Genomic DNA, 69,424 nt, shown 5'->3' with positions numbered 1-69,424 from the left:
TTATAAGAGAGAGTTCTAGAACTTCTAGGATGAAATTTTTGAAACACAACAAGGAGGGAGAGATAAGGAAATGAGTTATCACTGTAACTGAAACCTTTCATCATGGCACAGAAAAAGCAATCTCTATCTTCAGAACACACTTGTATCCCAGAAAATATTTCATTATATATATAGTAATGTAGTAAGTGATTAGGATGCCGTTTAAATCAGAAAGGAAAGAATTAATATTTATGTAAATTTTGTTAAGAAAAGTAGACAATCCTTTGGTGAAACAGGAAACTCCATCTTCCTTTCATATCATACACTTAAATGAATCACGCGGTGATTCAAAAGAAAAATGAAAGAGCCTGAAATGAATATAGATATGCACTTATTGGGAATCAGGCTAAGGAATGTCTTTTTGGTCATACTGGAGAAAAAAAAGAAGCCACAAATGAAAAGACTGATATACCTTGTCAGATGAAGTTTTTTGTTTTTTTTTTTTTCTAAACTACTTTATAAATGTTGAAACTGGGGGAGCAATTCATCACTTAGAAGCGATATCATTCATACACAGAGAGTGTATGACAATAAAAGATGACAATGAAATGCAATCGGTAATAAGCATATTTACTCTGTCAAATTGGGAAAATAAGACAGGATATTTAGTCCATCAAATTGGGAAAATATTAAAGAAAGTGATTGTGTGTAGTTTTGATATCATAAAATTAGAAGTGTAAGTTCAATGCAGGACAAAGGGGTAACTTCCCTAAAAACTAAAGAATGCTAGGCAAGTATTGCAAATAATTTGTGTTTTTTTATTATCTCTATGTATCTCTACGTCTTTTGTGACATACAGAACTATCCACGATATATGACCTGTGGCAAGAAATGATTACAAAATATTATGATGCCATTTGGGAAATGGGATTCTTAAGAATTCATATTTACTCACATAAACCAGGGATTAAGTAAGAATTTTTTTTAAACCATTCTTTACATGTAATATGAACTACTTTTGAAATAAATATTTAGTTGGCTTTTACACCAGAAAATCAATAATGCTTTATATCCCTGGTGATGGGATGATGGGCTTGTTTGAGAATATAGTCAGGTTTGCTACAACGCGAATATGTTAGTACTGAGTAAAGACATTCTTTTCAACTCAGAAACACCTTGCATGCCGCCTCCCGCCGCCTCGCAGTGGGCGTGACTCGAGGTGGACGCGCATTTACGACACCATCGCCCCTAGGATCGGACTGCGCTGCGGAGGGTTCTGGGAAAGGTAGTCCCACACCTCGAGTCGACTACTTCCGTTTCCGGTGGGCGCGTCACCTTGATTGCTTCTTAGGCAGTGGTGAGGCGTCTTAGAGACGTGCATCTCCATGCGGTTGTACTGTCAGGCCATGGGAATTAGGATCGGCTCTATAGGACCAGTGTGAAGGGACAACGTGCGGCGGAGGGTCGAAGCCCACGGATTTCCATGAGCTCGGCCTGGTGAGGCAGGGGTGTAAGGAGGCGCACGTATCGAACATTCTGAGCGCCTGTGCGGGGTGGGCCCGGGTCGGCAGCCCTCGCAGTCCAGGCTTGGAAAAGCAGTTTGAGGCCAGCTCTGGCTTTGAGATGAGATCTGCAGTGCGGGAGACTCCACTGTGTCAGTTGCGGATCGATGACATGAATTTTCTCAGGGTAGCCGCCCACCCACTTGTGGAGTAATTTCAGAGTTTTCTGCGAAGTCATTTCTGTAAACAGGAAGTTGATTCCCTGTGTTCTAATTTTATCCTTTGAAATGTATTAAGCGCTGTGCAAGTCCTAGGAGTTGGTTTGCTGTATCGTTGCTGGCTCTGCTTTTTGTAGCCGCCTAAGCACACACAGGCAGAATTTCACTTGTAAGTGTCCCACAGCATGTGACAGTCAGCTCTGGATTAAAATCTTGAGATTTTGTCTTGATTCTCCTTGTCTCCTGAAAGGGGCAGTGAAAGTAGGCTTGTAGACGGTTTCTTTGGGCATCAGGAATGGCGTGTCCCTTGTACTCTGAGTCCTGTAGGAAGAGAGGTTCTTTTCCTCGGCTCCTGAAGCAAGTAGCGAGGGTAGATTACAGGAAGGGGTAGATTACATCCAGCTGGCACTGAGAGATTTCCCCCTGTGGCGTGGTGGGAATTGGGATTAAATCATGTTATCCTGCTGTTCATTTTTCTTTCACAGGCTTCCTTCTTGGAATTGTTCGTTTCTCGGAGATAATTGTATAAAAGAAGGAGAAATAACCCCACATCTCTTGACACTAGAGCTCCAGGTGAGTGAACTTTGGTTCTCTTTTGTGGCAATGCCAGGTCTCTTGGTGACCTCATTCTTCATCCCATTGATATCACAAATGTTCATTCAGACCCCTTAGCCACACCTGCCTTCCCCTAGAAATGGGGGAGGTTTGAGGAATTTCCCAGTGTCTTTATTTAGTGTATTCTCTTCTTGGCTCCTAGTAGTGTGTCACTGGGTCAGTAAAGGCTTACACTGTTTCAGCGCCATGCTGAAGAAACGCAGGGTAGAAATAATTAGAGTAACTGTGATGGTGTATATTAACTGAGTGCTTACTATATGCCAGGTATTATTTATCCATGGTGTCTAGGACAGTGCCAGGCTTGCCAATAAATATTTGAATAAATGAATGTATTTCTATTGAATTTTCTGAGCAAGTTTGTATGTTAGCTATTATCCCCATGTCACAGATGAGTTGCTAAGGTTTAAAAAGTTAAAAAAACTTAACAGGTAAGACCTGGCCAGGAGACCTTCTAAACAGAAACCAGGTCTTTGCGCTTATGCTTCCTTCTGGACTTGTCTCATCCCAGCTTTTTTCACAGCTGATTTATTTGTCAGGCAGCTCTTAGAGACTGTCCCTGACCACCTGATTTAATGTTGCTCTTTCCACAGCTGCCACATATGTTCACCTGATAGCACCTACATTCTTGTTGGAAAACAGGAATCTATCATGTTTGCTTTATTTTCTTCATAGCCCTTTTTGCAACCAAAGGTCACCTAATTTGTAGAGAGATTAACCCACCCGAAAGTAAGCACCATGAGAACAATTACCTTTTCCATCTTAATTTACTGCTGTATGTCTAGTGTTTATTCTCCTAAGATGTTGTTAGACACTGAATGTACATTTACTAAATGCATGAGTTCCTGTATTCCTAGGTTAATGCTGGGTTGGGTCAATGGTAATAGTATATTGATGATTTTCTGTGTACCACGTACTGGGCTTTGAAGTTTATTCACATAGGCATGTGTGTGTGAAAGAGAGAAAAACTTAAATTATTTTAGTTTTGCAAGTAAGGATTATCTTTATTTGACAGAAGTACAGACTCATTCAAAAGGTTAAGTCTCTCCTGTGGTGTTAATATAACTACAAAGTGGCTGAACCAGAATTCGAACCTAAACCTTTTGATAACTCCAGTTTTGAGAAACTAGAGCTGCAATTTTCAAAACCCTGCTTTCCCTTTTGCTATCTTATTATTTTATCATAACTTCATAATTTACCTGTTTTCCTCAGACTTCAACCTCAGAATCATATTTATTTCTCCTCCTCTTCATCCCTACATGGAATTATTCTTTTAGTTTTGTTATTTCTACCTCTGCAATTATCTCTTATTCCCATTACTTCTTTGTCCCACTGCCTTTGTACCAACTCTTTCTGTCACCCTCTTTCTCCCCCAATGTGAGCTCCATGCAGTCCAGAAATGTATCCTAAGCACATGGAACACAGTAGATATTCATTATGGCTGCTGATTTCCACCTAGAATGTTAGCAGCTGCATGAGCACAGAGTCGTTGTCTGCCCTGTTCACTCTTGGGTCCCAACACAGCCAGCATAGTCCTTAGCACCCAAATTACTAAGTCCATGAACTGGAGAAGAAAATCACTTCTGCTGTGAAGATGACATCAAGAGGACCCAAGGATCCATATCAGCAAGCTGAGTTCAGGTTACTCCCGTTCTCCCATTTAAATATTTATTGAGCACCTGCTGTGTGCCAGGTGCCAACTGAAATACTGGCCCTCATAGAGTTCACATTCTTGTGGGTGGAGAAAGATGGTCAACAAGAAAAATAGACTGTAGGTAGGGTGTCAGTTTCATGGAGAAAAATGAAGCAGAGGAGGGTGTAGGAAGTGCTGGTTTGCCAATTTGAGAAGGATAATGAGGGATGAATTTCACTGAGAAAATGGTGCTTGAATAGGGACCCAAAGCAGGTGAGGGGCCTGCAGGCATCTGATGAAAAAGGCAAAGAGAACAACACGAAGGCCCGGTGATGAGGGCATGTGAAGAACAGCAAGGAAGCCAGAGCTGAGCAGAATGAGAAAGAGGGAGGATAAGTGGGAAACTGAATATTGGGAAGGAAGATAGTGTAAGGTCTTTGGGCCATTGAAAGGACCTTGGTGCAAGGTTTTGAGTAAAATGATGGTTTTGGCCAGAGAAGAATATGAGTTTATATTTTTAAAAGATCACTCCAGCTGCTGTGTAGGAAGTAGACTGAAACGAACAGGAGTAGGAATGCAGAGGCCATTTAGGGGGCTGTCACGTTAATGCAGGTGAGACATGATGGTGTGGACGGTGGCAGCAAGAATAATCTGATTCTGGTTCTGATTTGTAGGTATTTGCTGATGGATTGGATGTAGAGTACGAGGAAGAAATCAAGGATGACTAGAATATTTCCTCTTCATTTCAAAGGAGAGAAGTACCTCTAGGGGCAAATCTGGACTTTTCTTTTGAACATGTTTTTTGAGTTGCTTTTTAGACATAAGAGTGGAGATGGCAGGTTGCCATGGAGTCATCAGTGTGTAGATTGTGTTGAAGGCCTGAGGCTGGATATGTTCACCAAGGGAGTGAAAGAAGATAGAGAACTTTATGTGCTGACTCTTGAGGCTTCCTGACCTGAAGAGTTCAGGGATAGGAGGAGGAAGCACAAGGAAAATTTTTACCCACCGGAAGTCTCTGGAAACCCTGAAAATCAGCCAGTCAGAGGAAGTGAGGGTAACTTAGCAAGTTTGCTTCAGGTGTGGCCCCTGGACTCACTTTGTCAGCATCCCCTGGAAACGTTTAAAACACAGACTCCTGGGCTCTACTGCAGAGATACAGAATTAGAATCTTTGGAGCTGGACTCTAGCAGTCTGTTTTCATCATTGCTCATGGTGATTTTTAAACATACTGAAGTTTGCAAAGCGCAGTCCTAGAGGATCCTGAAGTTTGAGTTTAAGTGGCATTGCGGTGGAGGCCTTGTTTCAGATCTGGCCTCTACTCTTCCCTTTGTCCTTTGTGTAGGAGGGTAGCGTGTTGCCTGGTTGTCCACACCTGGGTCAAAGGGCAATCCCCAGTTCAGGGCAGTGCATGAAGGGAGGGAGAGAGAAAGATGCTTGTCACTGTGGGCCATGCAGAGGGCTGGTACAGATGGTTAGAGGAAAGAAGGAGATTTGAGTTCCTGAAGCAGTAAAATCCAGTGAGTGTCCTAGAGTAGACAGCCCAAGTATGTGTATCTGTTTGTCTGAACTTGACCTTGAGACTTGAATTTCAAGAGGAAAGAGGCCAGGCAAGGTGGGGAAGGGTGGAAACTCATGTCCACTGTCTTTGCACTACCTCCCGAGTAGCTCTGAGCAGATTGTAAGAGTTTTGTTCAATCTGTGTGCATCACCTCCTGCTGATAGAATTGCTTAGGACCCTTAAGTGCTTCCCGTGTGCCAGAGCCATGAAAGGTAAATAAAGAAAAAGAAGACTCAATTATTTTGATGACTTAGAGATCTGACCATGGAGGCCGTGTGAAAGGTGGTAACCAGCAATTTATACCATGTGTTGCTGGATCCCAGAGTAATTAATTCAGTCTGGGGGGTGGGGCGGGGCAGAAGAGGCTTAATTTTGAAAAGGAATTCTTGCCCTGGGCTCCATGAGCATAACTCAGGAGTTCCATGAATTTGAATGGGAAAAAAATTATACTAGTCTAAGTCACAAGTAGCATTTCATTGTGAACATAGGTGCTAAGCCACAATATTATTAGCAGTACTTGTGACTTTGTCATCCATATACATCATAGATATTTTTATGTCATATTCTGGTTTGTGCAAATATTTCAGAGTATTGTTTATGCTCATTACTCTTTTGAAATTGTAGTTAAATTTATTGTTTATATTGAATGTATTAATAAAGTGGCACTATACTTGCACAGTGAGCCATGCAGAGTTTTAATAGTTTTGAAGGTTGTATTTCCATATAATTCTTTGCATTTCATTTTATGCATTTAAAACTTTATTCTCAGTAGGGATCTTTAGGTATCATCAGATTAGTGAAGGGGGGCCATGGCACAAAAAAAGTTAAAAACGCTGACTAAAGATGGCTCTAATCTATATCCTGATTTCTATAATCCCTAAGTATGGGGATTTATTGTATTTTATTTTTTGCAAGTCAAACAGTATTGCGTTAATAAAGCTTTTCCTCTCCAGGTGTTTCTTCACAGGTCACAGGTCCCATATATTTGTGGGGTCTCTCTGCCCTTCTGAGGGGCCCTGTGCCTTACTGAGAATTTAGCTGCAGGACCCTCCTCACAGACTCTTCTGTGACTGTCCTTACCCATCTGCAACACTCTTGGCTTTGTGGACTATGAGCCCCTTCAGAGTAGGGGACTAAACCTAACAAGTACTCAGTAAATGTCCTGTAAACTACTGAATGAATAGTATCCAGGGGATGTGAACCACAGCCTTGGGGCCCAGAAGAAAGGACTAAGTAAAGTTCCCTCCCGAACCTACAGGTCCCCTGACCATGGGAAGCAGTCGCGCTCTGGACAGTAAAGGTGGAGACAGGAACTTGTCAGAGCTTGGAGAGTTTCCGGAATGAAAAAGGCCTGGATCTTCTGCGTCTCCAGCTTAGGAAAACCAGAGAATAAATACAGTTGCTGCTGCTCGCAGAGAACCTAGCAGAAGAGACCATGGAGACTTTGACCTCAAGGCATGAGAAAAGAGGTGACAGCTAATAGAGGGGGTGGGTGGGGGGAGAATCCAAACTGAGTGTGGAGGAGAAAAAGTTGGATGTTGAGGAATTTCCTCAAGTGAGAAGAAACCAGTCTGTAAAGCTGGGCACCTTCCTACCAGGTAGATGATCTAGAGCTTCAGGCAGCACCAACTCCTCCTCATGGCCTCTTTCTCCTCCTACAGCTCTTCATTCTCAAGCCTCAGCCATTTCCCAAGATAGGGAGGAGAAGATCATGTCTCAGGTGGGTTGTTTTCTTTTCTCTCCCGAAATACCACCTTAGGCATCAGAGAGAAAACATACGTCCCTTCTCGGTAAAAGGAAAAAGAGCGAAAAATGTATTGGGTGAATACATTTCTCGTTGCATTTATCCACAAAATAGTGATGTGAGACAGATAGTATGATTCTGTTTTAGAGATGAAGAAATGAATGGGGGATCCAGGATTTGAACTCAGGTAGGTCAATTGGATTCGATAATCTACCTTTCCGCTATGCCTTCCTGCCACCGCAATAGCTTCACGCAGAGGCCCAAGCCTAGATTAGCAGAGAGATGACTCTCCAAATACTGAATCATCGCTGCCTGGGTTGTTCTCCTCTGTGGAACGTTATTCATTTATAGATGTAATGTTCTCCATGTAGTAGACCCTACCAAAAGTATACCATGCACAAAGTTAAAAAAAGAAAAACATATTAGAAAAGTTTCATCTATGACAAAATTTTAATATCCTTATTTTCAGAAGAGGGTTATGCATAAAGACCTGAGCATTCTTGTTCAGGAAGGGAGCAGAGAAAAACTAATGCCCACTAATCATATGAAAAGACTATAAGCCTCTATTAATCAAAATGATACACATTGAAATAAGATTTATGATTATTCTAGCAGACAGCCAAAGATTTGAAAGGTCAACATGCACTGTTAGCTGGGATATGGAGAAATGGGTACATCCACACAGCTGCAGGAGTATTTCTGCCTTTCTAGAAGTTCTCCTTATTCTGGTCGAGCATTTCCCACTCTAAGAATTTTTTCTAAGTCAGAATAAATGTGCAAAGAATGATAATTGCAGCATCATTCATAACAGCCAAATGTGTATATACACATATATGTACACATATCTACAAATATATATACATATATATGTACACACACATATAGTGATATGGATTCCATGTTCATCTATTGAATTAGTGAATTGTAGTTTCATTCGTTCTTTTGTCTAGATTCTAAGCTGCTATCAAGCGATATAAAGTAAATGAAAATATAGGGATATGGAAATAGGCTATCCTTTAGTATATACATATTTCTTAATTTTCTTTTAAACTGAAAAAAATCATAGCCATTGCAGAATTTTAAGTATGTTTTTTCAACACATGAAACATTATTTTCTAAACCTTTCTTTTTATGAAAAGAGATTGTGAAATAATTTTGAAGATTTGATTCACTTCTTTTACTGTGTACCTTAATTTTAAATATTATTGATTACTTCCTGCTGTGAAAGTTGAAGCAATTAGCACGTTTTTACTTCCTACCATCTTCTGATTGTTATTATATTGTTATTGTCATTGTTATCTTCTGATTCGTCACCATAAGTTCCCCCAGTTGAGACTCACTTCTGTGTATTTAAGTCATTGCTCACCGCCTCTCCTTTTACCACAACTTTCTTACTTGAATTTATTTGTTGGTTGCCTCAATTTCATCTACAAAGACTTTGGATGCAGTCTTTTTGTTCCCCCACGCCAAAGACTTGGCTATAGTATCCTCTGCATTTTTCCAAGTTTAAGAATGTTGTGGGCCAGGTGCAGTGGCTCGTAATCTTAGCACTTTGGGAAGCTGAGGCATGCGGATCACTTGAGCTCAGGAGTTCGAGACCAGCCTGGGCAACATGGTAAAATCTTGTCTCTACAAAAATACTAAAAAATTAGCTGGGTGTGGTGGTGCATTCCTATAGTCCCAGCTACTTGGGGGTTGAAGTGGGAGGATTGCTTGAGCCCAGGGAAATCAAGGCTGCAGTGAACCAAGATCATGCCACTCTACTCCAGCCTGGGTGAAAAAGCGAGACCCTGTCTCAAAAAAAAAAAAAAGAATGTTGGTTTTATGTTCAAATTGCAAGTTGCCAGGGCTTAAAATTCTTCATTCACACTTTCTGGACTCAGTACAGGTTGTGTCATTTTCTTCTTGTATTAAGTCTTGTGTAGGACTTTGTATTGTGGCTTCTCCATTCACCTTCTGGTGAGCTAAATTCATTCTTGTCATTTTTTTCTAGAAGCATCTGTTGTGTTTATGCTTGGGTGTGTGGCATTTTCATGGATCACACTTTATTTTCCTTGCTCTGTTCTCTCGGGCATTAATTCTGTTTGTGCCTGATGTCAATTATTACTATTATTTAATCCAGTTGGTCTTCCTGGAATGCCTACTGGATAAATGGTGTAACTTCTGGATCTGTCCTTCCTATTCTTTCACTTTATTTTCTCTTTCTCTTTCTCTCCTTCCTTCTTCCTTTTCTTTTTCTTTTCTTTCTTCTTTCTTTTTGCCATTTTCCACTGTGTTCCAGAATCCTGTCCTGTTTTACAGTTCTTTCTTCTTGGATGTTCATTCATCTGTTTAGGCTAAGCTCTAAGTTGTTTTTTTCTTCCAATCCTAGCTGCGATTTTTTTTACACTTAAAAAATTTCTGATTAATTCTTTTTCTAGCAAGCTCCCCCCTACACAAAAATTGAGTGGGTGTAGCTTTTTGAGTCCTGTGTGTTAAGATGGTCTGTGCAGTTTACAACTGTGAGACTCTGTGGGACTCCCATGGAGATGTTTTTGGGTTGTCTGCCATACTCACTCATAGTATTAAACCTCTGTAGCTCAGCCATGTTAATAATACTAGTTTATATATATTTCATTATAACTTTTAAAATAAAGATTTAGTAGAAGACAGACCATACCAAGGTCTATAATGAAATAAATTAGGTTCCCCCAACTGTCCTCGCTAATATGCCCAACATTAACAAAGAGGTGTGAATCCATCAATATCTTTGTCATGTGAAAATATATGTTACCTTCTTTTTAAAAAGGAAATGGGGCTGGGCATGGTGGCTCACACCTCTAATCCCAGCACTTTGGGAGGCCAAGGCGGGCAGATCACCTGAGGCCAGAAGTTCAAGACCACCCTGGCCAACATGGTGAAACCCTGTCTCTACCAAAAGTAAAAAAATTAGCCGGGCATGGTGGCGCACACCTGTAATCTCAGGTACTCGGGAGGCTAAGGCAGAAGAATCGCTTGAACCTGGGAGGCGGAGGTTGCAGTGAGCTGAGATCATGCCACTGCACTCCAGCCTGGGCGACAGAGTGAGACTCCATCTCAAAAAAAAGGAAATGGAAACATGTATGCTTTCCATGTAGTGTGTATTTTACTACCATAAGATATTCAGTTCTGATTACTACCAGTTTTAGCACTACAAACAGTACAAACACATGTGATTTTTGCATCCTGTTCTTTAATCTTTAAATTCTATGATGTAAATGTCTGAATATTGCTGGCCCAAAGGGGTATACTTAGTGTGGAAAAAGCTACTGAAACTCTAAGTGCTGTTTGTATTCTGACACTCAGCAACAATAATCACAGGCAGAAGACTTCTGTGACCAAATGTGTGTGGGTTTCTCCTCAAGTAAGCAATCAGTTTTGTGGCAGTTTTGCTGGGTGCCCTTCGGTTCAATTCTGACACTGTCTGCCCGGAGGTAGTGTCAGATCCCACAGGTTGAGGGTTCTGTCCCACAAGAGACTGCTCCTCCCTCCCACCAGTTGCAAGTTTAGGCTTCCAGAACTTGTGACCAACCAGCTGCAAGTTGGGGTTCCCACAACCCACTCTTTGGGTTTGATTAATTTGCTAGAGCAGCTCACAGAACTCAGGGAAACACTTATGTTTACTGGTTTATTATAAAGGATATCACAAAAGGATACAGATGAAGAGATGCATGGGGCAAAGGTATGGGGTAAGGGGCATGGAGCTTCCATGCCCTCTCTGGGCATGTCACCTTCCCAGAATTTCTCTGAACCTGGTCCTCTTAGGTTTTTATGAAAGTTTCATTAGGTAGGCACCAGTGATCAACTTCACCCTCAGCTCCTCTCCCCTCACTGGAGGTTGGGGGAGGGGGAAGTACTATAAGTCTAATCCTCTAATCCTTCCTTGTTCTTTCCAGTAAGCAGCCCCATCCTGAAGCTACCTGCCAGCTGCCAGCTACTAGTCAACCCATTAGCATAGAAAAAGACATCACGGTGGAGTTTCTAAGGGCTTTTGGAGTTATATGCCACAGAGACCAAATATCTATTTCACAGCGTCACACACTTCGTTGTAAACTGTTAATATATTATTGCCACAATATTTGAGAAGAAATCATAGCAATTTTTGCTGTTCTGCACACATTCAATCCCAAGAATGATTAGTACTAAATATTTTTGCTCATCTGATGGAGGATATGTGGCAAAGATGCCCCATTTTATTTTGCAGTTTCCTGCATTGTAAACATGATAAGCACTTTTTCATATGTATATTGGCTATATTTGTATTTTCTCATCAGTAAATTGCTTAGGAAATACTTTTGCCTATTTTCTCATTAATTCATTTTTACCATGTTTTTAGAAGCCCTTCTAAACACTTATCAAAAGTGTTATAATTATTTTCTCTCAATCTTTACTTTTTTAAAAATTTTAGGTTCAGGGTACATAGGCAGGTTTGTTATATAGGTGAATTGCATGGCATGGGGGTTTGTTGTACAGATTATTTTGTCACTCAGGCAATAAGCCTAATGCCTATTATTTATTTTTCCTGATCCTCTCCCTCCTCCCACTATCCACTCTCAAGTAGGCCTCTGTGTCTGTTGTTCCCTCTGTGTGTCTAAGCGTTCTCATCATTTACCTCCTACTTATAAGTGAGAACGTGCAGTATTTGATTTTCTGTTCCTGCATTACTTTGCTTAGGATAATGGCCTCCAGCTCCTTCCATGTTGCTGCAGAGGATATGATCTCATTCTATTTTATGGCTGTATAGTATTCCATGGTGTATATGTTCCACATTTTATTTATCTAGTCTACTGTTGATGGGCATTTAGTTTGATTTCATGTCTTTTCTATTGTCAGTAGTGCTGCAGTGAACATGTGTGTGCATGTGTCTTTATGGTAGAATAATTTATATTCCTTTGGGTATATACCCAATAATGGGATTGCTGGGTTGAATGGTAGTTCTGTTTTAAGTTCTTTTAGGAATCACCACACTGCTTTGTATGATGTCTAAACTAATTTATATTTCCACCAGCAGTGTATAAATGTTCTTTTTTCTCCACAACCTTGCCAGCGTTTGTTGCTTTTTGACTTCTTAATAATAGCCATTCTGACTGGGGTGAGGTGGTATCTCGTGGTTTTGATTTTCATTTCTGTAGTCATGTTGACCATTTTTAAATATGTTTGTTGGCTGCATGTATGTCTTCTTAATTTTTACTTTCTTAATGGTAACTGTAAAGAAGTTTAAGGTTCTTATATAGTTAAATGATTTATTAGTTCCCTTTTGAAAATTTAGTTTCATGTAGTTTCAAAAGACCTTATCCATTCTCAGATTAATCAAAAAGTCATCTAAATGGCTCTTTAATATTTATATTAAAAATGTTTTTCTCATCAGCAAGGTCTGAAAAAATGTTTTATCCCTAGTATAACTGTAATTTATTTTTGTAAATGACATAAGGTTGACATTTAAGTTCATTTCTTCAAGATGGATAGCCAGTTATGAAAATGTTATTTTTACATCAATCATTCTTTTTCGAGTCAACCAAAATACCACCCTCATTTGTGTGTGTGTAAATATATATATATTTATGTTTGTACATGTAAATATATAAAATATATATATATACACACACATATATGTATGTATACATATCAAATACAAAGACAGAAGGAAATACAGCAATTGATTGATATTTCACATGGACCTGACTGCTCCTGCATTCTGTGCTCTGGTTCACCGAGTTACTTGTACATCTGCATTGAATACCAACTTTTTTTTAAGACACAGTCTCGCTGTGTCACCCAGGCTGGAGTGCAGTGGTGCAGCCACAGCTCACTGCAGCATTGACCCCCCAGGCTCAAGTGATTCTTCCACCTCAAGTAGCTGGGACTACAGGTGCGCCATCACACCTAGCTTATTTTATTTTTTGTAGAGATGTAGGTCTCCCTATGTTGCCAAGGCTGGTCTCAAACTCCTGGAATCAAGTGATCCTCCCATCTTGGCCTCACAAAGTGCTGGGATGACCGGCAGGAGCCACTGTGCCTGGCTTAAACACCTACTTTTGAAATTTAGAAATTTGATTAAAAAAATGGTGTTGGAATTAAAGTTTGGCTAGAACTTAGTAATGGTGCCCTTTTTTTATGGTGGTTTTTGGGTTGGTGTTGGTTTTTGTAGTTGTTGTTGTTTGAGACACGGTTCTCTCTGTCACCCAGGCTGGAGTGCAGTGGTACGTTCTCAGCTCACTGCAGCCTTGAACCCCCAGGCTTCCACCTCAGCCTCCCGAACAGCTGGGACTACAGGTGCACACTACCACATGCCACTACTTTTTCTATTTTTTGTAGATATGGGGTCTTGCCATGTTGCCCAGGCTGATGTAAAACTCCTAGGCTGAAGTAATCCTCCCATGTCCGAGTCCGGGCCAACATGTCTCCCTGTAAATATTGCAGTGGCCTCCAATGTGGTCTCCTTGTATCTATACTTGATCCATTGCTATGTTTTTCCATGCTGTGTCGGGTTCATAATTTTAAGACAGCTCACCTAATCTTATCACTACCCACTGTAAACTACCCTTCAGTGTTTATTTGTTTCCTGCTTTTGGGAAAGACCAAAATCATCAATGTAGCCTAAGAGGCCCTGAGTGATCTGGCCACCGCCTACTTCACAGCGGCATTGCCTGAGGCTAAGATACATGTGCCGTGCTTCTTACCACTTAAGGGTTTTCACCAACTGTTCCCACTGTGTGGAATTTTCTCTCCTCTGTTTTCCCTCAGTTAATTTCTACTTATGCCTCAGAATTTAGATCCAGTTTTACTTTCTCAAACAAAGCATTTGCCTCTGTAAACATTGCTTCTGATAAGAATGGCATACAGTACCTGGACTGTCTGCAAACAATATGGTTTCTACTGAAAACCTGCTTTTCTGGAAGTCTGAAACTTTGGTATGTGCTAGTCAGGAGGTACCTATGTGTCCAGGCCCCAATGAAAACCCTGGGCACCGAGTCTCCGCTGATCTTCTCTGATAGACAGCATTTCACAGGCCTTGTTGCAATTTATTTTTGGAGGAATTAAGCATATCTGTGTGACTTCAGTAGGAAAGGACTCTTGGAAGCTTGCACCTGGTTTCTTTCCAAGTTCACCCCATGCGTCTTTTCCCCTTGATGATTGTGTTTTATTTTCTTTCACCGTAGTAAGTCTTAGCCATGAGTGTCACTGTATATCAGCTCCTGTGAGTCCTCATGGCCAATCATACGACCTGGATCTGGTTTTAGGAACTGCCAATACTAGCTCCATGAAACTCTAGCTTTTTGGCTCATCTCTCTAATTCCTGGTGCCTAACATTATTTTATAGGTACTGAATATTTCTTGAAAAAGTAATATGGTATGCATTCTGTATTAGTCTGTTCTCATGCTACTAATAAAGACATACTCGAGACTGGGTAATTTATAAAGGAAAGAGGCTTGAGTCACAGTTCCGCATGGTTGGGGAGGCCTCACACTCATGGTGGAAGAGCAAGGGATGTCTTACATGGTGGCAGGCAAGAGAGGCTGTGGAGGGGAATTCCTGTTTATAAAGCCATCAGATCTTGTGAGACTTATTCACCATCATGAGAACAGCATGGGAAAGACCCACCCCCCATGATTCAATTTCCTCCCATCAGGTCCCTCCCATAACACGTGGGAATTATGGGAGCTACAATTTAAGATGAGATTTGGGTGGGGACAGAGACAAACCATGTAATATGCACTAAAACTTTCTATAGCTACCATTCCTTCGTATCAAAAATATATGCATGACTTAAATAAAAAAGTCAAGTGAAAGCATTCATCTCATTCTTAACTTGCAATACCTTGTCGCAGGTACTCCAGGGACATGCTGAAGGCAAAGTATAATTCTGAGAGCCCTCATATGCAGTTCTCAAGAAAGCTTGCCACTGTCCAAGTGAAGACAGCAATGATATTACAGTAATATTTTGATGATCACTGTATTGCAGAATACATGACTGCCATTTATTCTCACTGAACTGGAACAATTAGCTTTAAAAACACAGGCCACCATTCGTAGCTGAAGGGGACACAGCATAGTTTGAAATTCCTTGGTTCAAAATGCTACTTTTGAGGTCTCACCTGGTTGAGGAGATGGTTGCATGACATAAATTAGCTGATTTCTGTCAGTTGTTGACATGGAAGTCCCTTAAAAAGAGTGTGGAAGGGAAGAGGGGCTGTGGTAGCAAAGAGCAGGATTTGCCTACCTGGTGATGGAAGGGTAGTGAATGATTGGGAAAGAACCATCATTCTGGCAGAGAGAATGTTTTCGGGGTACATGCAGGCATGGGCACAGTAAACTAGGCACTGTTGGAACTGTAAATTGTAACAGACTTCTTGGAGAAAAATTTGGCAATCTACAAGTCAGAGTCAGATTATAAAATGTGCAGACAGGTGATTCACCTGATCCAGTTCAGAGAAATTTCCTGAAGAAGTGCTCACAGTGGGCTAGGTGTGTTAGGCCATTCTGGCATTGCTACAAAGAAATACCCAGGCAGATCACGAGTTCAGGAGATCGAGACCATCCTGGCTAACATGGTGAAACCCTGTCTGTATTAAAAATACAAAAAAATTAGCTGGGCATGGTGGCACATGCCTGTAGTCCCAGCTACTCAGGAGGCTGAGACAGGAGAATCACTTGAACCCGGGAAGCAAAGGTTGCAGTGAGTCAAGATTGCACCACTGCACTCCAGCCTGGGCAACAGAGCAAGACTCTGTCTCAAAAACAAGCAAACAAACAAAAAGACCAAAACAAAAACCCGAGACTGGGTGATTTATAAAGAAAAGAGGTTTAATTGGCTCACAGTTCTGCAGGCTAAACAGGAAGCATTGCGCTGGCATTTGCTGGGCTTCTAAGGAGGCCTCAGAAAGCTTACAGTCATAATGGAAGGTGAAAGGAGAGCAGGAACTTTATATGCCTAAAGCAAGAAGTGTGGCGGGAGAGTTGGGGGGCGGGGGTAGAGGTACCATACAATTTTAAATGACCAGATCTCACAAGAACTCACTATCATGAAGATAGCGCCAAGTCATGAGGGATCTGACCGCATGATCCAAACACCTCCCACCCCCACTTCCTAGTACTGGGGATTACAGTTCAGCATGAGATTTGGTCAGGGACAAATACCCAAACTATATCAGTGGGCAAATATCCAAATATCAGTGGCTCACCCCTGTTAATCCCAACACTTTGTGAGGCTAAGATGGTAGAATCACTTGAAGCCATGAATTTGAGACCAGCCGGAGCAACATAGCAAGGTCCCATCTCTACAAAAAAATAAAAATTAGCTGGATGTGGTGGTGCGTGCCTGTAGTCCTAGCTACTTGGGAGGTTGAGTGAGGCATGGGGATTGCTTGAACCCTGGAGATTGAGGCTGCAGTGAGCTGTGATTGCACCAGTGCATGCCATCCTGAGCTACAAAGTAAGAGACCCTGTGTCCAAAAAAAAGTGCCCCAAGTGAGCACAGGATATGATGTGTTTCTTGCTTGATGCTGCATATCTGGGGTAGTTCAGTTGGTTAGAATTGAAATTACTGGCACCAAACATTAATAAACTGGAGTTGACACACCGGGCTGAACAACTTCCTGCTATCTTGTCTTCTTTTTTTAGAGATATGCAGTTTATCTTTATTGTTTAGATTTTTATTTATTTATTTAATTTTATTATTATTATACTTTAAGTTTTAGGGTACATGTGCACAATGTGCAGGTTAGTTACATATGTATACATGTGCCGTGTTGGTGTGCTGCACCCATTACCTCGTCATTTAGCATTAGGTATATCTCCTAATGCTATCCCTCCCCACTCCCCCCACCCCACAACAGTCCCCGGTGTGTGATGTTCCCCTTCCTGTGTCCATGTGTTCTCATTGTTCAATTCCCACCTATGAGTGAGAACATGCGGAGTTTGGTTTTTTTGTCCTTGCGATAGTTTGCTGAGAATGATGGTTTCCAGCTTCATCCATGTCCCTACAAAGGACATGAACTCATCATTTTTTATGGCTGCATAGTATTCCATGGTGTATATGTGCCACATTTTCTTAATCCAGATTTTTAAATTTTTTTATTTCTATAAACCTGCTCTGTGGACACCAGTTTGTCTTCATCTAGTAGATGTTTGTGTTAATGGTTTTTCATTTTAGGAGCCATTGAGCTTCAAGGACGTGGCTGTGGTCTTCACTGAGGAGGAGCTAGAGCTGCTGGACTCTACCCAGAGGCAGCTGTACCAAGATGTGATGCAGGAGAATTTCAGGAACCTACTCTCAGTGGGTGAGAGGAATCCTCTGGGTAATTGGAACTGAACTTCTTGGAGTGTTCTTGTTCCTGGAGAGAAGATATTTTTGGCTTTTTTACACAGGTTAAATCCTATTTTTATAGAACTCTTAGTTTCAGCTGCTGTAAAAAATTGCCAGACTGAGTGGCATATAAACAACAGAAGTTTATTTCTGGAAGGCACAGTCTGAGATCAGGGTGCCAGCATAGTTGGGTTCTGGTGAGGACCCTCTGTCAGGGTGCAGATAGCTGACTTCCTTTTGTGTCCTCACGTAGCAGAGAAGAGCTCTCTGGGCATCTGTTTTCTAAGGACACTAATTTCTTTCCTGGGGGTTCCACCTCCATGACTTAATTACCTCCGGAAGACCCACCACCTCCTAATGGTATCACGTTGGGATTTAGGATTTCAACATAGGAATTTTTGAAGACTGGGGTAACAGATGGAGAAACTCCAAGAAATGCATCTCCAGGTGAGAACCATGAGGCCTAGAGGTCTTGGAGACAAGAGCCTTGCTGGGCAGTGAGAAGTGAGCTTGCCCACAGGAGGTCCCATTCCTCACCCCTTGTCTTGCCTGTGGGTACTGTTGGCAGCATTGTAGATGATTATTCTGCAACTTCATTTCTTCCGTTCAGTTCCTACCTTCTCATGGTTTCTCTATGCCTTTCACAGAATATCATACCCAGAATGAGCGAGGGACCTCTGGACTTCCGTCCCTCTAATAGAAACAGCCAGGCAGTAGAAGGCAAGCCAGTGGCAGAGACTGTCCCAGAATATTGAGAGTCCTCAGATGAATTTCTCACTTTCTTCTAGTATTGTACTAGTCCCTGGTTATAAACAGGTTCTTGTTACCCAAGCCCTGAAAGATAAAAATAGGCAATAAAGAATATCAGAAAACATGGACAAATTTTTAAAATCATCCAGAACTGTGGTAAATATGACAGTTTGATCCTTTGCAGCCTGGGATCCAAAGGTTCTCAAGGCATAAGTAATAGTCATAAGTCAAATATTTGTGTGTCTTCCTGCCTTAACAGTATTTTCTGGATTCCTATTGCATCTGCTCACACAAGATGACACAGGTGGTGCACTTTGGAAAATTTGGCACCCTCCTGAAGTATGGCTCACAAATACCCAGAAGTACAGTCACCCCTGAGACACAGTGCAGGGAGAAGGCCGTGTGGGCTTCCTGCATTTAAATGCCAGCTCCACCACTGCCTCACAGTATGGTGGAATAGTGTGCTAGGTTACCTACCCTCTCTCTGACTTGGTTTCATCATTGGAAAATGAAGGTAATATAATGGTTTCTACTTCAGTATTATTCTGAGGTTTAAGTCAGTTAATATGTGTACATCATTGGCAGATAGGAAGTGTTACAATAGTGTCAGATATTATTAGTTATAACAGCATTATTAAGCGAAGAAGTGAACTTTCTCTATAAAAATCTGTTCCGAAATTCTTTTTTTGCCTGGCAATTCTATGATGAGACATAGTTTGGTACTAATAGGATCATACTAGCATTTAGCTTCAAAACTTATTAATAGGAGCCTCCTCTTGTCATAAACATAAGTGCTCTAATAGTTATGATACATAAAGCCTAATTTTTCTCTAGGCTATTATTAGTTCAAGTCTGAAAGTCTGATGTCCCTGAGCCAGTCTTTTACTAGTTCTCATCTCTGAATTGTCTTTAACCTCATAGGAGACAAGAATGGAAAGGATACGGAGTATATTCAAGATGAAGAATTAAGGTTCTTTTCACACAAAGAGCTCTCCTCATGCAAAATCTGGGAAGAGGTGGCAGGTGAATTACCTGGGAGCCAAGACTGTAGAGTAAATCTGCAAGGAAAAGACTTCCAGTTCTCAGAAGATGCTGCTCCCCATCAAGGGTGGGAAGGAGCATCTACGCCGTGTTTTCCAATTGAGAATTTCCTGGACAGTCTACAAGGGGATGGGCTTATCGGTCTAGAAAATCAACAGTTTCCAGCCTGGAGAGCTATAAGACCAATCCCCATTCAAGGATCTTGGGCAAAAGCGTTTGTGAACCAGTTAGGGGATGTTCAAGAAAGATGTAAAAATCTCGACACAGAAGACACAGTATATAAATGTAACTGGGATGATGACAGCTTTTGCTGGATATCTTGTCATGTTGATCACAGATTCCCTGAAATAGACAAGCCGTGTGGTTGCAATAAATGCAGAAAAGACTGCATTAAAAACTCTGTACTTCATCGCATTAACCCTGGAGAGAATGGCTTGAAAAGTAACGAATACAGAAATGGCTTCAGGGACGATGCAGACCTTCCCCCGCATCCAAGAGTACCTTTGAAAGAGAAACTCTGTCAATATGATGAGTTTAGTGAGGGCTTGAGGCACAGTGCCCATCTTAACAGACATCAAAGAGTTCCCACAGGAGAGAAATCTGTTAAGAGTCTTGAGCGTGGTCGGGGCGTCAGACAGAACACGCACATACGTAACCACCCCAGAGCCCCTGTGGGAGACATGCCCTATAGATGTGATGTCTGTGGAAAGGGGTTCAGGTATAAATCGGTTCTTCTTATTCATCAAGGGGTGCACACAGGAAGGAGACCCTATAAATGTGAGGAGTGTGGGAAGGCATTTGGTCGAAGTTCAAACCTGCTTGTCCATCAGAGGGTCCACACTGGAGAGAAACCATATAAATGCAGCGAGTGTGGGAAGGGCTTCAGTTACAGCTCAGTGCTTCAAGTCCATCAGAGGCTGCACACAGGGGAGAAGCCCTACACCTGCAGCGAGTGTGGCAAAGGCTTCTGTGCCAAGTCTGCACTGCACAAACACCAGCACATTCACCCTGGAGAAAAGCCCTACAGCTGTGGCGAGTGTGGAAAGGGATTCAGCTGCAGCTCCCACCTCAGCAGTCATCAGAAGACACACACCGGCGAGAGGCCCTACCAGTGTGACAAGTGTGGCAAAGGTTTCAGTCACAACTCGTACCTTCAAGCTCACCAGAGAGTTCACATGGGGCAGCATCTGTACAAATGTAACGTGTGTGGTAAGAGTTTCAGTTACAGCTCAGGGCTTCTCATGCATCAGAGACTGCACACAGGAGAGAAACCCTACAAATGCGAGTGCGGGAAGAGCTTTGGCCGGAGCTCCGACCTCCACATCCATCAGAGGGTCCACACAGGAGAGAAACCCTATAAATGCAGTGAGTGTGGGAAGGGCTTCCGGCGGAATTCAGACCTTCACAGCCACCAGAGGGTCCACACGGGAGAGAGGCCCTACGTGTGTGACGTGTGTGGGAAGGGTTTCATCTACAGCTCCGACCTCCTTATCCATCAGAGGGTCCACACTGGAGAGAAACCCTATAAATGTGCTGAGTGTGGCAAAGGCTTCAGTTACAGCTCAGGGCTTCTCATTCACCAGAGAGTCCACACAGGCGAGAAACCTTACAGATGCCAAGAGTGCGGAAAGGGCTTTAGGTGCACATCAAGCCTTCACAAACATCAGCGAGTCCACACGGGAAAAAAGCCCTATACGTGTGATCAGTGTGGCAAGGGATTCAGTTATGGCTCTAATCTTCGCACCCACCAGAGGTTGCACACAGGAGAGAAACCCTACACTTGTTGTGAATGTGGGAAGGGTTTCAGATATGGCTCAGGTCTCCTTAGTCATAAGAGAGTGCACACTGGCGAGAAGCCATACAGATGCCACGTGTGTGGGAAGGGCTATAGTCAGAGCTCACATCTTCAAGGTCATCAGAGGGTCCACACTGGTGAGAAACCCTATAAATGTGAGGAGTGTGGGAAGGGCTTTGGCCGCAACTCCTGTCTTCATGTTCATCAGAGAGTCCACACTGGAGAGAAGCCCTATACGTGTGGTGTGTGTGGGAAAGGCTTCAGTTATACCTCAGGTCTGCGGAACCACCAAAGAGTGCATTTAGGCGAGAACCCTTATAAGTAGATGTACATAGAGGATTCCATCTGGGACTCAGAGCTTTCTATCCATCTGAGAGCCAACACAGGAGAAAAACCATAGGAAAGTGACATGTAGGAGGGCTATAGGAGAAACTGATGATTTTACATTTTCTAGTCTGCATAGGAAGGGAACACCTGGATGTGTGATAAATAGGTTAGCACTTCAGTTACAAACTTCAGTCTTTAAGAGTCTGTTGTGCAGCGGAGTAGGCTTTAAAGAAACAGTGCAGCAGTGGTTTCAGTAATAATCCTCACTTCCATCAGAATCTGCCTGGGAGGGAGCTTTTACAATGTACAAGTGGTGAGAATGTTTCCAAGGTGCTAATTATGGACATAGATTCTTTGTGTGGGTTGATAGCTACCAATGGGACAGTGTAGAAACAAGTTTCCACCTTTCTAAAACCAGTTTGGTACATATCTTTTTAAAGATCGCTTTATAAAAACAAAAAGATAACATTAACATTTATTGAAACAAGTCACTCTGAGAAGACCAGGAACAAAGTTCTCTTGGCAGATCTGGGTGATGTGTGTGTCTCACATTTTTATCATGTTTTTATGACTGTTTTATCTTGCAGGTAAGCTTTACAGCTTTCAGAGGAGTTGTAGTACACTACAGAAATATGTCTTCTTTCCAGGTTCAAAAAGCAAAATCTGATTGGCATTGCATTGAATTATTAATTAAATAAATTTATTAATTGGCATTGCATTGAATTTATAGGTTAATTTTGAAAGAATGTGGCGTCTTTGAAATGCTGATTTTTTTTCACTTTAAAAAAATGACTTTTTTTTTACCACTGATAGTATTTCATATGGTCCCTCAGTAATATTTCTTAGAGATGGTTAAAAATAGGTTCTGAGTCATCTTAAGCATATTTCTAGGAATTTGTTTTATTGCTGTCATGAATATAATGGTTTTGCTCCAGTTCATTTCATAGTTTAACATATCAAATATTAGGTATCTTAAAAATCACAAATGCTATTTCACCCTGCAGGTTAGCAGTATTAAAATAGAATCATCAAATCCCCCATCAGTGGGGGCGGGGGGGGGGGTTGTAGAAACAGTCTGATATGGTTTGGCTCTTGTCCCCACCCAAATCTCATCTCAATTTTAATCCCCACGTGTCAGAGGAGGGCCTTGGTGGGAGATGATTGGATCACGAGGGCAGATTTCTCCCTTGCTGTTCTCATGATAGTGAGTTCTCATGAGAGCTGATGGTTTTAAGGTGTAGCCCTTCCTCGCTGTCTCTCTCCTGTCCCCTTGTGAAGAAGGTCCTTATTTCTCTTTTGCGTTCTGCCATGACTAAGTTTTCGGAGGCCTCCCCAGCCATGTGGAACTGTGTGTGAGTTAAACCTCTTTCCTTTGCAAATTACCTAGTCTCAGGTAGTTCTTTATAGCAGTGCAAAAATGGACGTAATAAGTCTTATGTACTTATTGGTGAGAGAGAAAATCCGTGCATTGTTTTCAAAAGAATTCATTAACGTATCAATTCAATTTCTATAACCTTTGAAGTGGCAGTAAATATGTAGTAATTGATACTTGGGAGATAGTTGCCCACTTGGGCAAAAACGCATGCAGAAGGTGGAGTTTTTAAATTTAAAACATTTTTAAAATAGCAAATGTTAATATTCCAGTTTCCATTGGTAGGAAATTTTTTAGATAAGTTCAGGCATATGTATGCAATGGAAAGCCACTAGAAATCTTCAGGCACACAGATAATGACAATGCAGGTTGCTCATGAAGTATTTAGTGAACCAGGAGAGTTTTAGAACAACAATTATAGCATGACCCCATTTTGTTAGTATGTTTTTCTGTGTGTATGTTTAGAGCAACAGAGAAAAAAAGATGTGGGAGAGGACATATAACTACTTATCTCTAGTGGTGGGATTCTGAATGTATAATACATATGTTGTACTTTTATGTATTTTACTTTGTAACAAAGTATCTTTCAGTTTTATAATAACAGTAGAGCTATTTTTTATAAATTAGCCTGATGGAACAATCCCTTATGATTAAAGATTCATGTTGTAACCTCTATAACTTTTTTGGCTTTTTCTCCTGTTCACCCAACTCCCTGTACCAAAGATAAGGCATACAAATGAGTGATGTAAATATTCTCAGAGGCTACATCATTTTTGCTGGCTGGTAGGAGATGAGGCAGTCTAGATAATTAGGAGCCACGGTGTTTCCATTTTTCAGTCCTGCCTTCTTGAACTAGTGAGCCCACAAGCCTGGTTTTGTAGAGGGCAGCACACCATCATGTGTTCCTCCAGGATAAGCTCTCTGTCTTGGTGACTCAGGAGACCTGGGTCTGCTCTGGTCTGAGCCTTCTGCTGCCTGGAGCTGCCAAAGAGAGAAGACATGTCAAGAGGTGGGGAACAGGCACTTTATATATAGATAACCAAAGTATTTACCGTGGGAAATAAGGTTTCAGAAGGGGGCAAGGGGTAGGGATGAAAAGTAATTTATGGAACTGCAGCAGAGTCACTTGGGATGTAGGGTTTTATGGCCAACAGAACAAATGCAGACACCCCTCAGACCTCAAAGTTTGTGGCTGAAAAGTTTAACTCATTCTGTATTCCCAGAGGTTGTCAGCAGACTCCTCAAATTCTGGGCAGTATCTCCCCCAGTGTTGTGGAGGCAGCTGTCAAATGTTGGCAGGGGCTGCAGTCATCTGAATGCTGGACTGGGGCCTACAAGGTCTGCTCCCAAGATCACTTCAGGCAGGAGCCTTCAGTTCCTTGCTGGCTGTTAATAGAGGTCTCAGTTTCTCACCTTGTGGGCCTCCCAGGGCTAAAGGCCTTCATCTTGTAGCAACTGACATCCCCCCGAGTAAGTAATCAGAAAGGAGAGAGCAAGCCAGAAGCCAGGGTGCCTTTTATGACCCAGTCTCTTAAGTCACCATCACTTCTGCTATATTCATGAGTACTAAGTCTAGGCTACACTTAAGGGGAGGGGTCACATCTTAAAACCACACCACCTATGTAATCATGGGAGACTAATGTGGATAGGATGGACATGCCAACAGTGAGTCTGCCTTGTGCACTTGTGTTGTCTCTTTTCTACTTTGGGGTCTGCAGTCCTTGAGGTCTCACGGGGTTGCCTAAAGTTTACTCAGGTGCCACCCAGCTGCTAGGATTTCAGTGGCAGTAAGGTATACAGACAGTTAAGGAGAGAAAGCTGCAACTGTTGTGCAATGGGTTACTGTAGGGGTAGGAATTCAGTGCCTTCTATGAGATAAAATGAGGTGTTACTCTCTGGTGTCATTTTTTTTAATGCTATATGGTAGAAAGGTTAATACAAGTTTAAGGGGATTTGCAGAGTTGTAAAAGCAGCCCGTCTGTGGGGACAACATTGGAAATAAAATCTGGTAGTACATAGAGACAGATATTAAGCAAGTTGTCTCTAACTGGAGTGGGTTGGTAGGGGAGATGGGTCTGGTCAGAATATAAGGTTCATGCTGATAGTAACATTGTGTCCTACCAAGAAGTTGATGTGGCCGTTTGGTAAGGTGGGTTCAGATACAAAGGATACCAATATCCCAGAAGCATTTGTGGATCTAAACAAGTTGCAACTATACTTCAGGACAGTCGTCAGCCTGAATGCACATATCTCAAGTATAATAAGGGCTTTGTGAAGTAACACTATGCCTTTAAGATGACTTGAGCAATCTCTTGCATCCAGATGTGTTGCTAAGAATACCGAAAACACCTAAGCCTGTTGCACTGAACCCCAGAGTCACAGTGTAACATGGGATTGTGCAATTTGGCCCTCAGGAGTGACTGTATATCACATTCAGCCTCTCGAATGGCTACTACTGACATTTGGCCAGTCAATAGATACTATGTCAGACCCTATTTTAACCACTAAGAGTGCAACCATTAAGAGTCATCTCTCTGCATAATCTGGGCATGGGCCCTTGCATGAAGCTATCATAGGCAGGCAGCAAGCAGAGCAGAAAGGCAGATCATGAAGTCGTACTGACCTGGGTTTAAGTCTGAGATCCACCATTCCTTTCTTCATCTCTAAAACAGAATCACACACTCTGCCTCACATAGAAATGTAATGTATTCACACAATACATTTTCACTCTTTTTCCTTTTACCAGCGGGGGAGGTATGTTTGCTTTCTGATGCCTGAGGTGGTATTTCACAAGAGAAAACAACCAACCTGAAACATGGTCTTGTCCTTCCTATCTCGGGAAAGGGCTGAGGCTTGAGAATGAAGAGTTGTAGGAGGAGAAAGAGGCCATGAGGAGGAGTTGGTGCTGTCTGGAGCTCTAGACCATCTACCTGATAGGAAGGTGCCCAGCCTTCCTATCAACACCTTAACATCACAATTAAAAGAACTAGAGAAGCAACAGCAAACAAATTCAAAAGCTAGCAGAAGGCAAGAAATAACTAAGATCAGAGCAGAACTGAAGGAGATAGAGACATGAAATATTCTTCAAAAAAATCAATGAATCCAGGACCTGGTTTTTTGAAAAGATTAACAAAATTACATGGACAACTAGCTACACTAATGAAGAAGAAAAGAGAGAAGAATCAAATAGACACAACGAAAAATTATAAACAGGATATCACCACTGATCCCACAGAAATACAAATTACCATCAGAGAATACTATAAATACCTCTACACAAATAAATAGAAAATCTAGAAGAAATGGAAAAATTCCTGGACACATAAATCCTCCCAAGACTAAATCAGGAAGAAGTCGAATCCCTGAGTAGACCAATAACAATTTCTGAAATTAAGGCAGTAATTAATAGTCTCCCACCAAAATAGCCCAGGACCAGATGGATTTACAGCCAAATTCTACCGAATTCTACAAAGAGGAGCTGGTACCATTCCTTCTGAAACTATTATAAACAATAGAAAAAGAGGGATTCCTCCATAACCCATGTTATGAGGCCAGCATCACCCTCAAACCAAAACCTGGCAGAGATACAACAAAAAAAGAAAATTTCAGGCCAATATCCCTGATGAACATCAATGCGGAAATCCTCCATAAAATACTGGCAAACCAAATTCAGCAGCACATCAAAAAGCTTATCAACCACAATCAAGTCAGCTTCATCCCTGGGATGCAAGGCTGGTTCAACATACGCAAATCAATAATCATAATCCATAACATAAACAGAACCAATGACAAAAACCACATGATTATCTCAATAAAGAAAGGCCTTAGATAAAATTGAATATCCCTTCATGCTAAAAAAAATCTCAATAAACTAGGTATTGATGGAACATATCTGAAAATAGTGAGATATTTATGACAAACCCATAGGCAATATCATATGAAATGGGCAAAATCTGGAAGCATTCCCTTTGAAAACCAGCACAAGACAAGGATGTTCTCTCTCACCACTCCTATTCAACATAGTATTGGAAGTTCTGGCTGGGGCAATCAGGCAAGAGAAAGAAATAAAGCATATTCAAATAGGAAGAGAGGAAGTCTAATTGTTTCTGTTTGCATATGACATAATTGTATATGTAGGAAACCCCATCATCTCAGCCCAAAAACTCCTTAAGCTGATAAGCAACTTCAGCAAAGTCTCAGGATACAAAATCAACATGCAAAATTCACAAGCATTCCTATCCACCAACAATAGACAAACAGCCAAATCATGAGTGAACTCCCATTCACAATTGCTAGAAAGAGAATAAAATACCTAGGAATACAACTTACAAGGGATGTGAAGGACTTCTTCAAGGAGAACTACAAACAACTGCCCAAGGAAATAAGAGAGGACACAAACAAATGGAAAAACACTCCATGCTCATGGATAGGAAGAATCAATATCAAGAGAATGGCCACCATACTGCCCACAGTAATTTATAGATTCAATGCTATTCCCATCAAGGTACCACTGACTTTCTTTGCAGAATTAGAAAAAACTACTTTAAATTTCATATAGAATCAAAAAAGAGCCTGTATAGCCAAGACAATCCTAAGCAAAAAGAACAAAGCTAGAGGAGGCATCAGGCTACCTGACTTCAAACTATACTACAAGGCTACAGTAACCAAAACAGCATGGTACTGGTACCAAAACAGATATATAGACCAATGGTACAGAGCAGAGACCTCAGAAATAACACCACACATCTACAACCATCTGATCTTGATAAACCTGACAAAAAAAGCAATGGGGAAAGGATTCCCTATTTAATGGTGCTGGGAAAACTGGCTAGACATGTGCAGAAAATAGAAACTGAACCCCTTCATTACACCTTATACAAAAATTAACTCAAGATTGATTAAAGACTTAAATGTAAAACCCAAAACCATAAAAACGCTAGAAATAAACCTAGGCCATACCATTCAGGACATAGGCATGGGCAAAGACTTCATGACTAAAACACCAATAGCAATTGCAACAAAAGCCAAAATTAACAAATGGGATCTAATCAAATTAAAGAGCTTCTGCACAGCAGAAGAAACTATCATCAGAGTGATCTGGCAACCTACAGAATGGGAGAAAATTTTTGCAAGCTACCCATCTGACAAGGGTCTAATATCCAAAATCGACAAGGAACTTAAACAAACTTACAGGCAAAAAACAACCCCATCAAAAAGTGGGCAAAGGATATGAACAAACACTTCTCAAAAGAAGACATTTATGCGGCCAACAAACATATGAAAGAAAGCCCATCATCATGGGTCATTAGAGAAATGTAAATCAAAACCACGATGAGATACATTCTGATGCCAGTTAGAATGGCGATCATTAAAAAGTCAGGAAACAACAGATGCTGGAGAGAATGTGGAAAAATAGTAATGCTTTTACACTGTTGGTGGGAGTGTCAATTAGTTGAACCATTGTGGAAGACAGTGTGGCAATTCCTCAAGGATCTAGAACCAGAAATACCATTTGACCCAGCAATCCCATTACTGGGTACATACCCAAAGGATTATAAATCATTCTACTATAAAGATGAATGCACGTGTATGTTTATTGCAGCACTATTCATAATAGCAAAGACTTGGAACCAACCCAGATGCCCATCAATCATAGACTGGATAAAGAAAATATGGCACATATACACCATGGAATACTATGCAGCCATAAAAAAGAATGAGTTCATGTCCTTTGCAGGGACATGGATGAAGCTGGAAACCATCAATCTCAGGAAACTAACACAGGAACAGAAAACCAAACACTGCATATTCTCACTCATAAGTGGGAGTTGAACAATGAGAACATATGGGCACTGGGAAGGGAACATCACACACCGGGGCCTGTTGGTGGGTGGAGGGCAAGGGGAGGGATAGCATTAGGAGAAATACCTAATGTAGATGATGGGTTGATGTGTGCAGCAAATCACCATGGCACATGTAGATGATGGGTTGATGCATACAGCAAATCACCATGGCCTATGTATACCTATGCACTGGGGGAACCCACCCATGATGATTCAACAAGAGTCCTTTTCTATTTTCCCTAAGTGTTGGCCGGTCTGAGAAATAAAGGGAAAGAGTACAAAGAGAGAAATTTTTAAAGCTGGGTGTCTGGGGGAGACATCACATGTTGGCAGGTTCCGTGATGCACCTCCAAGCCGCAAAACCAGCAAGTTTTTATTAGTGATTTTCAAAAGTGGAGGTAGTGTACGAATAGGGTGTGGGTCGCAGAGATCACATACTTCACAAGGTAATAAAATATCACAACACAAATGGAGGCAGGGTGAGATCACAGGACTGGGGCAAAATTAAAATTGCTAATGAAGTTTTGGGCATGCATTGTCATTGATAACATTTATCAGGAGACATGGTTTGAGAGCAGACAACCGGTCTGACCAAAATTTATTAGGCGGGAATTTCCTCATCCTAATTGGCCTGGGAGTGCAACGGGAGACCAGGGCTTATTTCATCCCTTATCTGCAACCATAAAAGACAGACGTCCCCAGAGCTGCAATTTCAGAGGCCTACCCCTAGGAACGCATTCCCTTTCTCAGGGCTGTTCCTTGCTGAGAAAAAGAATTCAGCAATATTTCTCCTATTTGCTTTTGAAAGAAGAGAAATATGGCTGTGTTCTGCCTGGCTCTCAGGCAGCCAGATCTAATGGTTATCTCCCTTATTCCCTGAACATCACTGTTATCCTGTTCTTTTTTCAAGGTGCCCAGATTTCATATTTTTTAAACAATTTGTGCAGATAATGCAATCATCACAGGGTCCAGAGGCGACATTCATCCTCAGTTTACGAAGATGACAGGATTAAGAGATTAAAGACAGGCATAGGAAAAAACAGGAGTATTGATTGGGGAAATGATAAACGTCCATGAAATATTCACAATTTATGTTCTTCTGCCATGGCTTCAGCCTGTCCCAACGTTCGGAGTCCCTGACTTCCCGCAACATCTCTCCCATTTTTTTTTTTTTTTATATAAATGTGCCAAGGTGATGAAGGCTTGTTCGTTCTCTCAATTTTGACTCAGGATTCTTTGACTGGTTCCACACACTAAAGACAAGCTGATTAAACAGAGAAACATATTTCCAAAATTCACTGCAGAGGAGCCCCCAATAGACTTAATCCAAGTCATGGGGTTTAATCCATAAAGATTTTCTGCCACCTGATCTAACACCTCAGCTCCAGGCACAATGGATAAGTGAGCTTGAGAAGCTTCAAAAATTTGTTTCTTTAATTTATCTTAAATTAAATGATAAATTATCTTCCCTACCCAGAAGGTGTCCTTTGACCATTTACCATGAATGATCAGTCTCTTTATAGGAACATGGGGTGATACAGAAATCTGAAGTGTTCCAATCACACTGCATTTGCATTCGATGTTTGAGACTCACTACCCAATCTCCAAGCCAAGTAACAGACTGTCTTAAATAATTAATTTGATTAGCCAATTTTTGATCAATGCCTTGTTGAGAATTCCACATTTGGGTGGAATTGGCTTGCCAATCATTAACAAAATGAGCCTTTTGAATAGACTGATGTAACACCATTCTGGCAGTGGTGGCCATTGCAGTGACACTGCAGCCACTGCTCTGCTCTGGGAAGATCTGGGCACAGGCCCGCCAGGGTGGGTTTAAATAGCCTCAGGTGCAGCCTGGCAGCAGAAAGGGCGGAGCTTCACTCCTCCTTTCATGTGTCTCCCCCAACTTTTCCAGGCTCCATCTCCTAGGAAACTGCTCTCCTGATTTGATGTCATGTGACGCATTTGGGACAATCTAAGAAATTAGAAATTTTGTTGGCCAAATATATTATTAATTAAATGCATTGAAAACTATCTAGTGCTGTGGTTCTCACGTTGTGGTTTTGAGACCAGCAGCATCCTTGCAACCCTCAAGCCCCGGAGATCCACAAATCTAGGTTCTCTCAAGCCTTCCCCCTGACCCTGATGTATGGCAGTTTAAGAATTACCCATGTAAGCAAAAAGACTTTTAAGAAAAAGTGGAGATATGCATTGTATAAACATTCTTCTGCTCTGGAACCATGTAGAGACTTTGGGGCCAGGTGGGTGGAGCATTCATAGGATGAGGGTGGTGAGGTTAGGAATATCAAGGTGTGGCTCCAGATAATTAGACCATCTAATTAAGTTTTCAGTTATGCTAATCTGTTTTAAAATTCCGTTTATGTAAATTCTATTACTCAGACCAAGAATGGCAATGCCTCAACCCCAATTTCCAGGGAGGGTTGAGAGCCTGAGGTTGAGTTGATCACCAATAGCCGATGGTTTAACCCATCATGCCTATGTAATGAAGCCTCCATAAAAACAAAAAAGGACTGGGTTTATAGGGCTTCTGGATAAAACTTCCTGGAAGGTAGTGCACCCCTCCCCCCATGCCAGGCCCCATGAATCTTTTTTTCTGAATTTTTTGCAACATCCTCTATAATAAAATGGTAAATGTAAGTGTTTCCCTGTGTGGTGTGAGCTGTTCTAGCAAATTAATTCAACTGAAACAGGGAGTGGTGGAAACCTGATTTATACCCAGTTGGTCAGAAGCACAGGTAAAACAACATAGGACTTGCCATTGTTATTACAGTGGGAGGCGAGTCTTGCAGAACTGAGCCCTGTGGAATCTAATGCTATGGCCAGGTAGATAGTGTCATCATTGAATTAGAAGACACCCAGCTGGCGTCCACAGCAGAATGGATGGTGTGCTTGACTGACCGAGAGAAATCCCCAGACATGTTGTCACAGGAATCTTCTGTGTTGATTGTTGTGATGTGAGAGCAGAGGAAAAACAGTTTTTGTTTTTTTCGCTGAGCCTAAAATGTAAAAGGGTCTATTTTCTCACACTATTTAGGATCACATGATTTATAATAAAAATGTTTAATCTTTGTCAACTTGATATATAAAAAGGATGTTGGTTTTCATTTTATTGCTAACAGTCAAGGTGGTCATAGTTGATGTGTTTTTGTCATTTTTCTTTTCACTGCCTTGTCATGTCTTTCACCCATTTTTTAGTTATTTAATTTTTAATTAAAAAAAAATTTTAGGCCGGGCGCAATGGCTCACACCTGTAATCCCAGCACTTTGGGAGGCTGAGGCGGGTGAATCACGAGATCAAGAGATCGAGACCATCCTGGCCAACATTGTGAAGCCCCGTCTCTACTGATAGTAGAAAAATTAGCCGGGTGTGGTGGTGGGCGCCTGTAGTCCCAGCTACTCAGGAGGCTGAGGCGGAAGCCACTGCACTCCAGCCTGGGTGAAAGAGCAAGACTCCATGTGAAAAGAAAAACAAACAAAAAAACCTGGCTCTTATTAATCCTTTTATTTTTTTCCATCAGGTGAACAATTATGGCATTACGTTATGTGAATTTTTCCAGGTAGGAGATATTGGCCATCCTCTTTTTTTTTTTCTTTTTTTTTTTTTTTGAGAAAGGATCTCAGCCTGTCACCCAGGCTTTAGTGCTATGGTCGGATCAGAGCCTCAAGAGATCCTCAGCCTCTTGAGTAGCTGCAACTACAGGTGTGCACCACTGCACCTGATAATTTTCTTTTATTTTTTTTGTGGAGTCGAGGTCTCACTATGTTGCCCAGGCTTGTCTCAAAATCCTGGGCTCAAGTGATTCTCCTGCCTTGGCCTACCAAAGTGATGGGATCACGGGTGTGAGCCACATCTCCCTGACTCTTCATCCTCTTATAAGCTTATTCCTTTGTATTTCCCTTGCTATTTACTCCTTGTTTCTTTCTGTTTAGGTATTCATCTTATCTATGAACTCTTTTTGTGTATTTTTTCTAGGTTTTGATCTTTTTTCCTGTTATATATATTAACAAGAAAATTACTTTCAAACTGTTGATTGACATTTATTTTCATGGTGATATGTTTTAGAAAGTAATATTTCTTAATATGATGATTTATATTGCTAAATGTAGTAATGATTAATTTCCATGCATTACTGTTGTACTGTAAAAATTTCAATATATTGCTGGATTTTGTTTGCTGCTTTTCATACAATTTTGCAGTCCTATTCGTTGAAACATTTTCCTTTAGTTTTCTGGCTTTATTTGTTGTTGTTGTAGTTGTTGTTGTTCTATTATGGTATAATTTGGTTATCAAAATTATACTAGGATTTGTGGTAGTAATATAATAAGAAGCTCCTAGCGCGTTCTGCTCTCTGGAAAAGTTTATTGTAATAATCACCTCATTGAAGGTTGGTGTTATTTCCCTCTTAGAGCATTCAGAATAGATTTCCTATTTGGGGATTAACCTAAGGTTTCTTCTGAGGTTGTAGTTTTATTTAGCATTTATACTGCTTGTTAAATATATTTGCGTTCTCTATATATTCCCAGAAAATTATATTTTTCATTTCATTCACCTCTGTTTTTTCTGTATTATCTGCTTTCCACTTTCTCTGGTTTTGTTTTGCTGCTGTATATATGAGACATAGATAGTTCAGTGTTAAGAGCATGGGGCTGGGGGTGATGAGATGGGAGACATAGGGGAGGATGCCAGTGAGGTCTGTAAGTGTCTCTCGGCTTCGTGGGTGCGGCAGGCTGACTGGGTCAGAAATCTGGTTTGTCTGGGGAGGAGCTGGGAGACACAGAAGAGTCCCCGAGAGCTGGGGGTGAGCTGCTGGGTGACGGCAGTAAGAACATGTGGTATATTATTGATGAACGTGGTGATTCTAAAGAATGCCCAGAGGAGGACACGGGAGAGCCCAATGGCTTCATTGATTGCCCATCATGGTGAGGAAAGGGAAATGGGAGCTTGTGGGATTCTGGTGATGACAGAGGTGAGTGTGGTGAAGCCCTAGGGGATGGTGAATGGTAGCCCCGGATCCCTGGTGAGAAGCTTCCTCTTAAGTCTGAGTTTCTGAGAGGGGAGAGGGAGAAGCTGGGTGAGGCTAGCATGGATCTTGGGGAGTCTGGGCTGGGGGACGGTTCATAAGAAGAGCCAGACAAGACCCTACTGTTCTTAAGTGCACACATGATTAGGAAACCTGTAGCTCCCAGGGACGCCTACCAATTTTCTAACTTGCAGAAAGAAGGAGTGGGTGTGTGTTTGTGTGTGTGTGTGTGTGTGTGTTTGTGTGTGGTGTGAGGTATGGGTTCCTTAAGAAAATGGAAATAAACCAACCAATGAGACAGACAGACAGAGATTCACTTACCCAAGTGTTCTGTCCTGTCCTCTGAATCCGCTTCCAAGTCGCAAGACGCTGTAAGCTCCAAGTCCACGCAGAGCCCGCAAAACGCTCCGGCCGCTGCTCCGCTCTGTGAAGATCTGAGTACAGGCCCGCCAGGGTGAGTTTAAATAGCCTCGGGCGGGCGCAGCCTGGCAGCGGAAAGGGCGGAGCTTCACTCCTCCTTTCCATCAGTCACCCCCAACTTTCCCAGGTTACACCGAGTAGGAAACTGTTCTCCTGATTTGATTTCATGCGCCACATTTGGGACAATCTAAGAACTTACGAGTTTTTTTGGCCAAATATATTATGAATTAAATGCACTGAAACACTGAAAACCATCTAGTGGTTCTGTGGTTCTCACATTGTGGTTTTGACACCAGCAGCATCCTTGCAACCCTCAAACCCCGGAGATCCACAGATCTGTGTTGTAACAAGCCCTCCCCCTGACCCTGATGCATGGCAGTTTAAGAATTACCCGTGTAAGCGAAAAGACTTTGAAGAAAAAGGGGAGATATGCGTTGTAGGAACATTCTTTTGCTCTGGAACCACGTGGAGACTTAGGAGCCAGTTGGGTGGAGCATTCGTTGGATGAGGGTGCTCGGGTTAGGAATATCAAGATGTGGCTCCAGATAATTCAATCATCTAATTCAGTTTTCAGTTTTGCTAATCTGTCTTAAAATTCCGTTTGTGTAAATTCTTCTACTCAGACTGAGAATGGCAATGCCTCAACCCCAATTTCCAGGGAGGGTTGAGAGCCTCAGGTTGAGCTGATCACCAATCGCCTATGGTTTAACCCATCATGCCTATAGAATGAGGTCTCCGTAAAAACCCAAAAGGACTGGGTTTAGAGAGCTTGTGGATAACACTTCCTGGAAGGCAGTGCGCCCCTCCCCACATGCCAGGCCCATAATCTGTTTTCTAAATTTTTTGCAATATCCGCTATCATAAAATGGTAAATGGAAGTATTTCCCTGCGTGCTGTGAGCTCTTCCAGCAAATTAATGCAATTACAACAGGGAGTGGTGGAAACCTGATTTATAGCCAGTTGCTAAGAAGCACAGGTAAAACAACATAGGGCTTCCCATTGTTATTAGAGAGGGAGGCCAGTCTTGCGGGACTGAGCCCTTTGGAATCTAATGCTATGTCCCGGTAGATAGCGTCATCATTGAATTAGAAGGCACATATATGTTGAGAATAATTTTTCTAGTCATTTGCTGTATGTCTTATTTACAATACGTAATCAAATTCTTTATCCTGACCTTATGGCACCTGGGTTGAGAACCATGATTTCAACCAAAAATTGCTCTATCGCTTTCTCAGTTTGAAACTTTATTTTGCCACTAGCGTTTTGTTATTGTTTTTTCCTTTTGATTTGTTTCGTTTTGTTTCTAAGTTCTGGGGTATATGTGCAGGATGTGCAGATTTGTTACAAAGGTAAACGTGTGCCATGGTGGTTTGCTGCACCTGTCGACCCATCACCTAGGGATTAAGCCCAGCATGCATTAGCTGTTTTTCTTAACGCTCTGCTTCCCGAAAGGCCCCAGTGTGTGTTGTTCCCCTTCCTGTGTCCATGTGTTCTCATTTTTCAGCTCCCATTATAGGTGAAAATGTGGTTTTGGTTTTCTGTTCATGGATTAGTTTGCTGAGGATAATGACTTCACATCACCAGTGTTTTTTATTTTTTTAAAGAATAGTATTTTATTGACTATGGCTTATTCGCAGAAAAATAAGCTTTAATCTACAACGAATGCCAGACTCTACAGCAGAAAGCAATCTTCTCAGTTTTCTACACACAAAGGTTCCTACTAAGTGGAAAAAAGCCACAAAATTTCATTCACAAATGTACTACACTGTCTCAAAACATTTCACATAATTATTCACCGTACTAATACAATTAGATCAGTTATTCAGTCAGGTTAAAGTATCCCTCTAATAACTGATTTTTAAAATGCTATCAGTATCCACTCCCTATCAGTCTGCCATTGTTAATCGTGCAGAGCATTATTGAATACAATGGAATTGATGAAGCCCATATCCACGGACAAACCGTGACTTATGATGGTTTGATTTATGATTTTTCAACTTTATGATGGGTTTATTGGGGTATTAGATGCGTTTTTGGGTCACATTGGGTTTATCAGTATGTGACCCTACACTCCAGAAATAGCTGTATAAAGAAAAACAGGTGTACCTCATTAAAATATACTTAGTGACTTGGGAGAAACCAGTAGATGTTTACAACTGATGGAGAACCATGAAAGAGAGATACCGGTAAATAATAACAATAACACAATTTTCCTGCAACTGTCGAGGATTTCCCAAAAACACACAGAAAGTAGGATGCACCGAAGGCATGTGAAAGAGAGAGGGCAGAAGGAGTAAGAGAGAAATAGGAGGAAGGGAGGAAGGAAGGAAGGAAGGAAGGAAGGAAGGAAGGAAGGAAAGAAGGAAGGAGAAAACACCTGGTGTTACTAAAACCAAAAAAAAAAAAAATGGTTTCCCACTGTGGGTAATGCTACAATGTGGATGAACCTTGAAAATATTGTGCTAAGTGTAAAGTCGGTCATAAAAGTTCACATATGTTATAATTCTGTTGATAGGAAATGTCCACAATATGGAAATCTAAGGAGATAGGGTTGAGCGCTCTATGTAGTTGTTACCTAGGGTTGAGGGTCAGGGAGAGAGTTTGAGACAGAATGAGGAGTGACTGACGTTTAGAGGGTTTTTCTCTGGTCGGGGGTGATAAAATGTTCTCAAATGGATTGCGAATTAAAATTGAACGTGCACAACCACAAGTATACTAAAAGCCACTCAATTCATGACTTTTAATGGGGGAATCTTATGTGGCGCACTCTCGTCGAGACCACGGCAGACATAGTGAAAGAGAAAAAGGTGAGTAAATATCTGAAACGGAGGCAGAAACAGAGAGAATGAAAAGCCCTGTGAATGGAAGCGAGAGAGAAAAGGGAAAATGGTCCTATTTACAAATGACAGATCTGAAACTGGGGCTCACATCAACAGTGTCACTGCCAGGGAGGAGGGTCATGCTGGCCATGTCACCGGTAGTGTCGCCCGCAGGGATGCCGACATGCTGGAGGTTGGTGTCAGCATGGGCTCTGGCAGCCACGTGGGCCAGCAGGAGGGTCCCGCTGCACAGCTGTGGGGTGAGGATAGCCTGGGCGGTGATATCGGCCATTAGAGGGGCCTCTTCTGCTGGCAAGAGTGTGACAGTAGCAAGTAGATGGACAGGCCTGTGTGTGAGGACGGAATGCAGGAGGGGCTTTTCTGCGGCTGGGTGTGGGGCGCTCACCAGGAATGTGGAGAAATGGCCAGGTAACTGCGTCATGTTGGCTAGTAGATTGGCCAGGGCTTCCAACTGAAGGACAATAACGGGGAGTAGCTGTCAGGCCCTGGGAGTGTCTGAGTGTAAGTGGAGATGGGTTTGGGGTCACTGAGGGATACGTGGGAGCCACCCCTGTATAGATACAGGTCACAGGGAAATAGTCTCGTGAGGCCTGTGAGTGTCTAGGGTTCTCCTGGGTGCCTGGGGCTGACCGCGGCAGAAATCTGGGGAAGGCCAGAGAGAAGCTGGGAGACACAGGAGAGTCCCTGAAGGCTGGGGGTGAAGAGGTGAAAGAAATGGGGGAGGGTGGCAGTAAGGTCCGTGAGTTTGTAGGTGATTCCTGGGTGTGGGAAGCTGACTCCAGCTGAAATCTGGAGATGGTTGGAGAGTAACTGAGAGAGACAGAACAGTCCCTGAGGGCTGGGGGTGAAAACATGAGCGAGACTGGGGAGTAACTGAGTGAAATTGGTGAGTTTGCTGGTGTGTCCTGGGTGCCTGGAACTGACTCCAGCGGGAATCTAGAGAAGTTTTGAGAGTAGCTGAAAGAGACACAACAGTCCCTGTGGGCTGAGGGCAAAGAGCTGAGAGAGACCAGGGAGGATCTCAGTGAGGTCTGTGAGTCTGTAGGTGATTCCTGAGTGTAGGAGGCTGACTCCCGCTGAAATCTGGGCGTGGCGGGAGAGTAGGTGGGACAGACAGGAGAGTCCCAGGAGGCTGGCGGTGAAGACTTGAGAGAGACTGGGGAGTAACTCAGTGAAACTGGTGAGTTTGTAGGTGATTCCTGGGTGCCTGCAACTGACTCCCGCTGAAATCTGGGCGTGGTTGGAGAGTAGCTGGGACACACAGGAGAGTCCCTGAGGGCTGGGGGTGAAGACATGAGAGAGACCGGGGAGTAACTCAGTGAAACTGGTGAGTTTGGTGGTGATTCCGGGGTGCCTGGAACTGACTCCAGCTGCAATCTGGGCGTGGTTGGAGAGTAGCCGGGACAGACAGGAGAGTCCCTGAGGGCTGGTGAAGACATGAGAGAGACTGGAGAGTAAGTGAGTGAAATTGGTGAGTTTGGTGGTGATTTCTGGGTGCCTGGAAGTGACTCCTGCTGAAATGTGGGCGTGGTATGAGAGTAGCTGGGACACAGAGGAGAGTCCCTGAGGGCTGGTGAAGACATGAGAGAGACTGGGGAGTAATTGAGTGAAATTGGTGAGTTTGGTGGTGATTCCAGGGTGCCTGGAACTGACTCCAGCTGCAATCTGGGCGTGGTTGGAGAGTAGCTGGGACGGACAGGAGAGTCCCTGAGGCTTGGGGATAAAGACCTGCTAGAGACTGGGGAGTAACTCAGTGAAAGTGGTGAGCTTGGTAGTGATCCCTGGGTTCCTGAAAATGACCCCCGCTGAAATGTGGGCGTGGTTGGAGAGTAGCTGGGACAGACAGGAGGGTCCGTAAGGGCTGGGGGTGAAGACATGAGAGAGACTGGCGAGGATCTCACTGAGGTCTGTGAGTTTGTAGGTGTTTCTGGGGAGTGGGAGACCGACTCCCGCTGAAATCTGGGCGTAGTTGGAGAGTAGCTGGGACAGACAGGAGAGTCATTGATGGCTGGGGGTGAGCTGCTGGATGATGGCAGTAAGAACATATGGTATATTATTGATGAATGAGGTGACTGTGAAGAATCTCCAGAGGAGGACACGGGAGAGCACAATGACATCAGTGATTGTCCGGGAGAGCACAATGACATCAGTGATTGTCCTGCTTGGTCAGGAAAGGGAAATGTAAAGTTGTGAAATTCTGTTGATGATGGATGTGAGAGTGGTGAAGCCCTGCGGGATGATGTAGAGTACTTCCACATCCCTGGCGAGGAGCTGCCCCTTGGGTCTGAGTTTCTGGGAGGGGAGAGGGAGAAGCTGGGTGAGGCAGGCATGAATCTTGAGGAGTCAGGGCTGGGGGACCGCTCATAATCTCCCGAGACGTGTGAGTCTCTGGGGGACTCCTGGGTGCATGAGGCTGACTCCCGCAGAAACCTGGGGATGGCTGGAGAGTAACTGGTAGGCACAGGAGAGTCCCTGAGGCCTGGGGGTGAAGAGATGAAAGACACAGGGGAGGAGCACCGTGAGGCTCGTGAGTTTGTAGGTGATTCCTGGGTGTGGGGGGCTGACTCCAGCTGAAATCCGGGGTTGTTCGGAGAGTGGCTGGGAGGCACAGGAGATTCCCAGAGAGCCGGGGGTGAGCTGCTGGGTGATGGCAGTAAGAACATGTGTTATATTATTGATGAACGTGGTGATTCTAAAGAATCCCCAGAGGAGGACGCGGGAGAACCCAATGGCTTCATTGATTGCCCATCACGGTTGAGGAAAGGGAAATGGGAGCTTGTGGGATTCTGGTGATGACAGAGGTGAGTGTGGTGAAGCCCTAGGGGAGGGTGAACGGTAGCTCCGGATCCCTGGTGAGGAGCTTCCTCTTAAGTCTGAGTTTCTGAGAGGGGAGAGGGAGAAGCTGGGTGAGGCTAGCATGGATCTTGGGGAGTCCGGGCTGGGGGACGGTTCATAAGAAGAGCCAGACAAGACCCTACTGTTCTTAGGTGCAGACATGATTAGGAAACCTGTAGCTCCCAGAGAAGCCTACCAGTTTTCTAACCCGCAGAAAGAAGGAGTGTGTGTGTGTGTGTGTGTGTGTGTGTGTGTGTGTGTGTGTGTGATGTGAGGTATGTGCTCCTTAAGAAAATGGAAATAAACCAACCAATGAGACAGACAGACAGACAGACAGACAGAGATTCACTTACCCAAGTGTTCTGTCCTGTCCTCTGAATCTGCTTCCAAGTCGCAAGACGCTGTAAGCTCCAAGTCCACGCAGAGCCCGCAAAACGCTCCGGCCGCTGCTCCGCTCTGTGAAGATCTGAGTACAGGCCCGCCAGGGTGGGTTTAAATAGCCTCGGGCGGGCGCAGCCTGGCAGCGGAAAGGGCGGAGCTTCACTCCTCCTTTCCATCAGTCACCCCCAACTTTCCCAGGTTACACCGCGTAGGAAACTGTTCTCCTGATTTGATTTCATGCGCCACATTTGGGACAATCTAAGAACTTACAAGTTTTCTTGGTGAAATATATTATGAATTAAATGCACTGAAACACTGAAAACCATCTAGTGGTTCTGTGGTTCTCACATTGTGGTTTTGACACCAGCAGCATCCTTGCAACCCTCAAACCCCGGAGATCCACAGATCTGTGTTGTAACAAGCCCTCCCCCTGACTCTGATGCATGGCAGTTTAAGAATTACCCGTGTAAGCGAAACGACTTTTGAGAAAAAGGGGAGATATCCGTTGTATAAACATTCTTCTGCTCTGGAACCATCTAGATACTTCGGGGCCAGTTGGGTGGAGCATTCATTGGATGAGGGTGATTGGATTAGGAATATCAAGGTGTGGCTCCAGATAATTCAATCATCTAATTCAGTTTTCAGTTATGCTAATCTGTTGTAAAATTCTGTTTATGTAAATTCTATTATTCAGACTGAGAATGGCAGTGCCTGAACCCCATTTTCCAGGAGGGTTGAGTGCCTGAAGGTTGAGTTGATCACCAATAGCGTATGGCTTAACCTATCATGCCTATAGAGTGAAGCCTTCATAGAAACTCAAAAGGACTGGGTTTAGAGAGCTTCTGGGTAAAACTTCCTGGAAAGTAGTGCGCCCCTTCCCCCTGCCAGGACCCATGAATCTTTTTTTCTGGATTTTTTGCAATATCCGCTATGGTAAAGTTGTAAATGTCAGTGTTTCCCTGCGTGCTGTGAGCTGTTCGAGGAAAGTAATGCAACTAAAATAGGGAGCGGTGGAAACCTGATTTATAGCTAGTTGATGAAAGCATAGGTAAAACAACGTATGGCTTGCCATTGTTATTAGAGTGGGAGGCCAGTCTTGCGGAACTGAGCCCTGTGGAATCTAATGCTATGTCCAGTTAGATAGTGTCATAAATGAATTAGAAGACACCCAGCTGCTCTCCACAGCAGAATGGATTGTGTGCTTGACTGACCGAGAGAAATCCCTAGACATATCGTCACAGAAATCTTCTGTGTTGATTGTTGTGATGTGAGAGCGGAGGAAAAACTGTTTTTGTTTTTTTCTGTCAGCCTAAAATGTAAACGTGTCCATTTTTTCACACTATTGAGGATCAAGGGATTTATGTTTAATCTTTGTGAACTTGATATGTAAAAATGATGTTGGTTTTCATTTTTGTGATAACAAGGTGGTCATAGTTGATGCCTTTTCGTCATTTTTCATTTCAGTGCCTTGTTATGTCTTTCATCCACTTTTTAATTATTTAATTTTTAATTAAAAAAATTTTTACACCGCGCGCAGTGGCTCACGCCTGTAATCCCAGCACTTTGGGAGGCCAAGGCGGTTGGATCACGAGGTTGGGAGATTGAGACCATCCTGGCTAACATGGTGAAAACCCGTCTCTACTAAAAATACAAAAAAATTAGCCGGGCGTGGAGGTGGGCACCTGTAGTCCCAGCTACTGGGGAGGCTGAGGCAGGAGAATGGCGTGAACCCGGGAGGCAGAGCTTGCAGTGAGCCAAGATCGCGCCATTGCACTCCAGCCTGGGCAAAAGAGCAAGAGGCTCCGTCTCAAAAAAAAAAAAAAAAAAAAAAATTCTGTCCAGACATGATGGCTTGTGCCTGTAATTCCAACATTTTTTCTGTCCAAGCTGGGAGGATTGTTTGAACACACATGTTTCAGACCAGCCTAGGCAACACAGTGAGACTCTATCTCTATAAGAAAATTTTTAAAAATCAGTTAGGCATGATGGTGCACACCTGTAGTTCCACTTACTTGGGACACTGAGGTGGGAGGATTACTCATGCCTAGGAAGTTGAGGCTGCAGTAAGCAACAGAGCAAGACCATGCATCAATACAAACAAACAAAAACCAAAACAAACAACAAACAAAACATTTTTTAATTTGGAAAGATAATATCAACACTGATGAACTCTATAAACTTTTAATAGAGAAATTTTATCACTTATATTTATAAAACATCTGATTTTGTCTTTATTTGCAATGGCTTTTAATTTTTTGATTTATTTTTATTTTAATAGGATTTTGAGAAACAGGTTGCATTTGGTTACACGAATAAATTCTTTAGCGGTGATGTGTGAGATTTTGGTGCACCCATCACCTGAGCAGTATACACTGTACCCAATTTGTAGTCTTTCTTCCTTCACCCCTCTCCCATCCTTCCCTCCCCTCCATCCCTGAAGTCCATTGTATCATTCTTATGCCTTTGCATCCTCATAGCTTAACTCCCACTTATGAGTGAGAACAAACAATATTTGGTTTTCTATTCCTGAGTTATTTCACTAAGAATAATGGTCTCCAATTCCATCCAAGTTGCTATGAATGGCATTAATTTGTTCCTCTTTATTGTGGAATAGCATTCATATATACATATATATATATATGCAATAGAGCAAGACCATGCATCAAAACAAACAAACAAAAACCAAAACAAACAACAAAAGAAAACTTTTTTTTTAATTTTGAGAGATGATATCAATGCTGATGAACTCTAATAAACTTTCAATAGAGGGATTTCATCACTTATATTTATAAAACATCTTATTATGTTGCTATAAACGTGTGTGCAACTATCTTTTTCATATAATGACTTCTTTTCCTCTGGGTAGATACCCAGTAGTGGAATTGTTGAATCAAATGGTAGTTCTACTTTTAGTTCTTTAAGGAATTGCCACACTGTTTTCCATAGTGGTTGCACTAGTTTACATTCCCACCAGCAGTGTAAAAGTGTTCCCTTTTCACCACAGCCCCACCAACATCTATTATTTTTTAAATCTTTTATTATGGCCATTCTTGCAGCTGTAAGGTGGTATTGCATTGTGTTTCTGATTTGCACTTCCCTGATCATTCGTGATGTTGAGCATTTTTTCATATGTTTGTTGGCTATTTGTATATCTTCTTTTAAGGATTGTCTATTCATGTCCTTAGCCCATTTTTTGATGGGATTCTTTGTATTTTTCTTGCTAATTTGTTTGAGTTCCTTGAAGATTCTGAATATTCATCCTTTTTCAGATGTATGGATTGTGAAGATTTTCTCCCCTTTGTGGGTTGTCTGTTTATTCTGCTCAGTGTTTCTTTTGCTGTGCAGAAAATTTTTAGTTAAATTAAGTCCCACCTATTTATCATTTTTTCTGTTGAATTTGCTTTTGGGTTCTTGGTCATCAAGTCTTTGCCTAAGCTAATGTTTTGAAGGGTTTTTCTGATGTTATTTTCTGGAATTTTTATGGTTTCAAGTTTTAAGTTTTTGATCCATCTTGAGTTGACTTTTGCATAAGGTGAGAGATGAGGATCCAGTCACATTCTTCTACATGTGGCTTGCCAATTATCCCAGCACCATTTGTTGAATACGGTTTTTGTTGTTGTTGTTGTTGTTTTGTTTTTTTTGTTTTTTTTTTTTGAGACAGAGTCTCGCTGGGTCACCCAGGCTGGAGGGCAGTGGTGCGATCTCGGCTCACTGCAGGCTCCGCCTCCCAGGTTCACACCATTCTCCTGCCTCAGCCTCCTGAGTAGCCGGGACTACAGGCCCCCGCCACAGCGCCAGGCTAATTTTTTGTATTTTTAGTGGAGACGGGGTTTCTCCGCCTTAACCAGGATGGTCTCGATCTCCTGATCTTGTGATCCACCCGCCTCGGCCTCCCAAAGTGCTGGGATTACAGGCGTGAGCCACCGCGCCCAGCCTGAATAGGAGGTCTTTTCCTCACTTTATGTTTTTGTTTGTTTTTTCAAATATCAGTTGGCTGTAAGTATTTGGATTTATTTCTGGGTTCTCTATTCTGTTCCATTGGTCTTTGTACCTATTTTTATACCAGTACCATGCTGTTTGGGTGGCTACAACCTTATAGTATAGTTTGAAGTCAGGTAATGTGATGCCTCCAGACTTGTTCTTTTTACTTAGTCTTGCTTTGGCTCTGCGGGCTCTTCTTTGGTTCCATATGAATTTTAGAATTGTCTTTTCTAGTTCTGGAAAGAATGATGGTGGTATTTTGATGGAACTTGCATTGAATTTGTAAACAGCTTTTGGCAGTATGGTCATTTTTACAATATTGATTTACCCATTCATAAACATGGGATGTGTTTCCATTTGTTTGTGTCATCTATGGTTTCTTTCAACAGTGTTTTGTAGTTTTCCTTGTAGAGAGGTCTTTCACCTCCTTGGTTAGAAATATTCCTATGTATTTTTTGTTGCAGCTGTTGTAAAAGGGGTTGAGTTCTTGATTTCATTCTTAGCTTGGTTGCTTTTGGTGTACAACAGAGCTATGATTTGTGTACATTAATTTTGTATCCTGAAACTTTGCTGAATTCATTTATGAGTTCTAGAAGCTTTTTGAAGGAGTCTTTAGGGTTTTCTAGGTATATGATCATATCATCAGCAAACAGCAGCAGTTTGACTTTCTCTTTACTGATTTGATTGTTTCTTTCCCTCCTTTTATTTGATTGAGGTTATTGTTGTTCATTTTCTTTCCTTTAGAGCAGTGATTTTCAAGGGGTTACTGTTGGGTATTTGAATGGATGACTTCTTTGTTGAGAGAATTAATTTACAAGTGCAATATGTTTAGCATTCCTTACCTCTGCATACTAAACACATACCCCAGTCACTGGAGCAAGCAAAGATCACTCACACAATTCAAAAAAGTCTTAGGGAGGCTATTTCATTCCTGTTTGAGGGTCACTGTTCTATTTTTTCAGACATAAGATCTCATGCTGTCACCCAAGCTGGAGTACAGTAGCACCATCATAGCTCACTACACCCTGAACCTTCCAGGCTCAAGCCATCCTCCCACCTCAGCTGCTTGAGCAACTAGGATTACAGGCCAGATTCACTGTTCTACAGTTGGGAAGTATGAGCAGCTCCTAGATCAATTATACAAGAGCTTTCTCTTTTGTTCTTAACACACCCATTTAAGTGTGGATTTTCAGACTAAAGCCAAGCTCTTAGATTAGGTAAAAGTAACATTTAAAAATAACTATAATAATAAAGAGTATATAAATAATAAGGTAAAGAAATATACTAATTTTAAGACAAAATGAAAGAATAAATACTAGATGAAATCTAATGAAAAGAAAGCAGGTACAGTCTTCACTGAAAAGTAAACTCAAGGTGAAAATACAAAATACTTAAAATTGTTAACGAAATTTTTGGCCCATCAAGAAGATATGAACATTATGAAACTTACACAGGGTCAGCATCACTAAATTTTAAAATCCAAAATGTTTCACAATCTAAAACTTTTGGAATGTGAACATGACACCACAAGTGGAAAATTCCACACCTGAAGTATTTGCTTTCTTTCTGTTCTTTTCATTGATTTTTCTTTGGTCATCTGACGAAGGCAATCTTTGCTTCTGATGGTTCAATGCACACAAACATTGTATACAAACCTTGTGAACAAAATTATTCAAAATAATTCTATAAAATTAATTTCAGGCTACATGTATAAGGTTTATATGGAACACAAATGAATTTTGCATTTAGACTTGGGTCTCATCCTCAAGATATCTCATTACGTATATGCAAATATTGCAAAATCTGAAAAAAATAAAATATCTGAAACACTTCTGGTCCCAAGTATTTCAGATAAGGAATACAACACTTCCATACCTAACAACACAACTTTTAAAAAGTAAAGCCATTTGTATACCTAGTAACTTGACTTTTGAAAAATGAAGCAGGCTGGGCATGGTGGCTCACGCCTGTAATCCCAGCACTTTGGGAGGCCGAGGTGGGCAGATCACAAGGTCAGGAGATGGAGACCATCCTGGCTAACACGGTGAAACCCTGTCTCTACTAAAAATACAAAAAAATTAGCTGGGCCTGGTGGCGGGCACCTGTAGTCCCAGCTACTCGGGAGGCTGAAGCAGGAGAATGGTGTGAACCTGGGAGGCAGAGCTTGCAGTGAGTTGAGATGGCGCCACTGCACTCCAGCCTGGGCAACAGAGCGAGACTCAGTCTCAAAAAAAAAATAAAGGAAATAAATAAATAAATAAATAAATAAATAAATAAAGCAAATGCTATAGAGAGGAAAATGACAAATTTACCATTATAGGCTTTTTTTTCTTTCACTTTTTTCTTTTTTCTTTTTTTTTGGTGACAGAGTCTTGCTCTGTCGCCCAGGCTGGAGTGCAGTGGCATGATCTCGGCTCATTGCAACCTCCACCTCCTGGGTTCAAGTGATTCTCTTGCCTCAGCCTCCCAAGTAGCTGGGACTACACGTGCTTGCCACCATGCCTGGCTAAGTTTTGTATTTTTAGTAGCGATGGGGTTTCACCACCTTGGCCAGGCTGGTCTTGAACTCCTCACCGCGTGATCTGCCCACCTCGGCCTCCCAAAGTACTGAGATTACAGGCTTGAGCCACCACGCCCAGACTGGGAACCTTTTTGACATGCACTTTTCAATCGTTGACAGATGCATAATGAAAAAATCTAAGTAAGCACAAATAAGCATGTAGGAAATTTAAATAGCACAGTTAGCAAGTCTGGGGAAAATATAAATGTATGCATATCCATCTGATAGAGAAGACACATTGTTTTCCAACAGACACAGATGTCACAAAAATTAACCTTGTATTAGGTCAAAAATAAAAATGTTCCTGAACTCGTTTTTTAAAATTCAAGTATGTCAAATTAAATCAAGTAATCCTTCAACTTAGAGCAATATATAAGAACATCAAACATGTAAACATCAAAAGACAGAGATAAGCCAAAACAATTGCACTGTCCCTTTATGTGCCCTAAGCTGCGATGTCAAGCTATAGTTGGATATTATTCAACCATTTCCTGCCCATTGCGTAGAGGTGGGGGTCTTCACTTCTCTATCTAGTCTAGGACTGGAACCGCCTCACCACCCCTACAGCTTGAGGGTGCGTGGAAAAGGGAATGCCAGCCAGATATTCCAAACAGAGACTCTGCCAGCAGGACCAGGTGACCTTTCCTAGGAGACAGATTGTTCTCACACGTTATCAGGGCTTTCCTCCAGGCTAAAACTGTGGGCCTCTAATGGAATTCCTATTCAATTTTCTTACCCCATTTAGGGTACCCAAATTTTTCTTTAATAGAAATCTTAAATCTTAAATGCAATAACATGAAGTAAAATAAAGCCTAAGTCTCAACAAGGGCAAATTTTCAAAAAGAATCTGAAAACTTCCCGCGTTTTCTTGTTATGTTGTAATGTGTCTCTTTTAGGACACTCTCAGTACTCCTGCAATTCCCCTGTTAAGGATTCAGACAATAGTTGTTAATTCCTTCTGCTTCTTCTGAGACTAGGAAATAAATTACAGGGCTATGTTATATCGCAAGTGTAGATTATCCAGAGTTTTCATCAACAGAAATAAAACATGGTGGGGGGCGGGGAGGGAATTATTTAAGTGAGTGTTAATTGAAAAGTTTCGTGGTTTTAACGTTAAAAGACATGCCTATAAAATAAGAACTTATAAAAGTCTTCACTAAAACGGTAAAGTGCCCATTTCCAAGTAGTAAAATATTGAAACTTCTTTTCATCGTTGATAGTGATTTATTTAACATTTCATTATTTTATCGTTATTATGATTGTCGTTATTTTAGACGAATGCACGGAAGTCAAAGGACTTCCAAATGCACGGAAGTCAAAGGCCACCTTCACCAGGGTAGCCTTGCGAATGGCCACTGCTGCGCGCGGGGCTTTCTGGGGATTGTAGGCCATAGGCCTCCTTGCGCATGCGCCATGGTACTGGACGCACGCTGCGGGCGACATTGTTTGGGACGCTGGGGTGAGTCCCGTCTGTACCGCGCCCCTCTTGGAGGCGTAGCCAGGAGTAGGAGTGTAGGATGTGCAGCTGTGACCCGTCCCTGTGGACTGAAGTAGGAGGAGTGGAAGAGGGGACTGGTAACCAATGATAAGGCCTCGTAGGTGGGGTAGACTAGGGAAGTTCAGCGGCCCGACCTACCCGGGATAGGATGGGAAGAGCGTGGGCTCGAGCGTGGGCTCGGTTTGGGGAGCAGCCCTGGGTTTGACAAAACAGTGCATCTTCACGTTTCGTGACAGCGACTTGCGCTGTGCCTCCTCGGGTCGAAGCTTAGGGTCAGTCTTGGGATGTGCATCTCTGGATGAGGGCAGAGGGGCGCTGGCTCAGGGTTTTGGAGTAATGGCTGGACTGTGCGTCCCTGAATGGGATGAGGGATTTGCTTAAGCAGCTAGTCTCTGGATATAGAGGATGGCTTCGGCTGTTCTCGCTCAGTTTGGTGGGGGCGATTCTGGCTCAGCACCCCTAGGTTCTTGGATGGGGAGTTGTCTTGGGTCTGAACTCTGGATTTTGGCAGCTCTGACTCCATTGGGGCATTTATGACTTCAAGGCAGAGGTTCTGGCTTTTGGCAATAAAGAAACAACTCAGACTGTAATACTGTAATAACTCCAGAGTTTAATGTCACCGAATACATTTTGAAAAGAACTGTCCCAGGCCTGGCGCGGTGCCTCACGCCTGTAATCCCAGCACTTTGGGAGGCCAAAGTGGGCGGATCACGAGGTCAGGAGATCGAGACCATCCTGGCTAACACGGTGAAACCCCGTCTCTACTACAAAAAACAATTACAAAAAATTAGCCGGGCACGGTGGCAGGCGCCTGTAGTCCCAGCTACTCGGGAGGCTGAGGCAGGAGAATGGCGTGAACCCGGGAGGCGGAGCTTGCAGTGAGCTGAGATCACGCCACTGCACTCCAGCCTGGGCGACAGAGCCAGACTCTGTCTCAAAGAAAAAAGAAAAGAAAAGAACTGCCCCAAATTATTAACTCCATTCTCACCTCACATGCTGTGAGCCAGGGAGTAGGGACTTTGAGTATTATAAAGCACATTAGCAAATATAAGTTGTTAAATTACACTCAACAAATTTGAAGTTTGAACACTCTCTGTATATTTGATAAAGTTAGAGATTTAGTGTTAATTATTTTAGGTGTAATAGCAGCATTTATTACATTTCTGATCGTGTTTCTGGGCAATTGCAGTTCCAGATTCAGCTGCACTTTTCCTCTAGGTCTTCATTCCCTGAAGAAGTTGATATGGGCATCTGGTCTCATTCCTGATGCATTCCTCAGATCAGAGTAGTTGTCAGGGTGAGGGATGAGAAAGGCATTTGTGTGCGAGAGCTGTGTGGACTTTGGCAGATAGGGAAAAAACAAGAGTCTTGAGGTGCCATGTGTCCCATGCCTTTGGCTCCCCACCTTTTCCACCCTGCTGTCTGCCCTGAAAGGCCGCCATTGCCTTCTGGCCTTGCTTGTCTTTGGCCAATGGGAAGTCTCAACAGGAAAGTTTGGAGAGAGGAAGAAGTGTGAGTTGGAGTATCTTGTCCCCCAGTTCTCTCTCTGCAGGATTGTCACAGATTAGCTGCCCTTCTAAACAACAGGTCATAGTTTGGGTGGCCCTGGCCACACAGTCCTCTTAGTTCCAGGCTCCAGGGACTGCTCCCTCCCCTTACCTCTTAAGGCCCAGGTATTATAATGGCACCTCCCTGTCACTCCCCAGGATAGAGCCTTATCCATTGTGATTTCCTTACCCCGAGCCAACACCATTGTAAGCCGTCTGTTTATTAAACTCTCCTCAAATTTCAATGTGCCGTCTGGTTCGTGCCACGGCCCTGACTTGATACAGGCAGGTAGTGTCTGAAGCCAGAAATTCAGGAAACCAAACCCCCAACCATATATGTGTGAGTGCATGTGTGTGGATGTGTGCTTCAAAATAAACCTGTCCCATTATTGGCTCTTCAGTGAGAACAGGTACTGGAAGTAGAGGGTGAGTTTATGTCTTTGCACGTGCATCTAATGTATAATATCCAAGCCAATTCTATTTGTGCATTTGTTAATATTGAGAAACATTGATTGAGTGCTTGTTAAATGATAAGATCCTTACCAAGTACAGTGGATAAAAGACTACAGCTTGGTTATTTTTTTTTTTTTTTAGGATTTGTAGTTTTTTGACAGGGGAAAGGAGGAGTGTTTTCTTGGTAGGTTTTAACTATTGTAAAACGATGTAATTCATGCTGTACTAATGAGTTGAACCCTCCTTATTTTGGCCTTTGTTGGAGCCCAAAATAAGAAGTGATTAATGATGTCTCTTAAAGGTAGGAAAGGAGAGAAAAAGAGTCCAAGGATTTACCAAAAAGACATTTCACATTCTATTAACCTGATTCTATAACCCTGTGAGCTGCAATTCAAAGGGTAGCCCACAGACCAGTGCCAATAAATGATATTGGTCTGTGACCAGATAATTTGAGAACTTGAGTGTAGATGTTGAAAATTTTGTCTTATTGATTAACATAATAATAACAATTGGGCTTTAATTTGCATACCTTCTAAATTTCCTTTTTCTGGTAATTTCTTGTTACTGTATCTTACCAGAATATCAGTCTGTGACAGACTGAAAGTAACAGTAATAATAATTTAAAAACTAGTCCTTTATCACAGATAGTGTGAGAAGCACTATCTGAGAAGGCAGAAACATGGCTTTGGGCTTTTGTTTTTTAATCTTCGGTGTTTCCACAGTGCTTAAAGTGGCAATTTTATACAATAAGTTTCTCCACAAAGGCCAGAGGCAATTGTGTTTACAGGGTTTATCAGATGGAATCCCAATAAAAAATAAACAGAACACTCAAATTGGGTAATTTGAGAAGAGCTTAATAAAGGGACAATCTATAAAGTTGTAGGCAGGCTGTGGTAATCAACAAAGGATACTGCAATATTTCAGAGCTAGTGATAGCAGGGTAACTTACTGACTTTAGGACTGAAGGGCTAAGGGAGGAGGCAGTTGCTAAAACCTGAAGAAAGATTTATGGGATGACAGCTGCCTGATGGAGGCCATGACCTTTGGTCAATGGATATGGAATATAGCCATTCCACAGCAACCTCTAGGGAAAAACCTGGGGGAATAAATATTCTGACTTCACTCTTGTCCCTTCCCTGGATCTCTTGCTGGCTTTCCCCATTGGCTGAACCCAACTGGAAGCTAACTGGCAAGGGAATCCACTGATATAAGCAGAACAGGAAGGGGCTTTAGTGTATATGAAGTGGCAAGCTTAGAAGGCCTCTGTCTACCTACTTTGGTCTACCTGCAGTCTGAGAACATGTGTAGTTCAGTATACCATGAGCATTTCCAGAACAGAGAATGTGTCTTATATGTCATAGGTGTGTCATCAATATTTGCAAAAGCAGGGGATAGAATGGGTGCTGGAGAGATAGTTTAGGAAGCCAAGAGTCAAGGTGTAGATGTTTAAAAATTTGTATTATTGATTAACATAATAATAAAAATTGGGATTTAATTTGTATATTTTGGCTAACGGCATGTTCTTTAGACCACAGGCTTGGCCATACAAGATCAAGTCTTGCATGCGAAAGTGGAAATAGCAGAAGGTCCCTGTCATCCTGAGATTGCTCTCTCTTTTTTTTTTCCTCTGTTTTTTTTTTTTTTCTCTTTTGAGACAAAGTCTGTCTCTGTTGCCCAGGCTGGAGTGCAGTGGTGCAATCACAGCTCACTGCAGCCTCTGCCTCCCAAGTGATTGTCCTGCCTCAGCCTCCTGAGTAGCTGGGATTACAGGCATCCGCCACCACACCCAGCTAATTTTGTATTTTTAGTAGAGACAGGGTTTCACCATGTTGTCCAGGCTGGTCTCGAACTCCTGGCCTCAAGTGATCCACCCGTCTCGGGTTCCCAAAGTGCTGGGATTACAGGTGTGAGCCACTGTGCCCAGCCCTGAGATTGCTCCCTTATTCAGCAATTCTGTAGCCTCTTTTCCAGCATAATTGAGATGTAGATTATGTCAGTTCATTCACAAGTCTCAGAAAAGGAAAAGAATGTGCAGGTTTTGACCCAAAAGCTTCAGGAGAGAGATAGGAGTTACACAGTGGTCTGAGATTGAGGGACTGGGGACAAATCTAGGGAAGTCTTGAGGAGGTGGGAGTTCAGTCTGTTCAGAGCGAGAAGAGATGATATCCAGTGAGAGGAGAAATTGTGAGAAACTTGTACAGATAAGGAAGGAACCAATGTTCATTCACAACTTGTTGAACCCATGATCTCATGGATTATTTCTTCTTTGCAGTTCTGCTTTTCCAGAATCCTGCCCTTTCCAAAAGGAAGACGGTATGATTAAGTTCCAGGTAAGTTAAGGGTTTCTTTCTCTTTAAATATGCTGTTCATTCTGAGGAACCAGACACTTCTGTTTTCTGAAAGGAGGTCAGCATTTTTTGAGTGACTACTATGTATTAGGTACTTTATCTGCTCATAATGACTTTGTGAGGCAGGTGGTTTGACTCCCTTTATAGAAGTGAAGAAACAAACTCACAGATTTCAAGATGTCTACTTTGGTGCTACTCTAAGTGTAGTTCATGTATCAGTACCAGTCCATGAACTGCTTATCACTGCCCGATGAGGGAAAAAGAATCAAGAGTAAGTTCAGAAACTTACAGAAATTTGGTGTTGCCGCAGCATCCGAGTGCATGGGCAGCATATACGTGACCATACTCTAAATGTGACTGGCCTCATTCAATAAGTAGCAAGATTTGAATGGGTATGTATTGGTCAGAGTTCAGTCAGCAAGGCAGAACCAGTAAGAGATATATATTAAGAGATTTATCATAAGGAATTGACTTATATGATTATGGGGGCTAACTAGGCAAGTCCAGAATCCACAGGGCAGCCCCTCAGGAAGGGTGGGCTGGAACTCTTGGACACAGACTGAAGCTACTGTCTGTGGGTGGAATTTCTCCCCCTCCCAGGGAAGCCTCAGCTCTGCTCATAAGACCTTTCAGTTTATTGAATCAGACATACTCAGATTAGTTAGAATAATCTCCCTTAAAGTCAACTGATTATGGACTTTAATCACATCTACAAATTATCTTCATAGCAATACCTAGATTAGTGTTTGATTCAATAACTGAGGACTGTAGCTTAGCCAAGTTGACACATTAGAAAGACCATCACAGTGTGGAGGAAGGATTTTCTTTTAATCATGAAAAAAATTAATTATGAAAATACACAAAAAGAGCAAATGGTATTATGATCCTCCATTTGCAGTACCCATCATGCAGTTTCAACAATTAACTTTTTGCCAAAGAGAATTGCTTAATCTCTTTTTCAGTTTTTTTCTTTCCCAAAGTATTTGAAAGAGGCATGGTATTTCACATGGTATTGGTTTTTCTCTGAGCATATCACTTTTGTATAGTACCTTATTATATATGCAACTAAAATGAATGAGTTCACACTTTTATCCTGCTGCCTGGAAACCATCTTGCCCAAGTCCAAGATTCATTAGGTACATTTTCTATCTTCTAAATTACAGCAACAGTTCACCAAATGTTCACCACTGCATCACCCAGGTCACCATTTTTCCAGCCTCCTGTAACAGTGTCCTCAATGGTTATGGCCTGGACCTAAAGCCAATGCCATGGATATTTGGTAGCACTCTGCTCGTTTTGGTTAGCTTGGTTGTGTCCTCATAGTGAAGACAGAGGGACAAGAGAGCAAGTGGACATGTGAGATCTGTCAAGGCCCAGGTTTAGAACTGGCACATTATCACTTCTGCTTCATTTTGGTAGCCAGAATAAGTTACACTGCCAAGTCAAAACTAAAGGGGTAAGGAAACACACTCTGGTCCTTTAGTGGGATTGGAGAGCATGGAAGAGGATATTTCTAAACAGCAGTCTAACTTACCACACTCTCTGTGTATTTCAGTATATATTTCCTTAAAAATGGACTAATGAAATAATCAATAATTATTTGGTATTATCTAATACCCAGACAATAATCAAATTTCCCTGATTATCTCAAAAAATTTTTTAACAGTTGGTTTGTTCAAATGGGATCTTAACAAGGTCTATACTATCATACAGTTAGTTGTTGTATCTCATAATGTCTTTTAATCTAGAGAAATCTGCCCCTCTACTTTATTCTCTCCTGCTATTGACTTGTTGCAGAAACCAAGTTTGGTGTCCTGTGTTCTTTCCTACATTTGGAATGCATTTGTTTGCTTCCTTTTGGTGTCTTTCAGTGTGTTACTCTATCCACAGTATTTCTTGTAAGTGGAAGCACCAGATGCTTGAATAGATTCATACTTCATAGATGGTTATACAAGAATACTTCATAGAGGAAAAGATTTAAAGATTTTTGCATGTGTTTATTCATTTATAAATTTGGTTTCTTAATATTTTGGGGCTGTCCTTGTATCTGCATCCTATGACAATCGCTGCCTAGGATTCCCACAAGGGATCCATCCAGCTACAAGGGTGGTGGAGAAATGAGTGTTTTGTTTTCCCAGGCTCTATAGCTGAGGCAGAGAAGGGAGAATGAGGAGTAGGCTGTGTGAACCTCTATTCCTAACTCCTTCTTCCTACATTGGAACACCCCAAGTAAGCTTCAGTGTATCTGTATTTCCTGAATGATTATCTCCAATTCAATTTTGTTGCCTCCCACAGAAGAAGGCATACAGTAGTGTTACTGAGAGAGTGGTGCTATTAGGACAACCGTGCTGACTCCCCTAGATTTTGTTTTTAATCATTGTCAGATTTTGGTAATTGGACAATTGTTAGTAACATGTTCTTGTGAAGTCCTTTGTAACTGCTTACAACTTTTGTTTGAAACCTCTGCTTTATTTAGAGATGCAGAGTCTATTGAGAGAACATATCTGTAAATACTTAACTCTGAGCAGTGCGATATATGCAGCCATAGAAATATTTTATGTAAAAATTGGTTTCTTGATGAGGAGATGGTTTTTTTAATTTTTTAAAATTTTCTTTTCTTCTTTCCAACTTTTATTTTAGATTCAAGGGATACATGTGCAGGTTTGTTACGTGGGTAAATTATGTGTTGCGGGGGTTTGGTGTAAAATTTTGTCACCCAGGTAATCAGCATAATACCCAATAGGTTATTTCAGTACTTCTTTTTTTTTTATTATACTTTAAGTTTTAGGGTACATGTGCACAACCTGCAGGTTAGTTACATATGTATACATGTGCCATGTTGGTGTGCTGCACCCATTAACTCATCATTTAACATTAGGTATATCTCATAATGCTATCCCTCCCCACTCCCCCCACCCCACAACAGTCCCTGGTGTGTGATGTTCCCCTTCCTGTGTCCATGTATTCTCATTGTTCAATTCCCACCTATGAGTGAGAACATGTGGTGTTTGGTTTTTTATCCTTGCGATAGTTTGCTGAGAATGATGGTTTCCAGTTTCATCTATGTCCCTACAAAGGACATGAACTCATCATTTTTTTATGGCTGCATAGTATTCCATGGTGTATATATGCCACATTTTCTTAATCCAGTCTATCGTTGTTGGACATTTGGCTTGGTTCCAAGTCTTTGCTATTGTGAATAGTGCCGCAATAAACATACGTGTGCATGTGTATTTATAGCAGCATGATTTATAATCCTTTGGGTATATACCCAGTAATGGGATGGCTGGGTCAAATGGTATTTCTAGTTCTAGATCCCTGAGGAATCGCCACACTGACTTCCACAATGGTTGAACTAGTTTACAGTCCCACCAGCAGTGTAAAAGTGTCCCTGTTTCTCCACATCCTCTCCAGCACCTGTTGTTTCCTGACTTTTTAATGATCGCCATTCTAACTGGTGTGAGATGGTATCTCATTGTGGTTTTGATTTGCATTTCTCTGATGGCCAGTGATGATGCAACAAAAGCCAAAATTGACAAATGGGATCTAATTAAACTAAAGAGCTTCTGCACAGCAAAAGAAACTACCATCAGAGTGAACAGGCAACCTACAGAATGGGAGAAAATGTTTGCAATCTACTCATCTGACAAAGGGCTAATATCCAGAATCTATAATGAACTCAAACAAATTTACAAGAAAAAAACAACCCCATCAAAAAGTGGGTGAAGGATATGAACAGACACTTCTCGAAAGAAGACATTTGTGCTGCCAAAAGACACATGAGGAGATGGTTATTAATACCAGATGATTACCCGCATCCTTTTATTTTGAGAAATTTCAATTTATCAGGAAAACGAAAGAATAGCATAATGTGTAATCTTCACCTAGATTCACCAATTGTTAACAATCACCCACAAACATATGTATAATATACATATATACACACACATGTCTATATTTTATTTGATTGACCCAGTTGGGGATAAATTGCAGGCATTACTATAATTCATCCCTAAATATTTCAGTTTGTATCTCCTAAGAATAAGAGCATTTTCCTACATTTCCACATTACTGCTAACATACTCAAGAAATTTCACATTGATACCACTATTTTTTAATACCTAGTTGATATCCAAGTGTTCTTAATTATCCTAATAATCTCCCATTTCTCTTTTGTGTTTTTTGAATCTAGGAGCCAATGCTTTTAGTTACCCTGTCTTCTTAGTTCCTTTTAACATAATACAAATAGATTAATCTGCCATGAAAAAGTGAAAATACTAAATCTTGGTGTGTGATGAGAAATGAACTCATGAAATGCTACTAGACTTGTGTATCAGCACAACACCTTAGTATAGATTTATCTGTGCCTATTTCCTGGGCCATATTTTATAATTTGATTAATACTGTCCTTTGGGAATCCCTGATCCAATAGGATTAGTGTCCTTATGAGAGCCTCAACAGAGCTTGCTCTCATTCTCCCTCTGCCATGTAAGGACACAGTGAGAGCAGAGCTGTCTGCAAGCCAAGAGAAGAAACCTGAATGAAACCTATCTTGGTGGTACTTGATCTTAGACTTTCCAACCTCCAGGACAGGAAGAAATAAGTTTATTTTGTTTAATCTAATCAGACTGTGGTGTTTTATTAAGGCAGCCCAAACAGACTAAGACCAGTCATTTGTGTGGATGATTGACGTGGCATGTGGTTGATGTTTTAGGAAAGGGTGACATTCAAGGATGTGGCTGTTGTCTTCACCAAGGAAGAGCTGGCACTATTGGATAAAGCCCAGATAAACCTGTACCAAGATGTGATGCTGGAAAACTTCAGGAACCTCATGTTAGTGAGTGAGTAACTGAGCATGAGACCACTGGACCTGTTTCCTCAAATCATCATTTCAAACCAGATAGAATATTCCAGTTAGACCACAAAGAGAAACTTTGGCCACTGGAAAGAAAACTCCTAAGAGATGCATGTGCAGGTTAGAAACCTACAGTTAATGAGCTTTTACAGATCTGGCCCCTTGTGATGGGTTTGTGAGGGAGCTCTCCCCAAATCTCATACCCCTGGCCTGTGGGCATTCAGTGCAGGAAGTAAGCCCTCCCTCCCCTACTCACACATTTAGGCTCTCATTCCTCATATTTCTCAGAATGAGACTGATAAAATTCACACATTACCAAGGGCCTTGATCTATTGGTTGCTTCTGGAGAAAAAAACCAATGTTTATCCAATGTTTTGGATAAACCGGTGTTAAAGGAACCAAGGGAGAACTTTGGTTTGGTTGGCAGTTACAATAGCCAACACTTACTGGTATGTAGTAAGTGTAATCTAAGTGTTGGCTTATATGATTACTTTTTGATAAATATCTAAACTCCTTTTCATTTCTCAGAGGTTCATATACAGTTATATGTTACCTAAGTTTAGTTTATGAGATACAGATTTGGTTTGGCTATGTTCCTACCCAAGTCTCGTCTTGAATTGTAGCTCCTATAATTCCCATATGTTGTGGGAGGGGCCTGGTAGGAGGTAACTGAATCATGGGGCAGGGGTCTTTCTCATGCTGTTCTCATGAGAGTGAATAAATCTCATGAGATCTGATGGTTTTATAAATGGGTGTTCTCCTGCACAGGCTTTCTCCTTGCCTGCCACCATGTAGGATGTCCCTTTGCTCTTCCTTCACCTTCTGCCATGATTGTGAGGCCTCCCCAGCCACATGGAACTATGAGTCAATTAAACCTCTTTCCTTTATAAATTACCCAGTCTTGGGTATGTCTTCATTAGCAACGTGAGAATGGACTAATACAGATAGTTACTGTTATTATCCCCCTTTTATGGATGTATTACTCTGTTTTCACACTGCTGATAAAGACATATCCAAGACTGGGCAATTTACAAAAGATAGACGTGTACTGGACTTACAGTTCCACGTGCCTGGGGAGGCCTCACAATCATGGTGGAAGGTGAAAGCCATGTCTCACATGGTGGCAGACAAGAGAAGAGAGCTTGTGCAGGGAAATCTTTTTTTTTTTTTTTTGAGATGGAGTCTGGCTCTGTAGCCAGGCTGGAGTGCAGTGGTGCTATCTTGGCTCACTGCAACCTCCACCTCCCAAGTTCAAGCAATTCTCCTGCCTCAGCCTCCCAAGTTGCTGGGACTACAGACATGCACCACCACACCCAGCTAATCTTTGTATTATTAGTAGAGATGGGATTTCACCATGTCGGCCAAGATGGCCTCAATCTCTTGACCTCGTGATCCACCCGCCTCAGCCTCCCAAAGTGCTGGGATTACAGGTGCAAGCCACCGTGCCCAGCTGGAAACTCCCCTTTTTAAAACCATCAGATCTCATGAGACTCATTCACTATCATGAGAAAACACAGGAAAGACCCGCCCCCATAATTCAGTCACCCCCTACCAGGTTCCTCTCATGACACATGGGAATTTTGGGAGTTACAATTCAAGATGAGATTTGGGTGGGGACACAGCCAGACCATATTATCCCACCACTGGCCCCTCCCAAATCATATGTCCTTACATTTCAAAGCCAATGATGCCTCCCAACAGTCCCACAAAGTCTTAACTCATTTCAGCATTAACTCAAAAGTCCACAGTCCATTGTCTCATCGGAGACAAGCCAAGTCTCTTCCATCTATGAGCCTGTAAAATCAAAAACAAGTTATTTACTTCCTAGATACAGTGCAGGTACAGGCATTGTGTAAATACAGCTGTTCCAAATGGGAGAAATTGGCCGAAACAAAGGGGCTACAGGCCCCATGCAAGTCTGAAATCCAACAGGGCAGTCAAATCTTAAAAGTCAAAAGTGATCTCCTTTGACTCTATGTCTTGCATCCTGATCACACTCATGTAAGAGGTGGGTTTCCATGGTCTTGGGCAGCTCCACCCCTGTGGCTCTGCAGAGTATAGCCTCCCTTCTGGCTGCTTTCATGGGCTGGTGTTGAGTGTTTGTGGCTTTTCTGGGCACCCAGTGAAGCTGTCAGTGAATCTAGCATTCTGGGGTCTGAAGGACAGTGGCCCTCTTCTCACAGCTCCAATAGGCAGTGCCCTAGTAGGGACTCTGTGTGGGGGCTCTGACATGTGGGAATTATGGGACACGACACGTGGGAATTATGGGAGTTACAATTCAAGAAGAGATTTGTGTAGGGACACAGCCAAACCATATCAATGGATGAAACAACTGAGTCACAGAATTAATAACTTGCCCACGATCACACAGCTTATAAGAAGAACTCGGATTTGAGCCATCCTAATTTGGCCCTAGGTCCTGTGTTTTTAATAAATAACCTCTTGAAACCAAAGTGTAAACTGTAGACACAGGACCTTTTGCATAAATCTGCATATCCCTGCAGTTGTTTCTCAAACTGCAGGATAAAACCCTCTTGGTGAGTCCTGAAATCAAATTACTGTGTCATAACTAGCAATGCCAGATGACGTGTTAGTGGGTGCAGCACACCAGCATGGCACATATTTACATATGTAACTAACCTGCACATTGTGCACGTGTACCCTAAATCTTAAAGTATAATAATAATAAAGAAAGAAAGAAAAAAAATAGATTAATAGAACAGAAAACAGAAGAATTTATCGAAGTGTATTGCACATCGTATGTAAGTATCAGCTGATAAAACTTCTGTTTTAGTGAGCAGTCTCTGTTGATGTTCGTGCCTATTCCTACTGAGTCATAATGCTGATTTTACTGTGGGTTACAATCAAAACAATTGGGAAACCACTGCTTAAAGCCCATTCGGGGCAGCTCATGGTCTCCCTTTCCCTGATACTATCTTATAAACTAAAGTCACTTTCAATAAAACAATGCAGAAAGGACCTTGAACCAGAAGCAGTATCCAGTGGGACTTGACCATGATATTCATGCCATTTTGGAACCCATCTTAGGATCCCAAGAATATGATCATCCTCTTCTGCCTCAGCCCCCTGTTTGTTATATACCACAGTCTTGCTTCCCTGGGTGCCAGGCCATTGACAGTGCCACAGTATCTGTTCCCCATTTTCATAGTCATGGCTGTCTGAGATTCTGCAACAACTTAAAAGGGCAGAACTTAAGGAAATGGATTGTAGGATCTGAGTGGTCTCTATCTTTTCATGAAGACAAAGAACCTTGGGGAAAATAAAAAGGATGTCTCTTAAAGCTTGTCTCAGAGGTTTACATACGCATCCCCGCACAACGCCAGGATCATATTTCACAATGTTTACCCCATTTCAATCCCCATTGCCTTTTTATCCCCATCCCCTTAAGGCTCATCATGTACAGTTGTGCAGGTTGTACACAAACATACGTGATAGTCCTCCATATGACAGTGATGTGAAGGAAGGGAAGCCATCAGGAGATAGGACTTGTTGCTTGTTTCTGAAACCTCTTGTGACCCTTTGTGTCCCTTACTCTGCCCAACATATAAAAAACACTCCATCAATATGTATTATTTATATACACACACACTACATAAAATGGGAGCCTTTCCCATACCTTTTGTAGCAAGATTATTAAAGGCTTTTTATCGACTACTCTTATAGCAGGGAGGTGAATTTCTTCCTTCATAAAATTTTCCTAAGATTTCCTTTTATTCCTTTTTGCGGTGTGGGGGTGGAAAGGTCTTGCTCTGTCACCCAGGCTGGAATGCAGTGGCACAATCTTGGCTCACTGCAACCTGTGCCTCCCAGGATTAAGCAATCCTCCAACCTCAGATTTCCAAGTAGCTGGGATCATAGGCAAAACTGAGCCAATTTTTAATTTTTTTGTAGAGATGGGAATCTCATTATATTGCCCAGCCTGGTGTTGATCTCCTGGGCTTGAGTGATCCTCCCACCTCAGCCTCTCAAAGTGTTGCTGTTACAGGCATGAGCCACTGCACCTGGCCAAGATTTCTTTTAATTTCCCTACAACACTTGATTTCTAATTGGCAGCTCACAGGTTAGAATTACCGTGGCTCTAATTGTTTCATACGTCAATAGAACCCAGGGACAACTTCCCACCCCATCATATTACATTTTCTCAAAACCTCTGGATGGATGATTGACTTGTTCTCTTAGCCAAATTCTCTTTCTTCTCCTAGGAGACGGGATTAAAAACAACATTTTGAATCTTCAGGCAAAGGGGTTAAGTTACCTTTCGCAAGAAGTGCTTCATTGCTGGCAGATTTGGAAACAAAGGATCCGGGATTTAACTGTGAGTCAGGATTATATCGTGAACCTTCAAGAAGAGTGTTCCCCACATTTAGAAGATGTTTCCCTCAGTGAAGAGTGGGCAGGCATTTCTCTTCAGATTTCTGAAAATGAAAACTATGTAGTAAATGCCATTATCAAAAATCAAGATATCACAGCATGGCAAAGCCTGACACAGGTTCTTACCCCAGAATCGTGGAGGAAAGCCAACATAATGACCGAGCCCCAGAACTCTCAGGGAAGATATAAGGGAATTTACATGGAAGAGAAATTGTACAGACGTGCTCAGCATGATGACAGCCTCAGTTGGACCTCATGTGATCATCATGAGTCCCAAGAATGTAAAGGAGAGGACCCTGGTAGACATCCCAGCTGTGGGAAAAACTTGGGTATGAAATCAACGGTTGAAAAACGTAATGCGGCCCATGTATTACCACAGCCTTTCCCATGTAATAACTGTGGGGTGGCCTTTGCAGATGATACAGATCCTCATGTCCATCACAGCACTCACCTAGGAGAAAAATCTTATAAATGTGACCAGTATGGAAAGAACTTTAGTCAGAGCCAAGATCTTATCGTTCATTGTAAAACTCACTCTGGCAAGACTCCCTATGAATTCCACGAATGGCCTATGGGCTGCAAACAGAGCTCAGACCTTCCCAGATATCAGAAAGTCTCCTCAGGAGACAAACCCTACAAATGTAAAGAATGTGGCAAGGGCTTCAGGCGCAGCTCTTCCCTTCACAACCATCATCGAGTCCACACAGGGGAGATGCCCTACAAATGCGATGAATGTGGGAAAGGGTTTGGATTTAGGTCACTTCTTTGTATTCATCAGGGAGTACACACAGGGAAAAAGCCCTATAAATGTGAAGAGTGTGGGAAGGGCTTTGATCAGAGCTCCAACCTTCTTGTCCATCAGAGAGTCCACACTGGAGAGAAGCCCTACAAATGCAGTGAGTGTGGCAAGTGCTTTAGTTCAAGCTCCGTTCTTCAAGTCCACTGGAGGTTTCACACAGGGGAGAAACCATATAGGTGTGGTGAGTGTGGAAAGGGCTTCAGCCAATGTACACACCTTCACATTCACCAGAGAGTCCACACAGGGGAGAAACCATACAAATGCAATGTGTGTGGAAAGGATTTTGCGTATAGCTCTGTTCTTCACACTCATCAGAGAGTTCACACTGGAGAAAAACCATATAAATGTGAAGTGTGTGGAAAGTGCTTCAGTTACAGTTCATATTTTCACTTACATCAAAGAGATCACATCAGAGAGAAACCATATAAATGTGATGAGTGTGGTAAAGGCTTCAGCCGGAATTCAGATCTTAATGTTCACCTCAGAGTCCACACAGGAGAGAGGCCCTATAAGTGTAAGGCATGTGGTAAGGGCTTCAGTCGTAATTCATACCTCCTTGCCCATCAGAGAGTGCATATAGATGAGACACAGTACACACACTGTGAGCGTGGAAAGGACCTTCTGACTCATCAAAGACTACATGAGCAGAGAGAAACATTATAAATGTAGTAAGTCAGGGTTCAATTAGTAAAACAGAAGCCACACTGTATTCCAGATGATAGAGGCTTACTCAGCCTGTGGGAGGGCTAGGGGAGCAAAAGACAGGGACACTGCCATCGATAATGTCAGCCTGCAGCACTGAAGTGTGCCAGGCAAGGACTGTGGATTTCAAGAACTTCTGTGAAGCTCCCATCAACTGCTGTATGCTACAATGGCAAAGAGGTTACTTTTGACAAATGGGTGGTTTGTGGTAGTGGTTGTAGTTAGTGGTCAAATTTCCATTAAAGGGTGTGTCCAGGAAGGAAATTCTAATTGGGATGATCATGGTAAGGTCTTCAGTTCAGCCAACGTCTTTAGATTTTTTTTTAGTCCCCAGTAGAAAAATACTCTCTGTATGAAGAACATTCAAAAGTGTGCTCAAAAATGAAACCCATGCTCTTACTATGAAAGAACGTTAGTACCCAGGTTTTCCATGAGATTCTCTACACAGGCAAGAAGCTCCATAGAAGTGGCATTTGAAGGGTGTGGCAGAGGCAGTGCTGTGTTTATCACACTGGTTCCATTTCCTTGCAAATAAGAAGTCTATTTCCCAGTAACCCTTGCAGTTAAGAGTGTGCCCATGTGATTGAGTTCTAGCCAATGGAGTGTGAGCAAAAGTGATATAAGCCACTTTCAGGTCTAGCCTTTACAAACATCCTCAGGCTTCTCTATCCCTGCCAAGGTGACCTTGGAGGCTGCTTATTCCAGACTGGGTTGATAGAAGGTCACTACTTCATCTGTGTTGGATTTCTTTTTAGAGTAAGAAATAAAAGTTCATTGTGTCTCACCACTGAGATTTTTGGTGGTTTATTTATTACTGCAGCATTGCCTAGGCTATCCTGACTAGCATGGAGGGATTTTATAGCAATATGTTTCATTGTCATTGGAGTCCACATACAGAAGTAACATAATTCAGAGTTCAAAACTTTTAAATCTTTAAGGCTTGATGTGGCAGTGCAACCATCTAAAATGGTATGGATGGGACTTCTTCAGTGATAACCTTCATTCATTGGTGAGTACACCAAAGAGAAATGTTCCAGATGATATAGCTGTGGTAAAACTTTACTGAAAAGTATAACCCACCGACGTAAGAAATCTCATATAATAGAGAAACTCTATAATGTGGGATGCTGAATAGGTTTGTCAGCTCACACCTTAAATGCGATTAAAAATTAACTAGAATAGGTGTTCTGTGGTTAGTCTTAATAAAATTAATTGAATAAAATCAACATTTACTAAAGTGACCAACAACATGTAAAAAACCAACAGTGTTCATTGCAGACTGATGCAGTCTTCTTCTCAGCAGACCTGTATAATAATGGGTTTTTAAAGGATGCTCTTTCTGTCAGTTTCCCCCCAAATTTGTCATTTAATTGGGGATAATAGATGAATTCGAGAGGAGATCTCTTTGCTTTTTTTTTTTTTTTTTTTTTTTGGAAACAGGGTCTTGCTGTGTCACCCAGGTGGCTGGAGTGCAGTGGCCTGATCATTGCTCGCTGAAGCCTTGAACTCCTGGCTTCAGTGATCCTCCTGCCTCAGCCTCCTGAGTAGCTGGGACTACAGACATACACCACCGTGTTCAGCTGATGTTTTCTTTAAAAATTGTACTTGTAGAGATGGGGTCTTACTTTGTTGCCCAGGTTAGTCTCAAACTTCTGGTTTCAAGCGATCCTCCTACCTCAGCTTCCCAAAGTGCAGGGATTACAGGTTTGGGCCACTGCACTCATCCCACAAGGTGTTTTTTTTTTCCTTCAAAAACAGTGTCCTTTTTTGTTTTAATTGACTTATAGGTTTCTTCATTTGGATCATGGTTTATTCCTAGTTTTTCTTGCATTACAGTTTCCTGCTAGTTATAGTTTGTAAACAGAACAGCCATTCAAGTGCAAATAAAACCATCCCTGAAGTGTCATTTTCTTACTGATCAGGTGGATAATAGTGAAATATTTTAAAAATTCTATGTCAGTAGAAATGAGGAAATGAGTGTTCTTACATAAGTTGGTGGGGGAAAGAAAAACAGGTACAAAGTTGCTGGAGAGGATCTTGTCTATATGTATCATATGTACAATGTGCATTGTCTTTGAGCCAATGATCCTGCTTCTCAGAATGTATTTTTAGGATGTAATTACATGAGTGGGGAAAATATGGTTTCAGAAAGAAATATGTTCTAAGAATTTTGCAATGAGAAGACTGTAAACAACCTGAAGGTTCATGTATAAGAGATTGAGTAAATTAGGGCATCCCATATAATGGAATAACATGGCTCCATCAACAATGATCTAGACCTATAAAAATGTCCACATGTTATTGTCCATGTCCACCACATACTCCAGTACTCCTACTTGCAAACATTAAGTTAGAGAAAAAATCCGGGATACACATTATCCTAGGAAGCTTTTGGGGTTTAGAATGGGTGCAACATTCCTTCATGACAGAATCAGCCCTCAGTGTTGGTGGAGGTGTCCCAGGCAATCCTCTAGTTTGGCCGGGAGCAGCGCTTGCATATCACATTAAGCTTTTTAAATATATGATGCTAACAGGAATGTCTCCCTACTTCACAAAATTGTTTGCTTTTCCTCTTGTAGCAAAGTAGCATGGAAAAAGCAGAAATTAGTCTAGCTCCCAATCAGTGGGAGCCAATCTCATTTACAAATGAAGATGCAGAGATCCTAAATAAATATGAGCATGTCAAATCCAATGATTTGATAAAAGCGTAACAGACTCGCTCATGTATAATTTATCCTAAATATGCTTATCAGCTTCTGCCTCATAACACACACAAGAACTGAGTAGCTCTAAATACATATTTATTTAGCTCATGATGTGTGAGCTGGCAAGTTCAACTGGGCTTAGCTGGGCAGTTCTGGTGTGGGACATGCTAGATTATCTTAACTGGGCTTTGTACATGCATCTGCAGTCAGCTGATGGTTCATCTGGGCCTGGCTGTTTTATGATGGTCATAGATGAGACAACGAAGTTCTCTCTGTCATCATGGTCTCTCACCCTCCAGAAGACCAATCGAGGGTTGGTCCCATAGTGCCAGGGTTTCAAGGGCAAAAGCTGTGATCTCTTAAGGCCTCATCAGGGAACAGGCTCAATGATACTTTCACCACATTTTAATGATTAAAGCAAGTCACAACACTGGCCCAGATTCATGGGGTGAGATTAAGACAAAATAAAAAATGTTGAGACATAATCATTGGAAGGAAAAGGAAGATACTATTTTTATGCTAGAGAATAATGTTATTTACTTATAAAATTCAAATCCACCTGTAAAATTTGACCAATTGAAGGCTGTTTTAAAATTATCGGGTCAACAAATTGGTTTCACACGAAATTGGCATGTGAAAATTCATAGCATTACTATGTAAGAGTCTTTTATAAAATGTAGCCAAAATGTTTCATTCACAATAACAATTGTGTGCAATGACCAGAATTGTCCAAAGGTAATTCTGGGAGTTCCCTTTGGGATGCCTAGGTGAGGAGCTATCTGGGGCCTCAGACTCCCACATTCTTCAGTGGGAAGGGCTTTACATGAACTCAACTTCCCAGCGGCTTTCTCTTCCTGATGGGAGGTGTTAGAACCTGGCTTTCTCATGCAACTTCTGTGAAGCTCTGACAACTAAAGCCAGATTGTCTGCTTTAGTTAAGTAGTCCAGATTACCTGCATAGTCAATTTGTTCCCTCACCAACATGGATGCCTTCACAATTGCTCTTTAAGAAGGATAAAAACATAGCGGTGAGGTGTGGTCTATTTCCTGCTTCACCCAGGCCCTGGTGCTTCTTCAAGTGGTATGAGAAATTGTGGTCCTGTGCCTTCTCTTCCAGACCCTTAGCTTACATGTTTTCCCTATAAAACTTAGTCCTAATCCCAGCACTTTGGGAGGCCAAGGTGGCTGAATCACAAGATCAGGAGTTTGAGACCAGCCTGGCCAACATAGTGAAACCCCGTCTCTACTAAAAATACACAAAATTAGCTGGGCATAGTGGCAGGCACCTGTAATCCCAGCTACTCAGGAGGCTGAGGCAGGAGAATCGCTTGAGCACAGGAGGTGGAGGTTGCAATGAGCCAAGATCGCACCACTGCACTCCAGCCCAGGCGACAGGGCAAGACTCTGTCTCAAAAAAAAAAAAAAAAAAAAAAAAGTCCCTTATGTGTGATGATAAAATTTGATGAAGAGCAACACTGGTGGACTTACATTACCAGAGATCAACATTTATTATAAATTTTCTATAATTAATACAGTGTGGTATTCGCTCAGGAGAGAAAAAATAGATCAATGGAAAAGAATTGGGAGCCCAAAAACAGATCCACATGTATACAGTGAGTTAGTTTATTAGCCTTGAAATATGTTGGAGAAATAATAGTCATTTTAATAACTGATGCTGGGTTATCAGTTATACTGATAACTACTACTTAACACTACTTAACACTAGCTCTTCATACAACTACAGGCAATAAATACAAATAGCATGCAGCTGGCAGACTGGGCCCAGTGGCTATGCCTCCACTAGACTGCCCATAGAAGCATAATAACAGCTACCGAAGATGTCTGATCTGTCTTGTCTTTTTTTTCAGGTATAATTTACATAAAGTGCAGACTTTAACTACATTTAAGTTTTAACAAATGTACATATCCTTGTAAATAATGCCCATTCAACATGTTAAACATTTTCTTTACCCCAAAATTTCCCTTGTGCCCCTTTCCCTTCATTTCTTTCCAAAAAAGGATATAATCACTGTTTTGCTTTCTATCACCATATGTTGGTTTTGCCTATTCTTGAACTTTATATAAATGAAATCATACTGTAATATACTCTTGCGTTTGGCTTTTTTTTCATTCAACATGGTTTTCTAAATTTGTAATTTATAATAAATAGAGTATTGCATATTTTATTATTGTTTATAAATTGTGTTCTGAAAACATTCTATATTAGTAAAATTTATAGTAAACTTATATAATGTACGTATGTTTCTTTCTGGAGAGCCATTTATTAAACATTTATTAGCATACCACTCACAAAGGAGATGTAACCCCAGAATTGGCCTTTTTCTTCTGTAGTCAACTGGCTTTGAAGTAGAATGTAACATTAGTTATTATTCCTCATTCCCCACTCATTCTCTGTATCTGCTTCTCTTATTTTTTTTCTTTTATTTTTCTGCAGACACTATGGTTACTTAAGTATCTACTTCTCTTTTTCTGCATGTCTTTGAGTAGAGACACTGGTCACCTTTGTTCCCCACTGTCTTTTCAAAGGTGCGTACGCGTTAGGGAACAAAAATATAGTGTCTTCCTCTGGAGCAGCAAATTTGTTTATGGACCACTCCAGTGAAGACAGTGTCTCCCTCTGGGGTGAAGGGCAGTGGTTTTGTTCCCACTGCCTATCATAGAAGATTCAGGTTTCCTAAGCTTAGAGTTCTATTCCTACAACGCAGCCCGCTAGGTATGCAAGCAGCACCTGGCCTTTCACGTCACTCTATGGGATTAGAGTGGTAAAAACCATTGCAAAGGATGACACTCTGGCTACTGCTGTGGTTGTGACTAATAAAGTCCTTTGTCTCAGAGCCAGGAGTCTCTTGTCTTGTGCCAGCATCTGTGAGACTGTCAGGCTAACTTGTGAGCTTGTAAATTGGTTCCTTTCAGATCCTTGGTTTTGATGGAAATAAATGTCTCTTAATCTTAGATGCAAACTAGAGCTACCTGGAATGCTTTCGGCTTTTTACAATTTTTTTCTGGTGAAATATACATAACATGAAATTTACCATCTTAACCATTTTTAAGTATATAGCTCAGTAGTGTTAAGTACATTTACATTGTTGTAAAACCAATCTCCAAAACTCATTTTATCTTGCAAAACTAAAACTCTATCCCATTCAACTCTATCCCATTCAACAGCAACCCTCAATTTTCCCCTCCTCCCAGCCACTGGCAGCCACTATACTTTGTGTCTCTATGCATTTGACTTCTCTGAGTCACGTAAATGGAATCATACACTATTTGTCCTTTTTTTTTTCTTTTTCTTTTTCTTTTTCTTTTTTTTTTTTTTTTGAGACAGAGTCTCTCTCTGTCACCCAGG

At 41.8% G+C, this 69,424-nt stretch overlaps 2 protein-coding genes across 11 annotated transcripts, besides 3 other annotated features; both read left to right on the top strand.

Moving 5' to 3' along the window:
• Positions 1-1,206: 1,206 nt before the first annotated feature.
• ZNF229 (zinc finger protein 229) lies at positions 1,207-23,531 on the top strand. 6 transcript variants are annotated; one of them, NM_001278510.3, is made up of 6 exons: positions 1,207-1,264; positions 2,185-2,272; positions 6,761-6,971; positions 7,164-7,222; positions 17,419-17,545; positions 19,243-23,531. In NM_001278510.3, exons 3-6 carry the CDS (start codon positions 6,938-6,940, stop codon positions 21,480-21,482), a joined length of 2,460 nt encoding a protein of 819 aa, NP_001265439.2. In that variant the 5' UTR covers positions 1,207-1,264; positions 2,185-2,272; positions 6,761-6,937; the 3' UTR covers positions 21,483-23,531. The 6 variants fall into 6 exon arrangements, 5 of the variants coding, with proteins under 5 accessions (NP_001265439.2, XP_011525594.1, NP_055333.3 ...); NR_103551.3 differs by lacking the exon at positions 1,207-1,264 and adding an exon at positions 1,313-1,476 and having other exon boundaries at positions 17,419-18,018; XM_011527292.3 differs by lacking the exon at positions 1,207-1,264 and adding an exon at positions 1,313-1,476.
• Positions 16,626-16,862: a silencer, noted in NCBI's record as "fragment chr19:44937098-44937334 (GRCh37/hg19 assembly coordinates)". NCBI's record gives its function as "represses an EF-1alpha promoter that drives an FKBP-Casp9 reporter gene in an ReSE screen in K562 erythroleukemia cells {active_cell/tissue: K562}" and the evidence as "EXISTENCE:reporter gene assay evidence [ECO:0000049][PMID:32094911]".
• Positions 33,897-34,099: a silencer, noted in NCBI's record as "peak3499 fragment used in MPRA reporter construct". NCBI's record gives its function as "represses an SCP1 promoter by STARR-seq MPRAs in K562 erythroleukemia cells {active_cell/tissue: K562}" and the evidence as "EXISTENCE:reporter gene assay evidence [ECO:0000049][PMID:32103011]".
• Positions 48,024-48,780: an enhancer, noted in NCBI's record as "H3K4me1 hESC enhancer chr19:44905171-44905927 (GRCh37/hg19 assembly coordinates)". NCBI's record gives its function as "activates a minimal SCP1, AML or CMV promoter by ChIP-STARR-seq in primed H9 embryonic stem cells {active_cell/tissue: H9 hESC(primed)}" and the evidence as "EXISTENCE:reporter gene assay evidence [ECO:0000049][PMID:30033119]".
• ZNF285 (zinc finger protein 285) lies at positions 48,177-67,487 on the top strand. 5 transcript variants are annotated; one of them, NM_001291488.2, is made up of 5 exons: positions 48,177-48,217; positions 52,529-52,586; positions 55,245-55,265; positions 57,319-57,445; positions 61,683-67,487. In NM_001291488.2, exons 2-5 carry the CDS (start codon positions 52,572-52,574, stop codon positions 63,311-63,313), a joined length of 1,794 nt encoding a protein of 597 aa, NP_001278417.1. In that variant the 5' UTR covers positions 48,177-48,217; positions 52,529-52,571; the 3' UTR covers positions 63,314-67,487. The 5 variants fall into 5 exon arrangements, with proteins under 5 accessions (NP_001278417.1, NP_001278419.1, NP_689567.4 ...); NM_001291490.2 differs by having other exon boundaries at positions 57,319-57,579; NM_152354.6 differs by lacking the exon at positions 55,245-55,265.
• Positions 67,488-69,424: the final 1,937 nt, after the last annotated feature.

The sequence above is a fragment of the Homo sapiens genome, chromosome 19 (assembly GCF_000001405.40).
Source record: "Homo sapiens chromosome 19, GRCh38.p14 Primary Assembly".
In the NCBI taxonomy this organism is placed as follows: domain Eukaryota; kingdom Metazoa; phylum Chordata; class Mammalia; order Primates; family Hominidae; genus Homo; species Homo sapiens.
Note: the sequence above shows the minus strand (reverse complement) of the source record. Positions and strands in the feature narration are given on the sequence as shown.

Coding starts and splice junctions, on each gene's coding strand:
- ZNF229 (NM_014518.4), top strand. CDS start 6,938: ATGGAGACTTTGACCTCAAGGCATGAGAAAAGAG. Junction 6,972..7,163: donor CTCAAGGCATGAGAAAAGAG/GTGACAGCTAAT, acceptor CTCCTCCTACAG/CTCTTCATTCTCAAGCCTCA. Junction 17,564..19,242: donor GGGTGAGAGGAATCCTCTGG/GTAATTGGAACT, acceptor TTAACCTCATAG/GAGACAAGAATGGAAAGGAT.
- ZNF285 (NM_001291488.2), top strand. Junction 55,266..57,318: donor TTCAAGGGATACATGTGCAG/GTTTGTTACGTG, acceptor TTGATGTTTTAG/GAAAGGGTGACATTCAAGGA. Junction 57,446..61,682: donor CAGGAACCTCATGTTAGTGA/GTGAGTAACTGA, acceptor TTCTTCTCCTAG/GAGACGGGATTAAAAACAAC.